Below are 72,089 nucleotides of genomic sequence, written 5' to 3' on the forward strand. Positions count from 1 at the left end.
TTTCGAAAATCAGGCAATGTAATTACTGTTTCATTTTTTTCGTTTACCCAGGCAAATACAACATTAACAATATGTGAGTACAAGTAACAAGTTGATTTACCTATAAGGTCATACCCTTTACAATAAAGCCAAATGATCTGCTGCAGCAGCATTGGAGTTTTCTTCATATCTTCGATAGTCCTGCCCAAAAATGCAGAAATGAAGTCTGGCACAAGTGACGTTCTATCTAACAGTTTCATATATTTTTCTATCACAGATTTAACAAAACTGTCTTCTAAACCTGAGATTGTCACTTTCAGATCGTATTCCGATGACTTCATATTAAGCATACCTGGACAAGAGGGCCTAGATGTTGTTATTATTGTAGCTTCACGAGCAGAACCTGATGCTGGAATGCCAAATGTGTGGTGCTGCGGGAATGGTAGAGTTGTCTCGGTTGGCTTCCATTCATCCAAACCATCAGCTAAAATTAAACATCGCTCAGAATCATTAGCAAATATTTCCTCAATAAGCGATTTGTAATCTTTAAACTGAGCTTTTATCATTTCAGTTAAATCATTGGTATAGCCTGCCATGACGCGCAAATGTATATAAAAGAGGAAGTCAAATTGATTCAAACAGCATGCACTGTTTAATTCGTTTTGTGTTATATTCTGCTCTTCCATGCCACTTGAGTCTCTGACGTTTCTTCTGTCATCGAATGATCTGCACCAATTCTTTATCGTCCATTTACAAAACGAACTTTTGCCCGTCCCCACTTCACCTACGACATATATCCTTGTGTTTTGTTTTTCATTTGTGCAAAACATGTCTTGATACATTTTTATAGGTCTCTCATTCCCTGTACTGTCTGTAGTCTCACCACTGGTATCCACCACTACCATTTTAGGCGAAACATAAACGTCGCTGATATCAACATCATCTTGATGAGTCATCATTGGAGAAAGCGAGGTCTTCACATAATGTTTCTGATAGAGATCCACAAGGTACATTTGAAGACCTGTAAATATTTATTGTCGAATGTCAAGTAAAACTGCATATTTTTCTATATTTGGTTAAGAACTGTTTGCATAATACGTGAACTTCATGTTTTGGCATGCAAAACATAGCGTTAACAACAAAGTAAAGTACAAGACGATATTTGTATGGTTTTAAAGACTTTACTTCTAAATAGGTACGTATCTGAACAGTAATCAGTCATGAGTGAAAGTATTCTGCAGTCCGGGCTGACTTGACCGCACGCTGGATTCTTGGCAACGGAGTATTGAACTTATATTTATGTCCCAATATATGAAAAAAAAAATTGAAAAGCTTACTTTTTGTAGGATTAAAAGAGCAATGACGTACAAGATATAATTCAAAGTGTGTTGTTGGGGAAGGGGGTAGGGGTGGCAACCTCTATGGTTTCCTGAACATTTGTTGCTGCCCGCCTCCACCCCATCCCCTCCCCGTGTTTGTATGCATATGAGGAGATAACAATATGGTTTTCATATGTAACGTAAGGTATGAATAATGCTCAACACATATATGTCAACGTTTCCTACAAACATAGATGTGTATTCATAGGACACAGGTGCCTCCTCTCCTGTCACTGTACATGGCTTTATGGAAAATATTTCTAAGATATATGCATATAGTACTTTGCACTAAGTCAAGGATGATAAGTCTGGTCTAGCTAAGTGAAATCCCACAGAGAACACCAAGTGTACACTTCACATGCTATATAACAATCCTTTTATGACTCTAGATCAAGTACATTTTGAGATACAATGGACACAAACTTTTATGCCCTTAATGCATATTTTGACTACGTCAGGGGCCATTAATCTGGTCCTGCAGAATGGAATCAATTAAAAAGAACTGCACAAATTCACATGATGAATTATATTGCTAAGATTTATGCAACATAAACTTTTAATTGACCATAATTCAGGTCGGGCTGAGAGAATTCCCAAACAGAACCAAACTAAAGGCACAACTTCAATTGCTATATATAATAATCTCTTAATGTTTCATGACTCTAAACCAAATACATTTTCAAGACACATGAGACACAAACTTGTATGTCCTTCATGCAAAATTTTGACTTAATTAAGGGCCATAACTCTGACAGACCTACAGAGATCTTGAATAAATTTTGCACAGTTTCACATGCTAAATAGTTTTCTTGTAGTGTTTCATAGTCCTAGGTCAATTACTATTTTAGATAAATGTACATGCGATACAAAATTTTAGGCCCTTTTTATGCATATTACTGACTAAGTGAAGTCCTATAACTTTGGACTGGTTGTGTGAGATCCCAATTAAAACACCAGCTGGTGTACAACTTCTCATGCTGAATTACAATCCTGTGACAGACCGACAAGGATAAATCTTATTGCCCCTAAAACATTTTCTGGGGTATGGGGGTACAAACAATAGTTGATTTGAGGTTCCTCTGATAGATTTGATATGAATTTGCTTGTGTATTTACACAAAGATTTTCATCACTTACGGTTATGTAACCTAGATTTTAGATTCTACAAACACTTTTATAACAAAATTCATTTAGATATTACTTTTAAGACTTAAACAATTAATCTTACTGTTACAAGTACGGTAATCAGGACTATATTTATTCAGGGCATTTTTCCTTCCTGTTCCATGGGGCCGAGTATCAGCTCCGTTTCGTGCCAATTAGATTCTATTTTTTTTTTAATTTAAAGCAAACGATTTCCCAACCCAATCAAAATTCCCAACTGAAACGATTTTTGACCGCGATCAAATTCGAAATCTGAACAAACTCCACAAAATTATCTTCTGATTCCCAGGTACGTACAAAGGGAGTTCATGTGATACTGCGTAACAGTATTTGGTCATTATTTATCGATTTGCTTTTTATATATAAGCTTCATGTGCCTGATTTTTCATACATCGACATTCTTATTGTATAAATCAAATCAAGATTGACATATCTTTGGCATCCAGTTGTTTCACTTGCACAATAATATTCAATATTTGATTCAGACAATGTAAAAAGCAGACACAGATGCCTGCCAATTTCTTAATTTGACCAGGCTCCTTTCCCCCAAACAAACCCTTCAAGAGTCCTGTTTAAACCTCCATGATGGCCTTTGATAGTAAACTGAGTGTTTTTTTGTCAGTGTTACCTTGACCTTAGACTTATGAATCCAAATACAACAGGCATCTCTGACTGATTATAGAAAAGCATTATATGAAATTTTTGGCCGTATTCTTATAGCATTCTCCTGCTCTTGATAAGAAACCATGCACAAAGAACTTGACCCTCTGACCTCCTACGCAAAATAGCCATCTACTGAACTCAGGCAATAAACTTTGAAATTGATTTGACTTCCGCAGGCATTTTTCTTTTACTGATTGCATAGTTATTTCACTCTCAATATCGTTGAGAGCTTGACCTTTGACATACTGACCGACAAAATTTAAAAAGTCATCTTCGAACCGTTACCAATTACCCCGTGAAATTAGATTAATGTAAGCCAAGGCATGTTCCAGTTATTCATTCTAAACCTATATATGCTTAAAGGTATGACCTTGACCAGTTGGCTACCGATATCTAAAGCAATCTGACTCATTTACATACCACAGGTTGTCATCTGAGTAATATGAGCTACATGTTTCAAATGTCAAACTGATGCTAAAATATTAAGAAAGTAGGTCACATTCATGGTCACTGAAAGTCAGTGTTAAGATCGGTGTGCAAAACTATATATGTCATCCAAATTTCAAGGCTGTATCTTAAAAAAACAAAAAAGTGGGTCAGTAGGTCAAGGTCACAGTCAAGTGACCCCTAATTACTTGGGGTCATTAGGTAATTATAATTAAACAGTCTAGGAAATATGATCAGATAATTTTTTAAGTATATTTTCCTATATAACTCATATACAAGTGTCCCCCGGGGCGGGGTCTCTTTTCACTTCAGGGGTATAATTTGAACATTCTTGTTAGAGAACCACTAGGCAATGCTACATACCAAATATCAAAGGCCTAGGCCTTGAACTTTCAGACAAGAAGACTTTTAAAGTTTTTTCCTATATAAGTCTATGTAAAAATTGGGACCCCCAGGGCAGGGCCATTTTTCACCCTAGGAACATGATTTGAACAATTTTGGCAGAGGACTACTAGGCAATGCAACACACCAAATATCAAAAGCCCATGCCTTGGAGTTTCAGGCAAGAGGAATTTTAAAGTTTTTTCCCCCTATATAAGTCTATGTAAAACTTGGGAGCCCCTGGGTGGGGCCTCTTTTCAATTCAGCGCCATAGTTTTAATACTCTTGGTAGATGACCACTAGGCAATGCAACGTACCAAATATCAAAAGCCTAGATCTTGCGGTTTCAGACAAGAAGATTTAAAAAAAAAGTTCCTATATAAGTCTATGTAAAGCTTGGGACCCCCGGGGCGGGGCCTCTTTTCACCCCAGGGTAATAATTTGAACAATCTTGGTAGAGGATCACAAGGCAATGATACATACCAAATAGCTAAGGCCTAGGTCTTGTGGTTTCAGACAAAAAGATTTTTAAAGTTTTTTTCTATATAAGTCTATGTAAACTTGTGGCCTCTTTTCACCTCAGGGGCATAATTTGAACAATATTCATAGAGGACCATTAGATGATGTCACACATCAAATATCAAGGCTCTATGCCTTTCGGTTTTGGACAAGAAGATTTTTTAAGTTTTTCCTTTCGGTTGCCATGACAACCAGAGTTCTATGTGGAATTCAATTCTTTGAACAACTTTTTAAGGGGACCACCCAAGGAACATTCAGGCCAAGTTTCATCAACTTCCACCATATTGTTTCAGAGGAGATGTTGTTTAAAGGAAAGTGTGGACGGACGGACGGACGCCGGACGGTGAGCGATCACAATAGCTCACCCCGAGCACTTGTTGCTCAGGTGAGCTAAAATCTACCAAGCGACGCACGGAAGACCAAAGGACTATCCCTGTTCTTCGATATCTCACTTGAGTAGCCAAAATATATGCGATAAGTCAAAAATCCTAATTTGGTTACAACAGAACGAAAATATACGTTAAGTAGAGATTGTTTTCGAGAAAAACATTTGTCTCTCACCACTTACATTACAGAAATGCCACAAATTAAGGGTCATAACTCCAGAGAAAATAACTGCACTATAAGATTCAAGGGATATACACAACTGGCCTTGGCTGTTGTAAAAGGGCCATAACTCCCCTGGAAATCACGGAACCAGAACATGCCGATAATATACATAATAGGACTTGGCACAGATCACTCAAGACTGTAAGGTTTGGTAGAAAGCCGCTCTATCATATAAGTTAAAACATAATACAATTTGACAAATTTAAGGGCCATAACTCTGCAGAATAACTCCGAATCAGAACATGCCAACGATATGCACAACTAAGCTTTGGAATGATAACCTTTATGAAGTTCCGTGTAATTCCTCCAGGTTCTATCGGAGCTGCTGCCTAGACGAGGTAACATATGACAAATCAAGGGCCATAACTCTGCTGAAAATCACTGAACCCAAACATGCTGACTACATGTATAAATAGGCCTGGCACTGACAAAAAACTCAGAAAATGCCAACGATGTGCACAGCTAGGCTTAGCAATTATCCTCTTGTGAAGTTTGGTGTAAATCCATGTAGTGGTGTCGAAGGAGTTGTATGGACAAAATTTTTGTAGCAGTTAATCGATATTTCTTCCACAATATAATTATGTAGAAGATATAATTAACTAAGTATAGGATATTTCAAATAACATGTACGAGTCAAAAGCTAAAAATTTAGACATCATTTAGAGTCTTAAAAACATAAATTGTTTTTTGCTAAATCATAGTTCAAGTCCGTTTCAAAATTTAACTTCATCTTGAACTGTCTCATACTTTTTCGCAAATCCATTTTCATTTTCATAGTTTTTGAGAAAGAAATTGTTATTAATCCTTATACGGGGAGAATTCAGAAAATTCTTGGGTTATACCCTTCCCCTAGGTACACTGTAAGTATAACAACCATGGTCATGAAAGGGAAAATGTACTAACCCGTTTCAATCGCGTATTTCTCACCTACAACGCGCAGTTCGGTAGAAGGGAACCATGCATTATGAACAAGTGATAATTTATCTTCCATCGTGCAGCAGTCACTATGCCTCAATACTTTATATCTTTAAAGAAATTGTAGATGACGACGTCCAACGATCCTAAAAGTTTAACATGGGCACTAAGTGATCAGGTAAGCTAAAATTAAGGAATAACTGTTACGAAATAGGTTGACTAATCACCTTGCTTCTGTCTCAGGTATTCAATCCTTGTCTGGTGCTTTTTTTCAGCAGCATCTAGTAACTCGACCTGCTTTTCTAAATTCAGTTGTTTCATTCGCAAATCTCTTTGATCTTTTTCGACTGCTTCTAGTCTCTGAAACGAAAAGAAGCAGAGATCAAGAAAATGATTATTTCATAAAATATTAGAAACATTCAGCACTTAAGATGGTTGGTCATCTTGATAAATTAATCACATGATAATTGCATGAGAGCCATGGTGGTCCTAGATCGCTCACCGAAGCTTCACAGCGTCCTTGAATAGTTTTGGTAGATGGTTGCGCAAGGACAATATCATTGAAAATATTTCGAGATAGGGCCAGTGTCTTCTGAAAAGAATATGTCAACTAAATGCATATAGGCGGGTTATGTGTGTGTATTGGGGAGGGTTGATAATGGGATATTATTACATGACTGTATTCTATTGTTTCTCTGACTGGCTGAAAATTGTTCGAAAAGTAATGTGTACATATCATATCAACTTATCTTGGGTTATAAATAGTACGAAAATAAAAATAGATCGAAGTAGGAGCTTGGAAAACCAATATCAACCTGATTTGGTCTAAATTTATTCCTTATTTCTTTATTAAAGATATAATTGTAATAACAAGACAGACTATACATTTATTCATGTAATAAAACAATTATCGACTTTTTCATAGGTTGATATCAGGATTTATCAACCCTCAAAAAGTTATAAGGCGAGGTGAATATAACTTTTTGAGGGTTGATAAATCCTGATATCAACCTATGAAAAAGTCGATAATTGTATAATGACAAAATATACTAAGCGGCATTATAAAAATATTTTTTTGAGAGTGCGGGTTGTGGAAATGTAGGCGGAGCAGAGATGAGATGCAGACATGATACTAGGAGACAAGTGACGGAGTATTGCAGTGGCAATAAAAAAGTCCCCTATCGGTACAAAACTTTCAATAGTGACCTTGACCTTTGACCGACAAGCATAGATCATGTGTTGACAAATTGTCTCATCACGGGGATAATTTCAGTGTAGCACTGAGAGAAACCATCAATGCAAATATAAGTTTTGGAATCAATTTTTACTTTACATTCAATAGTTAAAACTATTTTATTTTTTGCTGTGGGATAGGTTGGGTGGTTTTATGTGGACAGGAACATGAAGGAATTTGGTAGAGAGTCACTCATAGAGTTCTGCTGTCATATCATTTTGTATTTGGGTCAGAAGTTTCAGAGAGAAAGACCTTTAACACTCGTAATATAGTCATATGGAGAAACCTTGTATCGCCCCCAGGAAAACATGTCTTAAACGAACATAATGCTTTGTAGGAATTTTGTAAAGGGTCAGGGGAGGAACAATTCTGTGAAATTATATTCAGATCGAGCCGGTAGTTCAGATATGTTCAAAGTATTTTAAACAGTCACAATGAAAACAACTACACCCACACATAGGCAACCATGTTTTTTTTTAACAAAACAACAAGAGGAGAAGATTTTCAACATATTCGTATAGCTTTATAGGGAAAACTAGACCCCGCACCCACCCCACCCCTTGGCGGCCATGTTTTTCAATGAAAAAGAGTTGTTTTTTTTGTTGTTGTTGTTTTTTCAAGAAAGTTGGTATATTGATAAAGAGCAACCTACGAAACGGTTCTTTAAAGGTATTTTAAAATCAGGCCAGCAATTTCAGGGAAGAAGATTTTTAGTGTTTCCTTTTGGTTGTCCTGTCCGCCAGAATTCGGCATTGATGACTAGTTTCAAAGGAATCTAAACGAGGACATCCACCGACATATTTCCATGAAGTTTAGTTTAAATTGACCTTACGGTTTAGGAGATGTTCTGGACGTACGGACGGACATCCAAAGCGAAAAAATGTTTAAATTCTTGCTATTTCAGGAAATAAGTATGCAAATTGCGATGGCATGACTGATAATTCCGGTTCGCCATCTGACTGAAGTCTTTCCTTTACAAAATACATTGTACAATTAGACATAGCAATTTAGAACAGTACCTAGCGCCTTCTGTAAACATACATACGTGTTCTAGGTTGTCAATTCTTTTCATTTCCGGCTCAACTCTTTTATCAATCTCAGAAGAAATTGTGGATTTCACAGTATCTAAAGACTCTTGCTTTGCTAAAGTTATTTCATTTACATACTCTATCTTCTGCTGCTGTAAAGTGCTACATTCCTCTTTAACTGTTTCCCTGATTTTCTTTTCATGTATCTTTTGATTCTCCTTCATATTATTTTGTATCTCCTCTGATAGTTTTTTAAGTTGCTCTTCAGATTGTTCTTTAAACTCCCTGATAGCATCCATTGCACTTTGACGTACTTTAGCTTCTTCCTTTGTTGTAATGATTAATTCGTCGCTTATAATCTGAAGGGATGATAAGGATTTAAATCATTTGACAAATAACTTATCTCATTTAGTGATTTTTCATTGCATGAAAGCATTGTTTTGGAGTTCAGATGTAAAGGAATTTCATTTTGTATATATCACGAATGACTGGGCGATATAAAGTGCAAATCACTGTTTGAGAATCAACACATTAGTATTATTTCCTACATCGTTGAAAATATTTACCAAATGCACGGGAGGGGATCCAACATATGTATTCCCAAATGGGCACCGCTTAAAATCATATGTTGTGCTTCCGGTAGTATATATGTGGTAAACATTTCGCAGAAAAATACGTGAAATTTTTATTTGTGATTGAATATTGTGAAAATGACATTGTTTTGCCAAAAAATCGCGATGCAGTGCAACCGCAGTGAATGTCGAAAATATGCATGTATAGTTTCACACATAAACCCCTTCGGATTTAGGAGAGATGCGTTGACTCCTTAGTTGAAATGTTCTACAGCAACATATGGAAGCTTAAAGCTGTGCTCGTTTCTTATATGTTATCCCTTTAATATACATGTATATATTTTTGGAATAATGTGAGATATACTTAGCACATGTTTCCAGTTCATTTCTTTATCCAGATACCATTTAAGCTTATTTTTTGGCAAAACAATGTCATTTCCGTAAAATTCAATCACAGATAAAAACCTCACCTTTTTTCTGCGAAACTTTTACCACATATGTACCACCGGAAGCACAACATATGAATTTAAGCGGTGCCCATTTGGGAATACATATGTTGGATCCCCTCCCGTGTGATTGAATTTTACGGAAATGACATTGTTTTGCAAAAAAATCCCGATGCAGTGCAACCGAGTATACATTAACTAGCACGTAAGTGCATTTACCTTACCTGTATTTGTAGAAATGACAGAGAAATACTTATCCTCCGTGAAGCGGTATGACTGAAAATTAGCATTTTTTTTTATGTTGTGCATGGGCTACATATGTGGTGCATTAGACTTTTTAGAACTCCACAGATCTTAAGCTTAAATGGTATCTGGATAAAGAAATGAACTGGAAATATGTGCCAAGTATATCTCACATTATTCCAAAAATTATATACATGTATATTAAAGGGATAACACATTAGAAACGAGCACAGCTTTAAGCTTACATATGATGCTGTAGAACATTTCCACTAAGGAGTCAACGCATCTCTCTTAAATCTGAAGGGGTTTGTGTGTGAAACTATACATGCATATTTCCGACATTCACATGTCAACACGCATAAGCACCACATTAACGCCTGCGGATTTAGGAGAGATGCGTTGACTCCTGAGTGGAAATGTTCTATGACAACATCTAATAGAAGCTTAAAGCTGTGCTCGTTTATAAGTTATCACTTTCATACAAATGTATATAATTTTTGGACTGAAGTGACATATACTTGGCACGTATTTCCTGTTCGTTTCTTTATCCAGGTACCATTTAAACTCAAGATCTTTGAAGTTCTAAAGAATCTAATGCACCACATATGTAGCCCATATACAACATATGTATCCCATTCGGTTTTTCGCCCAAAAATATATTTATAGCAAAGTGATCGCCAAATATTTTTCCTCAGGATGGGGTTTAGCATACGGAAGGTTGCGAGGGCAAAATTAAGCAGGCGCAGGACAACAAAACAACATATTTCCACCTGTTGATAAAAATGTTGCTATTTTTCAGTCATACCGCTTCACGAAGGATACGTTTTTCTCCGTCATTTCTACAAATACAGGTAAGGTAAATGTACTTACATGCTAGGTAATGTATACTCGGTTGCACTGCATCGCGATTTTTTGGCGAAACAATGTCATTTTCACAATATTCAATCACAAATAAAACTTTCACGTATTTTTCTGCGAAATGTTTACCACATATGTACTACCGGAAGCACAACATATGATTTTAAGCGGTGCCCATTTGGGAATACATATGTTGGATCCCCTCCCGTGAAATGTTTGCCTGTTCTGTGCGGGTTTTCTTTCAAAGCGCGCCTTTTGACGCTATGACGTGATAATTGTGACGTATGTGTGCGTGTGTTGCACAGTGGCACTCAGTTTCAATCTTCTTTGTTTAACCATTATCATGCTGGACACGACTGATTTTGCCTTTGTGACCAGTGAAGATCATGATCAGCATGCACTTCCGTGAGGTCTGATGATGATCTACACTGTTTGTCATTCAGTCAGTATATTTTTTGTATTCACCCCTTTTAACAGTTAATTAATGGTAGATCTAGTGTCCAAATTGAAAGATGGACAAGTCCATTATAGAAATTTAGCAGGGTAAGGGTTAACATGAAATTAATCCGGGCAAAGTTACAATGTCAAATATTGAGAAGGCGGTCGTATAAAGCAAAACCAAAATACTCTTTTGCATGTTTTGTTTACAGTGTTATTCGTAAAGACTCTTTCAAAATAACATTTACTTTAAGCAACAAACCTTTTTTAAATTATCCACGGCTGCTTGAGCTGCTGAGTCATTTATAAGTGTTTTCTTGTCTTCCAACACTCCTATCATAGCTTGCAGATATCTATTCACGTCATTATCTGTCAATTCTAGTGTCGAATTGTGCAGAATTTCATTTCTCATCTCCCGTACCTGCATGCAAAGAAAAAACAATATTAGACTTTACAAGTCAATCAGATAATTTAAAAACTTCCTTTTCTCGAACTGTGTCCATAAGCATCAGTTATATAGATATGTTTTTGTCTTTTGTTGAAAATGAAACTATCTTAAGTCAAAATATTATCAGCGTCTCAAAAATGTTAAGTAAATATTAAGGACAAGTTACATACGTAGCTTTTCTAAACGTTTGCTGGTAATCACCTTTGTAGTCAATTTCTTACATGTACTCAGCACATTTATCATGTACGTTAATGGGTTAAGACGCACGCATTTATGGAAGTTCGAAAATGATCATTACAAAAATATCTTTGAACCTGTGTATGTATCCTGTGGTGTAACATACCAGATAAAATAGTGATCATCAAACTTTTAAATGAAAGATCTGATTATCATGCAATTTAGCACACTGGCTCTAAGTGCATCCAAATTATATATAAAATCTTTTTTTTATATATATATATTCCTACCTGACTGAAATAATCATTCGGTGGATCGATACCGCAGTTGATCTCTGACTGAAAGAATAGACCATTGATGATAATACTGAGTAACCCAGCGGCATCCGTCTCGGCTGCTGTATTGTTAGATCTAATGTTTGCAGTTGTCATGAAACATTTGGCAATTTGCCAGTGATCGTTGCCCCATGCGCTTGCGTCTGTTATCCAATTTGGATCTCCAAAGCGGTGTTCTGATATGATTTTGTCATATATCTTGCTACATGTCCCACAGTTTCTGATGTTCTTTTTTTTACTACAGTTACATTTCTCTTTACGTGCATGCATACACACCTTTGTGCTGGCATGCGCCGGGAGAATGGTCCCTATAGAACAGTTTGAACACTTCGGGAGATGTTGTTGTATCCTTGTATGTTCCGCTTTGACAATACGATCAGTAAATGCATGAAGACCTTCTTGTAAATAGGACAAACCAAGTCCTGCTTTCACCCAGTTTCTGAAAGGTTTACTTTTTATCTTACTTGCGTTTGGCATAATTGCTCTTTTGTTTGCGGCTCTTTAAAACAAATGGCGTTGTATATAGCAGGCCTTTCAGCCTGAAAAAATCAAAACAATATCAAGCTCAGGAAGACTATGAAGGAAAGAAATATCTTTCGTTTCTTACATTTTCTTACAGATACATGTAATACGTATCAAGGCAAAATAGGTGTATAAGTAAGCTGGTTAACTTACTTTCAGCTCTTTGTAAAGAGTGCTATTAACAACATGAGTGCCACTGATAAACGTAAGAATTCGGTTAGATCTCTTATCTGAACATTTGATGTACATGTCAAAATCATGCGTGGTACAGTCGCGACACAAAAGTCAAGGCCTTTCCGTATCAGAAGAAGGAGTGATATCAATAGTTGTTGACTATACAAATTGGGTAACAGATATTAAACATTATCGCGACAGAAATGGATTTGGATACCTTCCAAAACACAAACAGGAAATAACCAGTTTTTGTTAGATTGAACTGAACGGTTTGAAGACAAGTACGTTCAGAACTGCAGGTCTAGATGTGCGCTAAACTTGAAACTTTATTATTCTTCATACTTTAAATACATATGCAATAGAACATATCACCGTCATACAAATGATTAAGTATAGAAAGCATGATTTATTTGTATTCAGAAGTTCACTACATCTTCATATGGTTGTAAAAACCAGATTTATTAGTATTCCAAGAGAGTATCGCAATTGTTCATATTGTGAATTTACACGATTTTTCATAAATTATACACCTTCGGTTTGTTGCATTATTCGTATGAACTGCGCAGTTAATATTATCAGGTACAGTTTATCTTCGCAGTCATATGATATTCGTAATCTTCCGGTGCTAAAGTACCTAGCCGACTAAAAATATATATGATAATGCACCGCAACCTAATGACCTACTTTTACTCCAACAGGTACTGCAAGAGGACAGATGGACAATTTAGGCATTTCCTTCAATTATGTACTATGCGCATGGTGTTATGTATGTAGAAGAAAAAGAACGCTTATTTGTACTACAACTCTCAATAGGGTCTATACCATAGACAGCTATGTGCGAATGAACAACATACATGTCTGATATATTTATTGACCTTCATGCTGTTTTAAAGATGAAATTCTGAAACTAAGTCATTGTAACATTTATCAAATTTTAAACTACCATGAATCGTTTCCGTGGCAACATTTATTATAACCAGGAAACCATCGTTTTATAGTTTAAAATGAAACACATGTACATAATGCCTGGTGAAATCTAAATACTTCTAATAATTACATGCATTTTTGTTGTGTATTTGTGTCATCGAACATTGTAATCTGATCATAACAGTAAACCCGCCATGTGCTATTTAGCAATTATCTTAAAATATACCATAGGCTAGAGGGTTGTTAATGACATATAAAAGTTTAATGCAATAATGCATCATCTACTGTTATCGAAAAGTATAAAAGTAAACATAAAGGTAGTATTTCTTATAAAACGAGTTAATACAGTTTACAAAAATGCAGAGGTTTAGTAGAATATGGTCTATTAACTTCTGTTTTTCAAAGGCACTTCAACGACTTTACTTTGTGTTGTTACCGTTAATGTTTGTCGCCTGTTTATAAATTCTAGACATAAAAAGGCAGTTTTTTCTTGAACGATGTAACTGAACACTCTACATGGTCTAATTCACTGACCAATGCTCTACAGTACTGACTATAGTAGACATGGATCAAGACCATATCAGTCAACAGTAGAACGATTTCTGTATTACGATGCTTACAAGTTTGTTTGTTTTTATATTTCTGACATAAGCAATTGATAATCTATAAATCGTGTCAAACTGAATAATAATCTGAGGAAACCTTTCAAGAAAAATAAGAACTAAAGAATGAACAAGAGGGCCATGATGGCCCTAGATCGCACACCTGAGTTTCAGGTAAGGAATTGCAGAGAAATATATCTGGCAAAAGAGTAAGAAAAACCTTTTTGTGTGGTGGGTATGGGTGTGTTACCGGATGCGGGTACAAAACTTCATACACTAAGTATCTTAGCTCTGGACCTTATTGTTTGAGACAATTTTTTTAAAGGTTTTTCCCTATACAAGTACTATTCAAACCATGTGCTCCCCCGGGGTGGGACCAGTGTTAACCCCAGGGGATAATTTGAGAGCAATCTTTGTAAAGGACTGCTACACAATGCTACACAATGCTACATACTAAATATCAAAGCTCTAGGCTAAGTGGTTTTGTACAAGAAGATGTTCAAAGTTTTCCTTACATAAGTCCATATAAACCATGTGACAACAAGGGCGGGGCCATATTTGACCCTAGGGGAATAATTTGAACAACTTTGGTAGAGGACCTCTAGATGATGCTACATACAAAATATCAAAGCCCTAGGCCCTGTGGTTTTGGACAAGAATACTTTAAAAGTTTTTCCCTATATAAGTCTATATAAACCATGTGACCCCCAGGGCGGGGCCATATTTGGCCCAAGGGGACAATTGTTAAAGAAGACCATCCAATGAACATCCCTGTGAAGTTTCATCAAAACTGATCTGGTGGTTTAGGAGGAGATGTTGTTTAAAGGCAATTGTGGACGGACGGACGCCGGGCGGTGAGCGATCACAATAGCTCACCCCGAGCACTTTGTGCTCAGGTGAGCTAATTAGAAACCGGAGAAGAACAATCTTACAAACAGTATGTATTGCAAGGTAAGGGAAAAAATCTGGACAGATGCAAGATTCGAATCATCAAATAATACGCTGCGTTACTTATATCATAACAAATACTAGACACGCCCTTGTTGGGGTGCACAACAAATCATTTAATTGTTTTAATGTGTCGTTCATTTTACTTTTATTTATGGATTGTTCTCTAAAAATACACTTTTTTTATGGTTTGTTTTCTAAAATACACTTATATTAGTAATCAAGTACGAGTGAAATAAACATTATGGTATTTCAAATTTAAAATCGAAACCTTGTTGAGCTATACATGTAATTGTTTCATTATTTAAAATTTCATTTATTCAAATTTATTACTTTCAAAGCTGTTTATAAGCCCAATTGATTACAAAAAGTTTTGTAAGTTATGAAATTAAGAAAACTGACGCTGAAATACCTGTTAGTTAATCAAAGGCACCATTCTTCTTTACCCCAAGTGGGTTTACACGATTTTTCATAAAATATACACCTTCGGTATGTTGCATATTACTCGTATGAACTGCGCAGTTAATATTATCAGGTACAGTTTATCTGATATTCGTAATCTTCCGGGGCTAAAGTACCTAGATGTATCGATTTGTCTGTCTAAAAATATATATGATATTGCACCGCATCCAAGTGGCCTACTTTTCTCCAACAGGTACTGCAAGAGGACAGATGGAACTTTAGGCCTTTCCTGCAATATATGTACATGCACTATGCACATGGTGTTAACGCTTATTTGTACTAAAACCCTCAACAGGGAAAACGCGTCAATATAGCATGATATTAATGAAAGACATTGCAACGCATGACAAGATGGCGAGATAGCAGGTGCATTTGTGCAAGTTACACTGCAGTAGGAGTTATGTTTTTGTTTCAGTCATCACCGAAATTAGGTAAACTTTAAAACATAATTAAAGCACACTTTCACATGATATCTCACTTGGGAGAGGCAGTGCAATGCAGACTGTACAATAAGCATTGACTATTACTCTATATGATGGTAATGTTTAACGCTGGTGGAAACTCCCAAATATATTTAAAGTAACCATAAAGGGATTTGCCCTTTAACAGAAAGAGCATAGCATAAACCGAATGTGTCAAAACTATATGTAAAAGGAAAACGAACCTGGGGATAAAACATAAGCAATGATATACAAAGATAACGTAATTACATCAGCAATATTATAATGAACGTTACAGAGTATGGCAGAAGCAAATGCCAATGTCCGTAGTTTATGTTGATAAAGACCACTAGGTCTTTTAATTAATAGACAAACATTTTCACTCTGATCTTCATGAAATCTTGTTAAAATATTTTCGTTTTCAAATTTAGGCGAATTGCTAACTGCAAACTGTTTGCGATTCAAATTGAAAAATGGACTTTTATTTTGCTGTTCAAGATATAGATTCTATATGAACCGCGATTCGCTTTCCAAGAAAGATGTTAATGATTTTTGCTTTTTATTCTTTAAGATCTAACAAGCAATCTCATTTGTGCTTTTTGATTTTAATTGAATAATTGCAAATTATTTGCATTTTGCAGTTCCAAATGCAATATAAATGTTAATTTTGCGGTTTAAGATATATATTTTGAACCGCAATGCAGTTTCTAAAAAAAAAGAATCATGTTTAATTTGCCGATCCTATTCTGTCGTTCATTTCGCATGAACACCGAAAAAAATAGTTTCATTTCTTATATTTACATTATATTTCCTTTCCATTTGTAAACTATATAATATTATGAATTACATAAAATTTGTAGCATTTAGCATTGAAATCAGCTTCCCGGCCATTCTGTTCACCAGACGGAACAACTGCGACGACATCTAAGGAACATTCTCCCTGACTATACGCGGACGTTGTCAAAACAGCGGTCGGTTATCACTAAGCAGCGATGACGTAACTTTCGCGCCTTTAGTTTGCTGTCCATACGAAATAAACGTCAAAAGTTTCAATGGAAAAGAATAGAGCGAATGTAAATATTTGTTTTTAGCATTTCGGGCTTTAAAAATGAACGCTTCAGTCACTTCTGCGCTTTTATAATTTGAATGACAATGACGGTTCGAATTGGGATTTCAATTTGCAATTCAAGATACGATATATTGAACTGCGATTCGTTTTCTTAGACAGATGAAAATTTTAGATGTCCGTTAGGTTAGCAAGTTTCGAATTGCAAACTGTAGGCTAGTTTGAAGTTCGCAAATCGAACAGAGAAGAACATACCCTTTCCCATCTCAAATTGTAGACAAGAACTAAGTTCGAAGTTCGGTTTCCATAAAATATACAGCTCTACATGTTTTAGCAGGAACCCTTTCCATTGTGCTTACTACGCAAATATATATTTGTCACTGATTCGTTATTATAGAATTTTAAAAAAAATCAGCTTCGTTTCAGCCTGTTGTATGCTGGTAATGCTAATGTCTTCTTATTTTCTTGTGTCAATTATGTTTGATCTTGCTTTAAGGTGCTTTAATATGTATGTGATTTCTTCTTACTGGTAGTATATGTTGTACTTATCCGACATTAAATAATTTTTCTTGTATCTTGTACAAGTCATTAATTTGCAAATTGAAATGGAAACTACATACTAATATGCAGGCAGTAATTCAGATCGTGCAATTTGAATTGCAAACTACTTGATTGATTGATTGATTGAGTAACTGATTGATTGAATAGAGAAGTGCTGACAAGATTGCAGTTCACAATTTGAATTGCGAACTGCATTTATCAGTTTGAAACACGAACTGCTGACCAGTTTGCAAATGCATTTCGATTCCCCAACTTTAGGACTTTCGAACTGTGAACTGAATTCTAGTCAACAGCTGGCAGTTAGTAAATGTTAACAGGACTTATTTATTTCTCTAAAGCGTTATTAAAAGATAGCTCGAACACAAGGACCACTGAGGATTGTGTCTGGATGTGAAATGTGAAATGTAAAGTCGTCAAAAATGTAAAAAAGAACGTTTCTATTGACGCCGCCATGTTAATATAACTTACTATACTATACAATGTACTATACTATGCTGTGCTGTGCTGTGCTGTGCTGTGCTGTGCTGTGCTGTGCTGTGCTGTGCTGTGCTGTGCTGTGCTGTGCTGTGCTGTCCTGTGCTGTACTGTACTGTACTGTACAGTAACATTATCTACTTTCTGGACTCGTCACATCTGCTCATAATTGAAAAAGTTCGACATACATGTATTAATTTACCTAGGGAAACAAAATACAGTATATTTTATGAAACTTTAAAGGCTCCCTACATTGCTGTAATTCATAGAACTGTCAGTACACGCTCATTTGTCATTGCTTCACTCAGGCTTAAAGGCCGGTTAGATCCTCTTGAAGGCTCGACTGTCCTATATTCTGTATATATCTGAGACTGCCATCGGCAAATAGCATGATGACTTATGATCTTACATATTCAGGTATGTCATCTATGTAAGTCAGGAACAACAGATGCCCCAACACTTTCCTCTTTGGTACAGCGGATATCAGTTCTGCCTTGTTCGCAGCAACTGTATCAACATGTTTGTCTAGCCTGTAACGATCTAGTTTTTGGACGAGACGCGAGTGTGATACCTTATCGAAAGCCTTGAGGTCCTTTGCTAACACGGAGCTTATATAATACACTTACCAAATGTCTTGCCGGCCAAAAGTCAAAACTATTGCTCAAGTTCCGAACGCCAGTAAGTTTGAATATTGACCGACATGTCATTCCATATGTGTTTTATTACATGACATCAGAAATGAATTAATCACAATTTTATCTTAATTGTTTGACTTATTAACAAAACATGTAGTTTACTTAATTCTTTCACCATAAGTTAATTTATTGTTCTCGACATTGTTAATTCACCAACTTGGATGACTTCTTGTCATGTCATGTGCTTTTAACCTAACCAAAACAGAATTATTTTAGCATGTGAACATTATTAAATACTATATTAGTTTACTGGGCAAGTAAGTCAAAATGGAAAAAATAATTTCTGATGTCAACTAATAAAAAATGTTACTTAATTGAATGGATTTCCGGACAATAGTCCTTCGCCTCTCAAGCAACAGTTTTGACTACTGACCGGCAAGTAAGCGTGTATTTTTCAAATAATTGCAATGTCAGTTATATATTTAGCTGATGCAAGTTTGCAAAATCAAGATACCATCAATGTTTCTATCCCGGTTGCAGGACAAAGATAGATTGGGAAAAATAATTTGGAAGCTACATGTTGTTTAGAATATTGCCCTTTGATCAGGGGATTGTTGTAATATCTTAATATCTATTACTGCAAACGTAAATCTTGATATTATATTGAAGTCAAAAGAAATAATCTGCTTTTTAAATACTTTCATATTCTAATAGGGGTCTAACTCTATGTAACGGTGTCACAGAACATACGGTTAATGGACAATGTCATAAAATCTTTTTTAAATGTGTCCACCACTACAAAGGAATCTAAAGATTTTGTCATAATGAAGCTGGAAAGAGCACGAACCGTATTGAATTATTTTTAATACCATTTTCTCTTTCAGTCATTTTCTATTTTTGCTTTGGAAATAGCTGCAACAGTGACTGGTGAATGGGTTTCTTATTAACTGAAAATTTGTCAGGACAGGACCTTTTCAAGCGCTGAAAGGAATCAAATGGTGGTGTATTGATAGATGGAAATTAGCAGTAAATAACCTTTAGATTTCCGAGTTGTTTTTTACTACAATAATGCGACTGTCCCTCTGATGAATGATTATAGTATATAACAGTCCTCAAACAGCATTTTCAAGCCAGTCTGGTGTTGGCGGATAGAAAATAATCCAAATTTTCGCAAGTTAAAGCATCATTTTTCATTTACATGTCAATTCTGTCTCTTTTCCAGAAATTAATAGCATTGAATCTTTACCCTATTTCAGCTTTCGTTTATAACGTTCCATCTTGTTCATATTGCAAGATCCTAGAAGAAGGTACATGGCACCCTCTTCTAAGGCCTCAAAGGGCTACGGTTACATTCGACAGCTGTCAAGTTTTCTTCTGTTTGGCGCCATATAACCTATACTGTGTTGGTGCGCCATAAAACCCAAATAGATAAATAAATAAATAATCTTGATGATCTTTAGGTCAATAGGTCAGGTGAGCGATACAGGGCCTTCATGACCCTCTTGTGTTTTAACAAATGACTGTTTTACATGTCAGTTTATATATTCAGTCAATTTAAATTGATATTATAAGAGTTTTCTACATTTAAAACATTATAGTCACATAGGATATCTTTTATTCTTTTAACATTGTTTCAACAAATAAATTAAAAGTTGATTGTATAGAAAAATCGCATGCAGCTTCAGTGAAGTCATTGAATTTCATGGGCAAGCAGCGTTCTGGTTTCGACCAAAATGGTGATAGAAATTCGCAGATATTGGATTTTGAACATAAAATGGATGGGAATTGTACTTATTTGTCGTGGTTTTATTTTGTGGATTGATTGAACACATTGTACGGGATACTTTTCATTGTATTTGGAATCCTTCTGAGTGTGACAGCCTGTATCTCAGTAGCATTGACCTACTTCCAGCTCTCCGCTGAGGATTACCGCTGGTGATGGGTAAATCTATATGTTTTTTCTGTGTGTTTATATTTGCATCACTTGAGATTGTTATGTTATGTGTGTAGCATGTGAATTTGAAATATAGATTCAAAAGACTCCACTGTGGTGAAGTTGAATTGTTTTCTAACATGCTTCAGAAGTTACAATGTTAAGGTCCCTGACTTTAAATCTTTTGCCCTGTAGCAACGGGACTCTTATCCCCTCCTGTACAGGTTCGGCCCATGTGCCGCACTTTGTCTAAAATACTCCCAGATGGTCACCTAGAGTCCTCCTACTTAGATACAACTGTGAAGTTGTGATATAACTAAAATTGTGCTACCGGTATGCAACCTAAGACCAAAAACAAACCTCATATGCAAGTGATGTCTACGGAAAGTTAAACTCATTCGGCCTTTGACATCATTTTACAGAGAACGTCTGTAGAAATTCGAGAAAACCATAAAATAAATTAAATGCAAAGAAATTTCCGAACTACTGAAAGCAACGAAGGATATTATGTCCTATCATGAAGTGAACGCAATCATTTATTAGCTATAATTCTGATAATTTGATAAGACAATATACAACAATAAATATGATTTTTTAACGATTTCCAGATATGAAAGTCAAATATTTACAGTCATGAATTAGATACATTTTTTTGTTAACAGACTCAGATATCTTACTGCAAATTAAAATTCTGAGTTTTTAAAAAGTATTATGTTTTCAATAAGAAAATATTGCGCTAAACATTTGATAAAAAATAAACCATGTCATGCAGGTATCAGCGTGTCACCTTTGGTACATTTGTATATTTTTGTATATTTTTTGACAAAATGATACAATCTTAATTGGAGGGGTCAGAGCGAAAGTGATCTAAGTGAAAATAGATGATTGCACTCCTCGATATGTCTTTGTTGGTTAATTTTGAAGTTAAGACATGAAGTCTACGTTTTTTAACAACATAAGACCATTGACTTTGTTCAAGTGTTCGATATCAGTTTGCATAGAAAAAGGATAGGAGATTAGCTCTGTTGTTTAGAGTGTACATATGCTCAATCCTACTAACAATCATATTTTATTGCTAATATAAATTTATAATATACAATACATTAATTGGTACATGGAACATATTACAATAAACACACGTACGACGAAGCTGATTAAAAAGTGAAAAGCAAATGGGTTGGATCACAAGATTTCCTACTGTATGTAATTTTAAAAAATCTATAATAAAATGTATCTTAGGTCTACATGCAGATCTGCTGCATATTCAACTACATCTACATCTACGGGGTACTGCCCAACAATCAATTCTGATTATAACTGGGAGGCTCTTGTCTGGGACAGACTATTAAAAGACTGATGAGCAAGCTCATTAGGTGCAAAGTTAAAAAGAACTGCAATTACTAAGGTTAAAAACGTAGATATAGATTAGAAGGTTACAGTTGCTAGCCTCTCGATCAGTGAATAGAATCAAGCTGGGTCTGGACTGAATGTATAGGGGGAGACCATTCCAGGAACGAATTGTTCTTGGAAAAAAGGAGTTAGAATGGTATTGCGTATGAGATTGTGGGATCAAGTAATTCAGGTTCCTTGTAGGTGTGAGGTGGTTATGGTCATGCAACTGCAATAAGACTGTAGGCCTACTTTATTTTAAAAAATATAATAAAGGAATTTTTGATGTGGCGTTGTTAAAGGGATTACCAGTTGAGATCTTTAAGCATTTAGGTGACACTGCTTGTTTGACCATAGTTGTTACATACGTATCGAGCTGCAGATCGTTGTACTCGTTCAATTTTGTAATTGAGGGATTTTTGCGAGCGGGTGCCATATAGAGAAACAGTATGAAAAATTCAAGCTTAGAGGAACAGTATTCATGTATATTTCACATGCAGGTCCTCAGTTTTGAAAAATTCCCGGGGGGAAGATACCCCTACAGCACCCCCTGCATACGACCACTTCACGCCTGACTAACTGAAGTTCTTCTGACATAAGTCGTTTTAAAGACAGTATGTGATCTTTCCAGTCATGCTAAACCTCTTCCGCGGAAAGACGTCCTTTTCGCTTATAACCATGCAGGTTGCAAGTGAAAGGAAGCGTCTGTGTGATTAGGACTATCACAAGGAAAAAAAGAAGACGAAGGGACTTTGTTGGCTGCTAAATCAGTAACAAACGTGTTTTTTCTGTAAGCAATTTTATAGCAGTTAAAGATATTACACATTGTTCATATGTAGTTTTTTACATCTTACACGGAAATGCACATTTCATTCGCGACATTTCGTACCCTACTCTCTTCGTACCCATATAATTTGTGTTACTTAGGTCTAGATATGGCACAAAATGTGCACCCCTGCACAAGAGAGTCCATTTGTATATTCAGGGGTGCACATTTTGGGCCATATATGCTTAGGTCACACTAAATAGTATTCCTTACATATGACGATAAGGCTTAAAAAAAATTGTTTGTTTCCGGTATCCCAACCTACCCTAAATTTTTGGCCCAACCCTAAATGTTTTTATGGCCTTGGAGAATAATTTTTTCAACTTTTTGACAGAAAGTTGCAAAACTGCACTTTTCATGCTTTAAAGTTTAAACATGGTCAGTGATGTTAGAAATCAACTTACTGATGCTCTGAAGGCATAACCCCCCTATTTGTATTCATTTTTTGACACAAAAATAGTTTCCAAAAAGTCTTCCTTAATAAAAAAAAAATTCCCCCCCCAAAAAAATTTTCAGACCTACCTACCCTAATTTTATTTAGCATGTTACCGGAAACAAAGAATTTTTTTTTAAGCCTAAGATTTATTCTGAGTCGGCAAGACAATTACAAGTAACATTAAGCTCTGATGAGCTTTTTTAACCATCTATATAAAAAGTGTAGGTTAACAAAAGTAAGTAGGCTACAAATAAGAAAGGATAATTTACAACATAAAATCTATGAGAAACATGCTAATCCTACCAACTTTGGTTTAAAACTGCTTAAAAAACGAATTATTTACAAGGTGACCAGGAATATGGGGCAAAGGTTCCAAACTTTAAAAATAGCTTGAAAAATCAGAATATCACGCAAATCAGATTCGAAATGACCTAATTAGCATCTTTTTCATAGACTAATTGAATAATCATTAATTGAAGGGCAAATAAGAATTACAGATTTATATAATCATGGTTAAAAGTATTTAAGTTTAAGAATTAAACATATAAACACAATCATATAAGCTTTATCATTAGACTTTTCAACAGAGAGGCAGGGTTGCTAGCATTTATATAAAAGTAATTCACATTCAAGGCAAATACATTTGTATATAACCATAATAAACATAAATTTTTAATTTATCACATATTCATAACTTTATCATGACATCACAGTATATTAGGGGTTCTAATTGACCAATCAGAGAGCAGCATTTTCGAGTACCTGCCAGTTTCCACTTGGGTATAACGAAGTATATTTACAATGAACGTATAGTGACTTTAGAAATAAATATCACACTACTTTAGAAATCAAATTAAGATTTTTCACTGCACATGTCCCAGATGATGCTACAGACAACAAAACTTTGAAGTTTCATTGAAATATTGTTTCAATGTAATACCTTTATTTTAGTTAAAAGTTTGAGATTTTACACAGGGAGTCTATGATAAAGTCCGAGTAAAATATAATTAATACCCAAGTGAAGTAAGTATCATTCCACAATGTTTTGGACATGTTAAAATTATGAATTCTATATAAAACCAAAGAAGTATAAAATACACAGAATGGCAACTGGCTGTAATCTCGCGTGAGCTCGTGTCAGAGCGTGATTCGGCGTTATCTTACTAAAAACAAACATCGGCGAGCATGGAGTTACAATTTGTACCTTTAAAACTACATTTGAATTACATGTTAGCTTCTTAAACAAAATTAGTTTAATGAGAAATGGTCTTACGACACAAAGTACAGGGGTTTTTTTTGCCATCGAAAGAAGCGTGGTCATACGGTGATAATTATTTTACCTATGAATAATTGCTTTCGCATACAAAACGGCGCGTGGAGAAAGCGCCACTTCCGGTAACGAGATCTCGTTTTTTTGTCACGGGAGGTTGGCGAGATTTGCTCTATATGCCTTTCAAGTTGCCAATCTATTTATTTTTATAGCTCTTTGATAAAACTGACATTTTTTAAAGAGCTACCAACAGTCAGGGGTGTAACTGTTTTAAGTTATGTAACATATTTCAGTTATTTTTTAAAGCATTTTATAACCTGTATTAGTTATAAACTATAAGTTAACTCAGGTAAGTTATTCAAAAAAAGTCTTTTTGCTGTTCTCACAAAGAAACCTATACTGTGAAATAAGTAGCAATCTGTGGTTAATCAAATTCTCTTTCAGTCTGATCATGACCTGATAAGCATAATGGGATGCTAAGAGTTTTATAGCTTTAAACCTTTTGGGTAAAACTTTATCAGCCTTACATAATTTTTTTAATGCATAGCAGGAAAGATAAGAGTTTAAGGATTCAGGAAATAATTGCATTACATGATTAGTCACATTCAAAAATGAGGAATTGGCACAGGAGGGCTTTGTAATATTTTATGATAACTGAAACAAGTTATGAAAATATAAGCAATAACTCAAATGGGTTATAAACTGCGATTACTTGAAACAGTTACACCCCTGACTGACCAGACATAGCTAGACCCATTTCAGAGAATAAATCCTTACCTCATTTTAAAGAGTTATGATAAAACTGATATAAAATGAAGAGAAAAGTTGGGGTCATGTCTCTTCTAAGAGAGATTTCTCTTGTCACATTTGCTTACTGTAAAATCACATCAAAATCACGCTGCTATGACCTGGAAGTACTACTCGTACTAAAATTGAGTTTCACCTCACCAAATACAACCACCTCTCCCATTTTTTCTACCAAATGTCAACAATACATCCACAATGACATTTAAACAGAAAACAGCTTTAATTTAGACCTCTGTGGCCATGCCAAGTGAAAAATTAGTGTTCAAAAACCTGTCTGGATGGCTCCCTCGCTGGTTCCTTTACTACAATTAGGCCTTAAGTTAAGGCAAAGGTAACCATTATTTAACGTCCCATATAATCCAACGTACGACACGAGCTACAAAGCTCTTGTGCGACAAACTAGGTATCCAGTGAAAATACACTTACCTGTGCTTATTTTACCTCCTGGTTCAACCCTTTCAGTGCCGGGTGCCAAGCAAGGTAGTCCAACTAATTGTACGCAAGTCACAATATTGTGATAACTTTTGCACAGGTCAATATCTCTCCTCCACGTACAACCCACTTACCATTCAAAACAATGCGGAAAGTTTTCCTTCTATGTGTATATAAACTTTGGAGGCTTCAAATACAATTATTTAAACCCAATTTTTCACATTAAAAATTACATGTCTGGAAAGCTCATTCCAAATACAATCATAATATGTCCTAACTAATGAGAAAAACTCTGTTTTTTAGGCAAAATACTTTTCAACTCCAAGTATGTCAAGTGTGTTTTCCGCTTACAAGGTGAAATTTCTACCTCAGTCATGTAAAGGTGTGTGTGAATCAAATAATTGAGGCGGGAAGCTATATTTCGTGTTTTAAGTGCGGCGGTAGCGCGGCGCCTTATGCGGCTGGGGAAGGGCCTGGTGATTGATCGGTTTATTTTTAAACCCTGTTATACATTCCGCGCATTTCATTGGTTACACATTTATACATTTCAAATTTTGAATATGTATATGGAAGGTGTTAATGGTAGGTTTAACATGCCATTTTTTAACTTTTGTTTATATTTTGGCATTTTTAAATCATTGTTTATGTTTTCCTAGTGAAAAATAACCACAGTAGTGAAAAAAATGTGTATGTAAAACTATAAATCATGAAGTTTAAATTGCGTCGATTTCCAAAACAGTTTTGATCCTAACTACTTGAGACGTAGAGGCAGAAATACAGTAAATGTCAGTCTGTGAAATCGGTCAGCCTTGTAGTCGAAAAATTGAGACTACAAGCAAGGGAGCTACCAGTGCCATTTTTCACGTCTTTGATATGACGCGGCTGGTGATTCAACCCCAGACCTCCCATACCCAAAGCGGACACTCTACCACTAGACTATTGAGGTTATTAAGTATCGGTTAGGTCTCGAACCGCAAACCTGTGGAGGAAACTCCAAAACATATCAACGTTAGCTAATGTCCAACTCATTTTGTCATTTGACCAATCAAATGACAATCGCTGTTCACTGCAAAGAAATGATTTCTTGTTTACCAGGTGTTCCATACACACAATCTCAAATAGACCAAATTATACAAGGGATTACAAGTCAGGAATAACGTTGGGCTATGTCCAAATTTTGCCTCACTTCCAGTGTCACTGAACTGCTATACAGTCTAAAATGGCGTAGGTTAGATATCGAATGCATTGACTCCGGACTCCCTTTGATGTATAAAATTACAAATCATCTGGTTGCAATCCCTATGGAAGATAATCTCATACACCTGACAAAAAAGGGATCCACGGTCATACAGGCCAATACTCTTTTTGTTTTTTTCCCCCTGACTGTAGTCGTATGGAATAGTCTCCCACCTAACTTTCCCTTAAGTAGACCTGGGCGAGAAAACACCAAGGTCCCTAACGGAGATCCAGTGTTTTCCCCCACTGACTTGGAAATGGAGCCCAGGGCTTTTACGTCGTAAAAATTTATGTTTTTATTGGGAATTAATAAAAATGTCATGTTTTTTTTATTAAAATGTCACATTTAAGAAAAGATGATCATAAATGCATAAAGTCAGCATACTGCCTTGTGTTTCAAATGTGTAAGATTTCATAGGTACAGTCTGGCTTGAAAAAGTGAAAATGAAAAAGTAAAATAGTTTTTTCTTAAAACTTCGGGAATTTTAGCTTTGAAACTTGAGGAAAAAACATACTATTTGCCATTAGGATTGGGGCCCAATTTCAGCCCCAGATTGGCCTGAAAAAAAAAACTGGGATCCAACCTCGGATCTCATGATCCATAGGCAGACGCTCTAACCATGTTGTTATTAAGGGTGAACCCAGCTACAGTTGCCACCAAGAAACATTAATACCACAAAGAAATGCAGGTTTTTCCCCCCTTCTTTAATAGGGGCTGTTAACAGGCCCCTTCTCAGAAAATTTCTTTTAAATCATGCAGTTTTCCCCCCAGAATTGACTTTACATCAGGTTTTTTATTCCCCTTTGCCCAAATACCAAGCTATTTTACCCCCAAATCACAGGCCTGGGCCCCTTCCCTACTTGGTAAAAAAAACCCTGATTAATGGTTCAGATAAAACAAAATTATCTGCTTGTGGTGCCTGGTAATTACTGGGTTGGTGAAAAGTGAAGTCGGATATCATAAATGTTACACCGATTATTATCCAGTTATCACCAATTTTCTGCCCACCTCTACTTATCAACCTCAAAAAGTTACTGACAAAGCTCGGGGCTTTTCATCCTTTAGTAACATAATTATGATATTTGGGCACTTCCAAATTTTCTGAGCTACTTGATGTTTTCTATGGTCATTAACAGTTTTGAGCATAGTTGCAATCATGTATCATCTGATAAGTCTCTTTTATCTATTTAAAAGGGTTGATTTACAAATGTATTTCAGTTGATCACATACATGATCTATTGATCTATAGATAATGTATCAATACCTTCGATTTGATTGTTGGCCTTTTATTGAAGGTTACCATGGATACAGCAGATGAGAGTTTTGAAGATGACAGCCTAGGCATTCAGGCATTCCATGTAGAGTCTGATGAGGATGACCTTGACCTTGATGTCCCTCCTACTACTGGGAATGAATACCTCAGACGTGTTAGGTAAATATTATAAATACTTGATCTTATACATTTCATTTTAAGGGACATTTTGGCAAATCTTTCTTAAAAATTGAAGGTTGGTCATATTATGAACATTAGAACATTAATTTTTGTTTCTAAACTATCTTCAAGACAAAAAACATGTCCAAGTTGAGAATCAAACCCGGGCTGCCTCGGCAGTAAAAAGTTTCCTACCTTCTTGACCAGTACCCCAAGGAGAAACTCGTACCAAACAGCCGCTAGATATAAAGTTTTATAATTAAGGCAGTTTACCTCCTGTACCCTGTTACAAACATTTTTCTATTTTGAATGGGAAAATATGTAAAAACAACTACAGTAATACTCATATGTTACTATAACATAATTATAATCTGTCTGTAACTAAGTTTCAAACCCTTCTTAAGAAATTTAACAAAAAATGCTGTCTGTAAGTGTGAATACCTCAAATATTTAAGGATATTCTTGAGTTAAGTGTTGGAACCACAATCTTCTGTATCAGGTGGTTATGGGTACACATGCTATGCATGTGTATGTAGTGCTTGAAGAAGCACTAAAAAACATCTAATTGATCATATTTAATGAATATTTGAAAATATTTGCCTTAAAGGCACAAGTTGCAAGAATGAAGCATATACTATGTTTGGATGATCATGTTTTTTGAGAGTAAAATATAAAAGGTAACATGAATTTCCCATGTGGAATCTGTATTTCAGGATGGAGGCAAGCGGTTGTCCGAAAGTTGTTGTTGCAGAAGACCTTGATGTTCACTCACTTAACAAGAAACAGACAGTCCATGTGAAAATGGTGCTTGAACATACTTTCTTCCTTTAATAATCACGATGTACAGAAATTAACTGTATTTATTCCACTGTCCACATACTTTTTATTGCATGCATAGGTCTGAAAATATATATATTTTTCCTGTAACATGACTAAACAATATAGGAAAGATAAGTTATGTGTCCTTTATTTTTCAGAAATGCCATATTAAAGAAAACACTCTGGATAGCACATTTATTTCCGAATCAATCCAAATCATATTGACACAGAATATATATGTACAGTCAAACTCGCTTTATACGAACTCATCCGGACCTAAGAAATATGTTGTATCAAACGAAATTCGTATTAATGAATGTATGACCAGATAATTTGTCCGAGCAATTTGGGCAGTATCACCGGTATCATCGATGAATAGATTCCAATATTATGATACATGAAAGTAGTGAATAGTTTTAAACTGATTAAGTTAATTCATTCAGATAACATTGAAATTACTCAAGAAAAGTCATACTTAAACAGGTAAAACTGTATTAATTCAAATTTTAATGTGCGGTCGAGGTCAAGAGCGCCAAATTATATCCACTGCCAACATTGAAGCTTGTACTATATAACAAGCATTCTAAGAGGTATAAAAGTTTGTATATTTAGGAAGACACAGCCTACCTGTATCGACACTAGAACGTCAATAATGTGTATACAATTTTTTACACCTCTTTAAATCTTGACCTGTTAATTGATTAAATTATTTTATATTTACATGATATACAAAGGACCGAGTGTTTGTTTGTGAATAGGTGTGAACTACTCCATTGTCCAATTACCAAGCGGCACAAGCTTGACCATATTATTATTTTCAACACATTTTATAACGGCCCCAACGTATAAAGTTAATTCATATCAAAAGATGGAAAAGTATAATATTTAAGCTTATTGGGACTTCCAAAATGTGTTCGTATCTACCGATTATTCGTATCAAGCGAGTTCGCTATTACCGAAATAATTTTACAAAGAAAATAGAAGGACCCTGCAGGGGAATTCGGACTTTGTTCGTTTAATCAGGAAATTTGTATCAAGCGAGTTCGTATTAAGTGGACTCGACTGTATATTCTGTAATTTATTGTTCAGATTTGATTATAGGCCAGTTATTTGAGCATGGAGTTCAGAGTTGTGTGCAAAATTCCACTATTTTTACACCGGCACCTGCATTTTGTAACCAATTGTTATCATATTAACACTGAATGTGTACACTGGTAAGATCTTATGCACATTCAGATATTGGTCAGATTAGATTAGCATCCAGAGTTATTTGCCCTTGATTATTATAAATAAAGACTTCTGGTAGGTGACAGTGTATCTGTCAAAACATTTCAATAATAACTTCATCAAGAAAATGCAAATAACTCCTTGCTCTAAACATGTTGCCATAGGAACCAGTATTACTGTAGAAGTATATATTCACTGTTGGTCAATAACAAAGAGCAATTGTACGTATATTCTGTGTTGCCCAATTAATTATTAGACATATAATATAACTTACTTTTCAGTGGATAGGTGACCATCAGCCAGCTCCAAGAGGCTTTGCTCCCAGTTTACAGTGGCAAAATATGCAGGTTGCAAACTTTGCTGAACAAAGACAAGTATGTTGTTATATGCTGCCTTCAACAGTCTAATGTTTTCTTTTTAGCTCATCTGATTTTTTGAAAAAAAATGATGAGTTATTGTCATCACTTGAGCGGTTGTCGGCGTCGGCGTCGGCGTCGGCGTCTGCGTCGGCGTTGCCTGGTTAAGTTTTATGTTTAGGTCAGCTTTTCTCCTAAACTATCAAAGCTTTTGCTTTGAAAGTTGGAATACTTGTTCACCATCATAAGCTGACCCTGTATAGCAAGAAACATAACTCCATCTTGCTTTTTGCAAGATTTATGGCCCCTTTTGTACTTAGAAAATATCAGATTTCTTGGTTAAGTTTTATGTTTAGGTCAACTTTTCTCCCAAACTGTCAAAGCTATTGCTTTGAAACTTGGAATACTTGTTCACCATCATAAGCTGACCCTGTACAGCAAGAAACATAACTCCATCTTGCTTTTTGCAAGATTTATTGCCCCTTTTGGACTTAGAAAATCAGTTTTCTTGGTTAAGTTTTATGTTTAGGTCAGCTTTTATCCTAAACTATCAAAGCTATTGCTTTAAAACTTGCAACACTTGTTCACCATCATAAGTTCACCCTGTACAGCAAGAAACATAACTCCATCCTGCTTTTTGCAAGATTTATGGCCCCTTTTGGACTTAGAAAATATCAGATTTCTTGGTTAAGTTTTATGTTTAGGTCAACTTTTTCTCTTAAACTATCAAAGCTATTGCTTTGAAACTTGCAACACTTGTTCACCATCATAAGCTGACCCTGTACAGCAAGCAGCGTAACTCCATCCTGATTTTTGCAATAATTATTGCCCCTTTTGGACTTAGAAAATCATTTTCTTGGTTGAGTATTATGTTTAAGTCAACTTTTCTCATAAACTATCAAAGCTATTGCTTTAAAACTTGCAACAGTTTTTCACCATCATAAGTGGACACTGTACATCAAGAAACATAACTCTATCCTGCTTTTTGCAAGAATGATGGCCGTTTTTAGACTTAGAAAATCATGGGTAGGACAATATTTCTATTACACAAAAAAAATCAGATGAGCGTCAGCACCCGCAAGGCGGTGCTCTTGTTTTAATTTGAAATAATGCAGTGTGTTTGTCTACATGTATATTTCATTGGGCGTATTTGTCATTATCTTTGGAATAACAACGTATTTTTGGTACAGAATCCAGGAATACAGGTAATGTTAATTGGTCATCAATACACATCTGAAATAATAAGCAAATCAAAGAAACAAACAAAACAGATTTAACCAAACAAATTTTTTTTAAAAAGTTGGTTTTTGCTTCGTTTTTGTTTGTTTGGTACTTAGCTTCTGCTGTGTTATACTGCATGAATTTTTTTATCCTGTGCATGGTATCCAAAGCATTAGAAGAAGACCACATTTGACATTACATGTGTTTATGAGAACATTAAGATAATTGATTTAAGTTATAAATTTATAAATCTTAAATCATTTAATAGGTTCCACCCACTTAGTTTTATATGGAGAGCTCAGATCTATGGATTGTGGGGATCATGAGTTCAGTCCCCAGGCTAGGCATATATTCGCTGTGATGATTTATAAAAAGATATTGTGCCTGCATTCATTCATCCTCCACCTCTTATTAATGTGGGGAAGTTGACAGTTACTTGCAGGGAACAGGTTAGTTCTGGTGCTGAATCCAGGAATACTGTCCACTGTTACAAAACTGAAAAACTGTTGAAAAATGGCACTAAACCCAAAACAAACAAACAGATAAATTTTTTTTAAAGTCATTTAATAGTGCTTCACAATGTCATAACAGACATGACACATCTCAGTGACATCTTGAATTTAATAGTTCAAAAACAGTATCAAATGGCTGCCAGTTTCTCAAAGCTTAGAAACCTGGTACACTGTATGTTTTAGACATGGCAGTGGCTGGGAGACCAGTAACCAAATCTCTAGACCAGGTGTCTAGAGGTCTGATTAATAAGTAATTGATATACTGTTGCTATATTACTGGTGTATTTGGCAGTTGCAGGGAAAAGCTATAATTTGTTGCCATAAAGTTAGGTTTCCAAAAGCCATAATTAATTTTTTTTATAAATATTTTTTGCTCAACTATTGAAAAATAGTGAGAGCTATTCTACTCACAATGGGGTCGACGCTACAGCTTGGGTAAAGTTTTGTGCAGGTTCATATCTCAGTAATCAATGCATATATTGGACTGAAACTTCACAAAGGCTTCCTAGTCATCAAACATACTGATATAACAAAGTAAGATAACTCTTGGTTGAATTTAATACAAATTAAAATTCTAAGTAACAACTGAACTTCAAACAAGATAGTACCCTTCTCATCAAACATACTAACATACCAAAGAACTTAAAAAGAAATTAATTCAGATTATGGCCCTTATTTGACAAGAATTTTTTTATTAATGTTTTGCATAATATGTTATCAGTCCCATGCATTGATAATGAAACTTTAATTTGTACTAAATTAATATAATTGTAATCAGACAATTTAGTAACATTAATCTTGCCAAGTTAATTATGGTCCTTGTTCCATTTAGAAGTTGTCTAATGGACAGGACTTGTTAAAAATATCTCTCACTTGGGTTGTAGACATATTTTGAATATGAAACTACTATGATTTTAGTTAGTCACTGCTTAGAAAGTACAGAATACAAAAGGAAGCCATATAATTATATTATTTATGTACTGCGTCAATATTGAGAAGAACGTTACCATGATTTCCACATAGAAATTGCTAATTACTGTTTATAGTTTATTTAATTCATTTATTTTGGTAGGTAAGGGTTATAAAAAATTATAACATTAATACTTTTGTTCCTGTCACTTGATGTTTAATTATGACAGCAAAACAATTAAAAGCTAATTTTAAAAAATTAGAAATGTGTTTGATTTTTGAAGTCATCTTTAGCTTGGCTTTGATAGCAAATTATAATATTCCCTTTATATTCCCAAATATACCGTTAATATTACCGGACCTCTAGTCAGACCATATATTGGTTGTCTAGAAATACTGTAACTGGTCAAGATATCCTGTCACTGGAGTCACTTCCTTTAGATACATTGTTTAATGTACAATTGTAAGACAGTTTCATTTTGTCTTCATTATTAATGATGTGTTTGTGTTAAAACATTTTGTAAAACCATCAAGTTATGATTTTTCATGCATCTTAGCTATTGGAAATACAAAATATAATAGGGGAGAAAATTTTTTGATAAAATTATCACAATTCCATAATTTTCAAAAGCCTGATGAACTAATTGTATATCTTTGTATTTCAGAAGCTTGTTGAACTAATCAAACATTCAGGGCCTTATTCCTTTGACTATTGAGAACAGTGTTCTAAAAGTTCTAGGGTAGTCTTCTAATAAGTGGTAAAGTAATAAAATAATACACTGTTCTACTCTTGTACCCAGCACTATTGAGATAATCCATAGCAGATAGGAACCTAAACCTTCTGCCGGAATTCTATTGTCATAAATATTTATTTAAAGTGACTTTTCTGTCTGCACCAGGTTTTTATTTAGAACAGTTGGAGCACATTCTAAACATTCCAGAACACTACTCTTTTCCACTCCATTGACTGAGAGTATCTGCAGAATCTTCAGAGAAACCCCTTGTATTTCAGATGCTTGATGAACTAATCTTACATCCTTGTTTTACAGAGGCTTGTGAGGTACAAAGCTAAGAGAAAAACACTGAAAGTAGAAAAATTGCCTACGGTGGTATGTTTTACAATTATATTGTTTGTTGTCAGAAATTTGTCTGTTAATGACAGTGGTTATTGTCAAATCATTTGCCGTTCAGCTGTTGTGGGTTTGAACCCAGCTCAGGATGTAGAATTATTTCAAGTGAGGAAACTCTTCCTTCACAACTGCATTGTAAGAGTCATCATGTTACACTAGCCAGTGTTTTTTCCCCACAGATTTAGGAAAGAGGCCGGGGCCTTTAAAATTGGAGAAATGAGTCTATAAACACCCATCAAAAACTAGGTCAGTAGGTCTAAAACTAGAAAAAACCTTGTGACCTCTCTAGAGGCCATATATTTCACAAGATCTTCATGAAAATTGGTCAGAACGTTCACCTTGATGATATCTAGGTCAAGTTTGAAACTGGGTCACGTGCCATCAAAAACTAGGTCAGTAGGTCAAATAATAGAAAAACCTTGTGACCTCTCTAAAGGCCATATTTTTTCATGAGATCTGTATGAAAGTTGGTCTGAATGTTCATCTTGATGATATCTAGGTCAAGTTCGAAAGTGGGTCACGTGCGGTCAAAAACTAGGTCAGTAGGTCTAAAAATAGAAAAACCTTATGACCTCTCTAGAGGCCATATATTTCCTGAGATCTTCATGAAAATTGGTCAGAATGTTCATCTTGATGACATCTAGGTCAAGTTCGAAAGTGGGTCACGTGCCATCAAAAACTAGGTCAGTAGGTCAAATAATAGAAAAACCTTGTGACCTCTCTAGAGGCCATATTTTTCATGGGATCTGTATGAAAGTTGGTCTGAATGTTCATCTTGGTGATATCTAGGTCAAGTTCGAAAGTGGGTCACGTGCCATCAAAAACTAGGTCAGTAGGTCAAATAATAGAAAAACCTTGTGACCTCTCTAAAGGCCATATTTTTCATGGGATCTGTATGAAAGTTGGTCTGAATGTTCATCTTGATGATATCTAGGTCAAGTTCGAAACAGGGTCATGTGCTGTGAAAAACTAGGTCAGTAGGTCTAAAAATAGAAAAACCTTGTGGCCTCTCTAGAGGCCATATTTTTCATGGGATCTGTATGAAAGTTGGTCTGAATGTTCATCTTGGTGATATCTAGGTCAAGTTCGAAAGTGGGTCACGTGCCGTCAAAAACTAAGTCATTAGGTCAAATAATAGAAAAACATTGTGACCTCTCTAAAGGCCATATTTTTCATGGGATCTGTATGAAAGTTGGTCTGAATGTTCATCTTGATGATATCTAGGTCAAGTTCGAAACAGGGTCATGTGCGGTGAAAAACTAGGTCAGTAGGTCTAAAAGTAGAAAAACCTTGTGGCCTCTCTAGAGGCCATACTTGTGAATGGATCTCCATAAAAATTGGTCAGAATGTGCATCTTGATGATATCTAGGACTAGATTCGAAAGTGGGTCGGTGCCATCAAAAAGTAGGTCAGTAGGTCAAATAATGAAAAAACGTGACCTCTCTAAAAGGCCATATTTTTCATGGGATCTGTATGAAAGTTGGTCTGAATGTTTATCTTGATGATATATAGGTCAAGTTTGAAACTGGGTCAACTGCGATCAAAAACTAGGTCAGTAGGTCTTGAAATAGAAAAACCTTGTGACCTCTCTAGAGGCCATACCCTTGAATGGATCTTCATGAAAATTGGTCAGAATGTTCACCTTGATGATATCTAGGTCAAGTTTGAAACTGGGTCACGTTCCTTAAAAAACTAGGTCAGTAGGTCAAATAAAAAAAAACCTTGTGACCTCTCTAGAGGCCATACTTTTCATGGGATCTGTATGAAAATTGGTCTGAATGTTCATCTTGATGATATCTAGATCAAGTTTGAAACTGGGTCAACTGCGATCAAAAACTAGGTCAGTAGGTCTAAAATTAGAAAAATCTTTTGACCTCTCTAGAGGCCATATTTTTCAATGCATTTTCATGAAAATTGACCTGAATGTTCACCTTGATGATATCTAGGTCAGTTTCGAAACTGGGTCCAAGCGGTCAAAAACTAGGCCAGTAGGTATAAAAATAGAAAAACCTTGTGACCTCTCTAGAGGCCATATTTTTCATGAGATCTTCATGAAAATTAGTGAGAATGTTCACCTTGATGATATCTAGGTAAAGATCAAAACAGGGTCACGTACCTTCGAAAACTAGGTCAATAGGTCAAATAATAGAAAAACCTTGTGACCTCTCTAGAGACAATATTTTTCAATGGATCTTCATGAAAATTGGCCAGAATTTTTATCTTGATAATATCTAGGTCAAGTTCAGAACTCGATCACATGAGCTCAAAAACTAGGTCACTATGTCAAATAATAGAAAAAATGACGTCATACTCAAAACTGGGTCATGTGGGAAGAGGTGAGCGATTCAGGACCATCATGGTCCTCTTGTTATCATTATGTATTGAGGTTTACTAGTTGCTTTCCTCTTGTTTCAAAAATATTTTTTCTTGATAAGCCAAAATGAATGATTTATGCTTATGTACATATAACAAAACCATTTCAGCCACATGCAAATGATGTTGAGGCATGGTGTAGATTATGTTTTGGTCGCCTCAGACCTCCAGCCAGGCTCGGACAGGACCCTTCTGTTACTAAATCAGAATTGATGGATCCTTCTGTTGTAAAGCCAGAATTGATGGATCCGTCTGATGTAAAGTCAGAAATGAATACCACAGACAATGAATTACATATTAAAATGGAGTCTGACAGGGAGATAAATGATACTGAAAAATCAGGAAGTACATCGGCAGTATTTCCTTCCCATGAGGGTATTTTACCTTTAGGTAAGCTTTGAAATATGTCTTAATTGATCTAAATGGATTAATTTTATATACGAAAAGGTACATGTATATCATATCACCTCTTTCATGCAAGAAACAGATATTTTCACCATTTTCTCCATTTAAGAATGAAGGTACATGTATGAAATTACTGTATTCTTGCCCATTTAGTGGGGAAGGTATTAAACAAGCTAATATACATGCAAGGGATAGACGCTACTGTTTACCCTTGGGAAATAAGTGAGTGCTTGAGTGACATCAGCGCACTGTAGTTACTGTATTACCCATATTTTGATATCTATACTATGATCCGATTGTCAGTTTCATCCCACATGGAACCTCACAAATACCTTGATTTCTTCTTACTCTTTTTGTTTTGGTTAACAATGCATACAACATCAACATTTTTACCTTTATGATACGCAACTGAATATTTAGAAGGGCGTATTTTGGGACAGTCTGGCACTCTTGTTTTCGGAGTATTCTAGAATTCTGGCTCTTTACTGGATGTTGATTTGTAAGACAGTACTTTGTTACATTTTGTATACTACAGTTTTCATGGAGTTGAAATTGAACTTTATACATCATCAATTCAAGTAAACATGGCCATTTTGTCTGCTGTTATGTCAAATTTTTAGCTCGACTATTCAAAGAATAGTCCAGGTATTGTACTCACCCTAGCATTGGCGTCGGTGTCACACCTTGGTTAAAGTTTTGCATGCAAGTACATATGGCTATCATTTAAAGGCATATAGCTTTTAAACTTATTTTCTCTTTTTCTTGGTTGATTACCAACCTCACTGGGTCAAGTCCCATAACTCTGACATGTATTTTTGGCAAATTATGCCCCCTTTTGGACATAGAAAATTCTGGTTAAAGTTTTACATGCAAGTTTCTATATCCAAAACTAATGCAGATATTGAATTGAAACATCACCTGTGTCTTCGGGGTTATGAAACTAAGTAATAGCATCAAGTTCCATAACTCTGACATGCAATTGGCCAAATTATAGGGCATAATTTGGCCACTTGCAACATTTTCTTTTTCTTGGTCAATGCTTTTGGACATAGAAAATCCTGGTTAAAGTTTCGCGTGCAAGTATGCTACATGTATCATTTAAAAGCATATAGCTTTGAAACTTATTTTTTCTTTTTCTTGGTCAATTATCAACCTCACTGGGTCAAGTCCCATAACTCTGACATGTATTTTAGGCAAATTATGCCCGCTTTTGGACTTAGAAAGTTCTGGTTAGTTTTGCATGCAAGTTACAATCACCAAAACTAATGCAGATATTGAAATGAAACTTCACATGTGTCTTCGGGATTATCAAACTAGTTGATAGCCACAAGAGCAATAACTCTGATGTGAATTTTGGCCAAACTATGCCCCCTTTTGGACTTAGAAAATCCTGGTTAAAGTTTTGCGTGCAAGTGCATATAATTACTTAAGGGCACACAGATTTGAAACTTATTTTTTCTTTTTCTAGATCAATTACCAATGTCACTGTGTCAAGTCCCATAACTTTGACATGTATTTTAGGCAAATTATGCCCCCTTTTGGACTTAGAAAATTCCGGTTAAAGTTTTGCTTGCAAAGTTACCATCTTCCAAACAAATGCAGATATTAAATTGAAACTTCACATGTGTCTTCGGGTTTATAAAACTAGTTGATTGCATCAAGTCCTATAACTCTGACATGTCTTTTGGACAAGCTTCTAGTTAAAGTTTTGGTTGAAAATGTATTGATATTTCAACATTAGATTAATATTCCTGCTTCTGTGATTGAATAGTCGAATGATTCAAATAGTCGAACACTGGCTTACGGACAGCTCTTGTTTAAATAACCCAAGCACAAAGTGCTTTTTGTAAGCAATTGTAACAGCCATGTGCCTTCGATTGTCTTTAGGTTGTTTTGGGTAAAACACTCTAAGGTGACTCGGTCATGTGCTAAAATGCTGTTTACACTATGGATAAAACATCTTCATAACACTTTTGCCTAATATTTGTCTCAAGTCTAGATACCAAGTTTGAAATGGTATTATTAGCTCAACGTTTTGAAGAAAAAGTAGAGCTATTGCACTCGCCCTGGCGTCGCCGTTGGTTAAAGGTTTTGATAAAGTCAAATATCTCTGTTACTATCAAAGCTATTGACTTGAAACTTAAAATACTTATTTACTATCAAAGTCTTCACCAGGAGAAACAATCCCCATAACTCTGATTTGAATTTTGACAGAATTATACCCCTTTTTAACTTAGAATTTTTGGTTAAAGTTTTGGATAAATTCAAATATCTCTGTTACTATCAAAGCTATTGACTTGAAACTTTAAATACCTATTTACCATCAAAGTCTACACCAAGGGAAACAATCTCCATAACTCAAATTTGAATTTTGACAGAATTATGCCCCTTTTTAACTTAGAATTTTTTGTTAAAATTTTTGATAAAGTCAAATATCTCTGTTACTATTAAAGCTTTTGACTTGAAACTTAAAATAGTTATTTACTATCAAAGTCTACTCCAGCAGACACAAATCCCATAACTCTGATTTGAATTTTGAAGTTATGTCCCTTTTTAACTTGGAATTTTTTTTACTGGCAAATCCCTAATTCAGAGTCATTAGCACTGAGAAAAGTCGAGCGCACTGTCTTATGGACAGCTCTTATTTTACTAATAGTCTCTACATCAAATTATAGAAAAACCTTGTTAACACGATAGAGGCCAAACTTTTTACCTGATATTTATAAAACCTGGTCAGAATAATTATTTTAGTGAATCTAGGTCAAAGAAACTTTTTAATCTCTTACTAATAGGTAAAAAAGTAGATCACAGAAAAACTTGACGACACTGTAGATCTAGTTTGATGATTTTTTATTGTCGAGCCAGCTTGTGGGATGGAAGACATAGTTGTCCAAATGGCTGTTTGGTGTATGTCACATTGTGTGTGCGTCCGTGCAGGTGTGTGTGCATCCCTTTGTACGTGCGTGCATCCCTTCCTACAGATTTGTTTGTCTGGACCATTACTTTGACATACATGTACATGGAGCATTCTTGTTTATATTTGGGATGAATGTTAACCTCATTGAGTCCGAGTGTCATGCACAAACCGCAGGTTTCTATCTCTAAGGGCAAGGTCACAGTTGGAGGTCAAAGGTCATGTCAGATCTTGTCCGGCCCATAACTTTAACATGCACTGAGGAATCTTGTTTATATATTTGGCATGAATGTTAACCTTAGTGAGGTGGAGTATCATGCGCAAACCCTAGGGTCCTATATCAAAGGTCAAGGTCACAGTTGGAGGTCAAAGGTCATGTCAGACCTTGTCTGGTCCATAACTTTGACATGCATTGAGGAATCTTGTTTATATTTGACATGCATGTTTAACTCAATGAGACAGACTCTATCTCAAAGGTCAAGGTCACAGTTGTGGGTTAAAGGGCAGGCTTGACATGTTGCCTGTGGGCATCTAATTATGCCTCCCCCCACCTTACTGGGGGAAACATATTGTTTTTGCCCGGTCTGTTCATTAGCCTGTCCGTTTGTCCGTCACACTTCATTTCCGATCAATAACTGGAGACCCATTTGACCTAGAACCTTCAAACTTAATAGGGTGGCAATGCTTATGGAGTAGACGACCCCTTTTGTTTTTGGGATCACTCCATCAAAAGTCAGGGTCACGGGCCTGAACATTGAAAACAATTTCCAACCAATCTCTTGAGAACCACTTGTCTCAGAATGTTGAAACTTCATAGGATAATTAGACATGCAGAGTGGATGACCCCTTATGATTTTGGGGTCAATCTGATATAGGTCAAGGTCACAGGAGCCTGAACATGGAAAATCATTTCTGATCAATAACTTGAGAACCAGTTCACCCAGAATGTTAAAACTTGATAGAATGATTGGACATGCAGAGTAGATGACCCATATTGATTTTGGGTCACTCGATTAGAGGTTAAGGTCAGAGGGGCTAGAACATTGAAAACCGCTTTCAATCCATAACTTGAGAACCACTAGGCCCATAATGTTGAAACTTCATGGGATAATTAGACATGCCGAGTAGATGATCCCTATGCAATCAACCATCAGTGTCTGACTCTGTTTGTCTTTCGCTCCTGTCCCCTATTGACTTCTTGCCTATCATGACTATGCATTGCGGGAGACATGCACTTTCTACAAAAACATCTTCTAGTTCTGATATTGTGTTACAATAATGATAAGGAAGTATTTCATACAGTAACAATTATATGATACTTGCTTTGTGTTTTGAAATGTGTGGGTAGAAACTTCCATTTCTGGCTTGACTATTCAAAGAAAAGTGAGCGCTATTCACTCACCAGGGCATCAGTGTTGTGGTCAGCATCACAATTTGTTCAAAGTTTTGCATGCAAGTCCATATCTTAGAAACTTACTACAAGCCTACCTAGTCATCGAACCTATTAAAATTAAAAGTTAGATAACTCCTTGTTTAATTTAGTTGAAATCATGGGTTCTTTTTTATTTAGAAAATTTGGTTTCTTGTTCAGTGTGCAACTTACTGTCAAGCTATTTCTCAGTAACAACTATATGTATTAGACTGAAAATTCAATCTCTCCAGTCATTAAAACTACTGAAATAATCCAGTTAGATAACTCATCGATGAATTTATTTCAAATTATGGCCCATATTTGACTTTCAGAAACAGTTTTGTGGGCTTACTAACTATTGGGCGTTATCTCAGAAGCATAACATAACTGTCTTGATAGCCTAGTGGTAGAGTGCTAACTTCAAGTGCAGGAGGTCGTGGTTTCTCTACCTGGTCGCATCATACCAAAGATGTGAAAAATGGTACAAAAAGCTTCTTTGCTTAGTGCTCAACAATAAGTGGGCAGTTCTAGGACTGGTCAGCCCAGTGTCAGTATAATGTGACTGAGCGGGTGTCATGCCCAGTGTCAGTGGCTTGCTATCCCAGAGAGGCAGCACCGTGAAGATGGGCATTGACTGAAATATTGTTGAAAAAGACGCTAAACACAAGCATGCACACAGACACACACACACACTCACACCACACTTCTCTCAGTAACAGTTATATATATTGGACTGAAACTTTTCGCAATGCTTTTAATCATCAGACCTACTGGAGTAAGTAAAGCAGAAAACTATTTGTTGGATTAGTGTAAATTATAAGCTGTATCTCATTAACAGCTACTTATATTTGACTGAAACTTCACACAAGATATCCCCCTAGTCAAACATACTTGCATACCAAAGTCAGAGAACTCTTGTTTGACATTAATTCAAATTATAACCTTTGTTTGGCTTAGAAAATTCGGCTGAACTTTTGCTTGCAAGTTGGTATCGTTGCCAAGATGAAATTTGGAGAACTATGTTACATCTTAGTCATGCCAAGTTGTTCCTTAGCAAAGTTGTTTTGTAGTTGAGCATGCTGACTTATGGACAGCTCTTGTATTAATATTTGATATAACAATATTTTTAAATTGAAGTCCTACATCAAACAGAACCTCTCCCAAAGATAATAAAACCACTGTTTCTCCTCAAATTAATCTGACTGTCATTCTGTTTTTATTGATATATTTTGAAGGGTTGGTCAAATTTGACATTTACAGGCACATACTACACCTGTGCGCAGGAATTTATTAGACAAAAACAGCTTGCCAACCATTATGTGAAACATTCTTTTGAACTTTTACCAGCCACAAATTCCCATTAGTTCCATTAATTTATTTGTATAAAGGCCATTTGATATAATAAAAATCTTTGCTTAATTCTTTTTAATATTAATTTTAATATACGTTAAGTTTATAATATGATTGCAGTTATAGCGGGGAGAATACAGTGTAAATGTCAACAAAAAAGAAAACATACCGGTATACGTACATGCCATTATAAAACATGTAATAATAAGAATATATGGTATTTCTTAGAATCACATCCTTATTATGCCCTTCCCCCTTTGAAGAAGGAGGGGTATATTCTTTTGCAGATGTCGTCGGCCGATCACTCCGTAGACCAGTCGGTTTCCGGATGATAACTCAAAAACGCTTGGTCCTAGGATTATGAAAGTTAATAGGGAGGTTGGTCCTGACCAGCAAATGACCTCTATTGATTTTGAGGTCAGTAGGTCTAAGGTCAAGGTCACATTGGCCTGGAACAGTTAAACGGTTTCCAGATGATAACTCAAGAACGCTTGGGCCTAGGATCATGAAAGTTAATAGGGAGGTTGTTCATGACCAGCAGATACCCCTATTGATTTTGAGGTCAGTAGGTCAAAGGTTAAGGTCACATTTACCCGGAACAGCTACACAGTTTCTGGATGGTAACTTGAGAACCCTTGGGCCTAGGATCATGATAGGGAGGTTGGTCATGACGAGCAGATGACCCCTATAAATTTTGAGGTCAGAAGGTCAAAGGTCAAGGTCATAGCAAACAAAAACAGTTAAACTGTTTCTGGTCGATAACTTGTAAACGCTTTGGCTTAGGTTCTCGAAACTTGATAGGGAGGTTGGTCATGACCAGCAGATGACCCCTATTGATTTTGAGGTCAGTAGGTCAATGATCAAGGTCACAGTTGCCCGGAACAGTTAAACCTTTTCTGGCCGATAACTTGAGAACTCTTTGACCTAGGATCATGAAACTTAATATGGAGGTTGATCATGACTGGCAGATGACCACTATTAATTTTGAGTTCAGTAAGTCAAAGGTCAAGGTCACATTGATGCAGAACTGTAGAACTTATTTTTGCCGAATAACTAGAGAATGCTTTGGTTTAAAACCACATTTGATACAGAAGTCACCTATGACTAGTAAATAACCCATAATTATTTATTTGAGGTCAGTATGTCAAACCTCCCGTGCACAGTGACCAAATAATTTCTGTTCCTTGTGCAGTTACTGAATGCATCAAGGGGGGCATTTCATGTTTGATGAGCTCTTGTTAAACATATCATTGAAACACACTTTGAATTAAATATGTTAGATTTGGTACAAATCACAGTACAAATATGTTACTCTTGCTGATGTTGATTTTAAATAAGAAATTTTAAGATTTGATAATCTGTTGTATTCATATCTTATCATTATTGTGCCAACCTTTGAAGATGTATATTGTTTGGATTGGTCGACTATTTGGTTTTCAGTGTGTAACTAGGGAACCCTTGCTCACAATGACCAAACTTCACAGGATAATTGCCTTTGGTTAGCAAGTGACCTATACTGTTATGTAGGGGTCAATAGGTCAGTGGTCAAGGTCACAGTGGCATTGATACTGGAAATAGTTTCTGCTGTATAATTAAAGAATGCTTTGGCCTACAGCTGTCAAACTTCGTAAGACTTTGGGCATTAGATAACCCTTGTTATTTTGGGAGTCAGAAGGTCAAAGGTCAAGGTCACAATGACTTGGAGTCTGAATGATTTCTGCTCAACAAACAAAGAATGCCTTGACCTACATTTGTCAATCTGCCTTTGGTCAGCAAATGACCACTATGTTCGGGTGCCAGTAGGTCAAAGGTAAAGATCACAGTGGCCTTGATGCTGAAATTTGTATACACACAGTGACAAAAGACAGTTTTGACCTACTGTCATCAAAATTCATTAGGTGATTGCCTGTGGCTAGAGGATGACACCGGATGTTTTGGGGATCATTCAGTCAAAGATCAAGGTCACAATGACTTTGAGGCTGAAAACAGTTTTCTCTCAATAACTAAACAAGGCTTTTGTCTACATGTAGGGTTATTGACTGTGTTCACTAGATGAACCCTATTGTGTTTGGGTTAGTATGTTAAAGGTCAAAGTGACAGTGACCTTGAGATTGGAAACAGTTTCTGCTTAACCCTTATCATGCTGGACACGATTGATTCTGCCTTTGCGACCAGTGCAGTTCATGATCAGCTTGCACATCTGTGCAGTCTGATCAAGATCTGCACTATACGCCATTCAGTTAGTATCTTTTAGGTAAGCACCCCTTGTAACAGTTTAATGGCACTGGCCAAATTTAAAGATAGACAAGTCCATTTTAGAAATGTAGCATGTAAGGGTTAATAACTGAATAACACTTTAGCCTACAGTCAGAAAACATCATAGATGATTTCCTATACTCAGTAGATGACTTCCATGTTAGTGAAAATGAAAAACGTTGGCATCTGTCTGGCCTACTTTGTAGCTGACAAAGAGGCATTGGCAGTAACAAAGGGGGAATAGTGGAGAAAAATAATGTTTTTAATTTTACTTATATAATGAATATATTAATATAGTATTGACAGTTTAGGATACAAAAATACTGTTAACTGTTTTTAGCTCACCTATTGGAATGTAGAGTCATTGCACTCACTCAGTTGTGGGATTTATTTTCTAAGTCAGAATTTTTATTTATTCATAGTTGATGCAAAATTTTCATTAAAATCTATCTTTAAGTTAGATTTCCTATTTTTTGATTGACAGCTTGAATTAGTGAAATGGCTGATATATTTAGTAACTGAAATTGTTTTATTAGCTCACCTGTCACAAAGTGACAAGGTGAGCTTTTGTGATGGCGCGGTGTCCGTCGTCCGTCGTCCGTCCGTCCGTGCGTGCGTGCGTCCGTACACTTTTGCTTGTGACCACTCTAGAGGTCACATTTTTCATGGGATCTTTATGAAAGTTGGTCAGAATGTTCACCTTGATGATATCTAGGTCTAGTTCGAAACTGGGTCACGTGCCGTCAAAAACTAGGTCAGTAGGTCTAAAAATAGAAAAACCTTGTGACCTCTCTAGAGGCCATAATTTTCAATGGATCTTCATGAAAATTGGTCAGAATGTTCATCTTGATGATATCTAGGTCGAGTTCGAAACTGGGTCACGTGCAGTCAAAAACTAGGTCAGTAGGTCTAAAAATAGAAAAACCTTGTGACCTCTCTAGAGGCCATATATTTCACAAGATCTTCATGAAAGTTGGTCAGAACGTTCACCTTGATGATATCTAGGTCAAGTTCGAAACTGGGTCACGTGCCATCAGAAACTAGGTCACTATGTCAAATAATAGAAAAACCTTGTGACCTCTCTAAAGGCCATATTTTTCATGGGATCTGTATGAAATTGGTCTGAATGTTCATCTTGATAATATCTAGGTCAAGTTCGAAACTGGGTAACGTGCGGTCAAAAACTAGGTCAGTAGGTCTAAAAATAGAAAAACCTTGTGACCTTTCTAGAGGCCATATATTTCACAAGATCTTCATGAAAATTGGTCAGAACGTTCACCTTGATGATATCTAGGTCAAGTTTCAAACTGGGTCACATGCCATCAAAAACTAGGTCAGTAGGTCAAATAATAGAAAAACCTCTTGACCTCTCTTAAGGCCATATTTTTCATGGGATCTGTATGAAAGTTGGTCTGAATGTTCATCTTGATGATATCTAGGTCAAGTTCGAAACTGGGTCACATGCAGTCAAAAACTAGGTCAGTAGGTCTAAAAATAGAAAAACCTTGTGACCTCTCTACAGGCCATATATTTCATGAAATCTTCATGAAAATTTGTCAGAATGTTCACCTTGATGATATCTAGGTCAAGTTCGAAAGTGGGTCACGTGCCATCAAAAACTAGGTCAGTAGGTCAAATAATAGAAAAACCTTGTGACCTCTCTAGAGGCCATATTTTCCATGGGATCTGTGTGAAAGTTGGTCTGAATGTTCATCTTGATGATGTCTAGGTCAGGTTTGAAAGTGGGTCACGTGCCGTCAAAAACTAGGTCAGTAGGTCAGATAATATAAAAACCTTGTGACCTCTCTAAAGGCCATATTTTTCAATGGATCTTCATGAAAGTTGGTCTGAATGTTCATCTTGATGATATCTAGGTCAAGTTCGAAACAGGGTCATGAGCGGTCAAAAACTAGGTCAGTAGGTCTAAAAATAGAAAAACCTTTTGACCTCTCTAGAGGCCATACTTGTGAATGGATCTCCATAAAAATTGGTCAGAATGTTCATCTTGATGATATCTAGGTCAAGTTCGAAAGTGGGTCACGTGCCATCAAAAAGTAGGTCAGTAGGTCAAATAATGAAAAAACGTTGTGACCTCTCTAGAGGCCATATTTTTCATGGGATCTGTATGAAAGTTGGTCTGAATGTTTATCTTGATGATATCTAGGTCAAGTTTGAAACTGGGTCAACTGCGATCAAAAACTAGGTCAGTATGTCTTGAAATAGAAAAACCTTGTGACCTCTCTAGAGGCCATACCCTAGAATGGATCTTCATGAAAATTGGTCAGAATGTTTACCTTGATGATATCTAGGTCAAGTTTGAAACTGGGTCACGTGCCTTAAAAAACTAGGTCAATAGGTCAAATAATAGAAAAACCTTGTGACCTCTCTAGAGACCATATTTTTCAATGGATCTTCATGAAAATTGGTCATAATTTTTATCTTAATAATATCTAGGTCAAGTTTAAAACTGGGTCACATGAGCTCAAAAACTAGGCCACTATGTCAAATAATAGAAAAATGACGTCATACTCAAAACTGGATCATGTGGGAAGAGGTGAGCGATTCAGGACCATCATGGTCCTCTTGTTTACAGTGAGTGTGATGGTTGCTATGGATCAGACAACAGTGATCAAGGTACTAGAATATCATCTCAACTGGTTTGAAGCCACTGGATTTACAGAAAGACAGGTAAATTATATAAAGTCATTTTGTTACCTCATACATTCAGGGTGAGCTGATAGAATAGGTGGATTGTCAGGCATCTGTGGACCATAAGTAACTGTTAATGCTATGGAGGTCAGTTTTGACCAATCTTATTGAAGCTTGCTCAGATTAAGTATAATCTCCACTGAGTTTGATATTTGGATCTAGGAGCAAAAAACTAGGTCACTATGTCATTCGTAGCTAAACATTGATAACACTTATCTTACATAGTCCTATCAGGTCAACATGAAAACAGTTTGTTTTGAATTTCACTCTGAGAGTTATAGCCCTTGACTGTCAAAAGTATGCATCAAGTGAATAAAAGTTTGTGTTTGATGTATCTCCAAATGTATTTGACCAAATTGACTCAGATAATACACAGATAAAGTGCTTAAAAGTTTATGGTGCATATATTTAAAAAAAATAAATTCACCTACAATCATGAAACCATGTATAGTGACAGGAAGTGGTTGGCATTTGTGTCCTAGTCACACTTGTGTCCTAAGGACACAAATCTGGTTTAGTTTGAGATGTTGTTTTTTTAGCTCACCTGTCACAAAGTGACAAGGTGAGCTTTTCTGATCGCGGGGTGTCCGTCGTGCGTGCGTGCGTCCCTAAACTTTTGCTTGTGACCACTCTAGAGGTCACATTTTTCATGGGATCTTTATGAAAGTTGGTCAGAATGTTCATCTTGACGATATCTAGGTCAAGTTCGAAACTGGGTCACGTGCCTTCAAAAACTAGGTCAGTAGGTCTAAAAATAGAAAAACCTTGTGACCTCTCTGGAGGCCATATATTTCACAAGATCTTCATGAAAATTGGTCAGAATGTTCACCTTGATGATATCTAAGTCAAGTTTGAAACTGGGTCACGTGCCTTCAAAAATTAGGTCAGTAGGTCTAAAAATAGAAAAACCTTGTGACCTCTCTAGAGGCTATATATTTCATAAGATCTTCATGAAAATTGGTCAGAACGTTCACCTTGATGATATCTAGGTCAAGTTCGAAACTGGGTCAGGTGCCATCAAAAACTAGGTCAGTAGGTCAAATAATAGAAAAACCTTGTGACCTCTCTAAAGGCCATATTTTTCATGGAATCTGTATGAAAGTTGGTCTGAATGTTCATCTTGATGATATCTAGGTCAGCTTCGAAACTGGGTCACATATGGTCAAAAACTAGGTCAGTAGGTCTAAAAATAGAAAAACCTTGTGACCTCTCTAGAGGCCATAAATTTCAAGAGATCTTCATGAAAAATGGTCTGAATGTTCATCTTTATGATGTCTAGGTCAAGTTCGAAACTGGGTCACGTGCGGTCAAAAACTAGGTCAGTAGGTCTAAAAGTAGAAAAACCTTGTGACCTTTCTAGAGGTCATAAATTTCATGAGATCTTCATGAGTATTGTTCAGAATGTTCACCTTGATGATATCTAGGTCAAGTTCGAAAGTGGGTCACGTGCCATCAAAAACTAGGTCAGTAGGTCAAATAATAGAAAAACCTTGTGACCTCTCTAGAGGCCATATTTTTCATGGGATCTGTATTAAAGTTGGTCTGAATGTTTGTCTTGATAATATCTAAGTCAAGTTCGAAACTGGGTCACGTGCCATCAAAAACTAGGTCAGTAGGTCAAATAATAGAAAAACCTTGTGACCTCTCTAGAGGCCATATTTTTCATGGGATCTGTATGAAAATTGGTCTGAATGTTTATCTTGATGATATCTAGGTCAAGTTCGAAACAGGGTCATGTGCGGTCAAAAAGTAGGTCAATAGGTCTAAAAATAGAAAAACCTTGTGACCTCTCTAGAGGCCATACTTGTGAATGGATCTCCATAAAAATTGGTCTGAATGTTCACCTTAATGATATCTAGGTTAGGTTTGAAACTGGGTTACGTGCCTTAAAAAACTAGGTCAGTAGGTCAAATAATAGAAAAACCTTGTGACCTCTCTAGAGGCCATACTTTACATTGGATCTGTATGAAAGTTGGTCTGAATGTTCATCTTGATGATATCTAGATCAAGTTTGAAACTGAGTCAACTGCAGTCAAAAACAAGGTCAGTAGGTCTAAAATTATTAAAATCTTTTGACCTCTCTAGAGGCCATATTTTTCAATGGATCTTCATGAAAATTGATCTGAATGTTCACCTTGATGATACCTAGGTCAGTTTCGAAACTGGGTCACGTGCGGTCAAAAACTAGGCCAGTAGGTATAAAAATAGAAAAACCTTGTGACCTCTCTAGAGGCCATATTTTTCATGAGATCTTCATTAAAATAAGTGAGAGTGTTCACCTTGATGATATCTAGGTAAAGTTCAAAACAGGGTCACGTACCTTCGAAAACTAGGTCAATAGGTCAAATAATAGAAAAACCTTGTGCCTTCTCTAAGGACCATATTTTTCAATGGATCTTCATGAAAATTGGTCAGAATTTTTATCTTGATAATATCTAGGTCAAGTTCAAAACTGGGTCATATGAGCTCAAAAACTAGGTCACTATGTCAAATAATAGAAAAAACGACATCATACTCAAAACTGGGTCATGTGGTAAGAGGTGAGCGATTCAGGACCATCATGGTCCTCTTGTTTCATTTTGTTATGTTTATCAGTCTTGTTTATTACTCAGCTGAACAAACTTCCAACCATCAAACATTCAACACTCAAAGATAACCCCTGACCAGAATATGCTTCTGTTAAACTTTTGTGGCCTGCTTCATTGCCTGCAGACAACTGGTGAAGTAGGGTCAAGATAAAGAGTAGAAACTGGGACATCTGAGAGCAAAAACAAGTCTTGGCCTTTAGCCTGCTAAATTTCTAAAATGGGTTTGCCTATCATTCAGTTTGGGCAATACCATTTAATATTCAAAGGGGTTTTCACTAAAAATTTGCTGACTAAATAGCAAACAGTGCAGACCATGATCAGCCTGCACGGATGTGCATACTGATCTTTGTCTGCACAGGTCGCAAAAGGCAGTTCTAATCACTTGCTGCCAGCAGACTAAAGGTTAGATAAAAGATTATTGATTATTACTGTAGAGGCAACATTTTTACCTGACCTTCATTAGGTATGACAGGATGGTTGGTCTTTACAAGTCTATGTCATGGTTGCAACTGAATCATCTAGTTTCAAAAACTTGGCCAGTAGGTCATTTCATAAGAATTTACGTGTCATGTTTTCTGTCTGATGTACATGAGAATTTGGTCAGAATGTTTCACTTTATGAATTTACAGCCACCGGAATTAGAAAGTTGGTCACCAGACTGTTAAATATATGTCAGAATACAGAAAAATATTATTTACACTTTAGAAAAGTTGGTCACCAGACTGTTAAATATATGTTAGAATACAGAAAAGTATTATTTACACTTTAGAACTCCCACTTTTCACTGGATCAGCTCAAGACTTCTTGTCCATTACGGACTTACTTATGCTTGACTGGATATTTAGATTACTTGGCATAGACATTCACCATACAAAACAATAGTGCCAAGGCATATGCATCCTTGCCTCAGAGGTCAACAATAAAACTCTTCTGAGTTCTCAGTTCAATTAGGTTTTGATTTGGGGTAATAAAATTAAATCATAATATGAAATTAATAATGGATAATTTTGAAAAAAACATCATTTTAAAGACATTTCCAATGCAGTTTAGATTGCTGACAGCATTTCAGTACACCAATTAAAGGTCTAAGTCAGATGTTAGAGTCAGCAATCTTGAGATTTTACAAATTTTAAAGTGACACCTATTATAACATACTGTTTGTCTTTGTATTTACAGGGTTATTGGTTTTACGCTTTGTTAGTCAGTTTAGAAAAGCCGTTACTACCTGATGCCTGTTCCTTGCTACGAGGTCTGGCGAGAGCATGTTCAAGATTACGTGCATCTTTGGTAAGGATTTTTATCAGGTTTTCATAGTGTACAGGTACAAAGAGATTAATTGTTTTACATAATCCATAGTTCCTTAATCTTTCAGAAGATTCATTGATTCCTTATTCCACTAAAATATATACTTAAAGATATCCAATTCTGTCTTTCTCTGAAATGTGTCATCTTCAGATATTTACTTTAAATGTTAAATTACTTATCAGATGGATTTAACTTTACTAAATATATGAATCACTTGTGTATGTAGAGCTGCATTCATAATGAGATGTCATAATGTAACAGTTGTTCATTAAAAACACGTCAGTTTTTTTTCAGTGATAATGATTTTTTTTACTGTGTTAGCTAGACAGGTATTAAGTGTATACTCTTTTAAACAAAACTATTGCATAGTACTGCTAATACAAACAAACCTGTTCATTTTATATTTACATAAATTATACGTAGAATTTTTTTTCATATTTTCAAATTCTGGTCTAATGTACCTTTATTTTACCAGTTAGCTTAGTATTCAGAGCAGATGTGACAGGAAAAGCCCCCTTGTAAGCAAAGTAAGAAAAACAAATTTAGCAGGAAAGTTGCCATGTTTAGCTAAGTAGGCAGAAAAAAATCAACAGGAAAGTCTACCAGGTTTAAGCTCAATGGGTTAGCAAATCTGGCAGGAAAGTCCATCCAGTTAGTTAAGTAGGTAGAGCAAATTCAGTGGGAATGTCCTACTAGCTTAGTATGTATAGCAAATTCAACAGGAAAGACCCCAAGGCTAGCTTAGTAGGTTGAGCAAATTCAGCATAATCTCCCATATTAATTTATGAAAAAGAGCAAATTTAACCATTTTTTGGTCGATGAAATTCAACAAGAAAGTCCCCATGGCTAGCGTAGTAGATAGAAGCAAATTCAAATGGAAAGTCAACAGGCTAGCTTAGAAAGTAGAGCAAACTCAACATGAAAGTCCCCCAGGCTGACATAATAGGTAGGGGAAATTCAACAAGAAAGTCCCCTTGGCTAGCATAGTAGGTAGAAGCAAATTCAATAGGAAAGTCAACAGGCTAGCTTAGAAAGTAGAGCAAATTCAACATTAAAGTCCCCTTGGCTGACAATTAATAGGTAGGGGAAATTCTAAGTAGGGGAAATTCAACAAAAAAGTCCCTTTGGCTAGCATAGTAGATAGAAGCAAATTCAATAGGAAAGTCAGTAGGCTAGCTTAGAAAGTAGAGCAAATTCAATATTAAAGTCCCCTTGGCTGACATAATAGGTAGGGGAAATTCAACAAGAAGGTCCACAGATGTCTTTATTTTTTAACTGACGGTTCTTCATTGAATTATTTTATTTTTATCACAGATATTTTCATGAAATGATTTATTTCCAGGAAAGCCCTGATGACCCAAGACTGACACCACTGAACTTATTCATCTGTTTGATATCAAGATATTTTGACCAATCAGATCTTATGGACAGTGTCACATGACATGTGATGGACAGTTGTTTTATCATTTTTAAAGTTATTAATGGAAAATTATTGATGAAAAGCTGAGATTTCAATACTTGTTTGTGTACATGTATGGCCAGATTCAACTATTGTACCCCCCGGCAACAAAGTTGTAAGGGGGGGTATACTGGTTTCAGGTTGTCTGTCTGTCTGTCTGTCCGTCTGGTCGTCTGTCCGTAGACGCAATCTTGTGCGCACCATCTCTCCTTATCCCCTTGACAGAATTTAATGAAACTTCACACAAGTGATCAGTACCAACAGTAGTTGTGCATGGGGCATGTTAGGTTCTTTTAGAAAAAAAATTTGCAGAGTTATGGGATTTCGTTTTTTTGTTACTATACTATATACATAGACACAAACTTGTGCGCACCATCTCTCCTCATTCCCTGGACACAATTTAATGAAACTTCACACAAGTGATCAGTACCAACAGTAGTTGTGCATGGGGCATGTTAGGTTCTTTTAGAAAAAAATTTTGCAGAGTTATGGGACTTTGTTTTTTTTGTTACTATACTATATACATAGACACAATCTTGTGCGCACCATCTCTCCTCATTCCCTGGACACAATTTAATGAAACTTCACACAAGTGATCAGTACCAACAGTAGTTGTGCATGGGGCATGTTAGGTTCTTTTAGAAAAAATTTTTCCAGAGTTATGGGACTTTGTTTTTTGTTACTATACTATATACATAGACACAATCTTGTGCGCAGCATCTCTCCTCATCCCCTTGACACAATTTAATGAAACTTCATACAACTGATCAGTAACAACAGTAGTTGTGCATGGGGCATGTTAGGTTCTTTCAGCGACAAAAATTGCAGAGTTATGGGACTTTGTTTCTTGTTAACATACTATGTTCATACAGTCTGCATATGCAATCTTGTGCGTGCCTAATCTACCAAACCCTTGCACACAATTTAATGAAACTTCACACAAGTGATCAGTACCAACCCTAGTTGTGCATGGGGCATGTTACATTCTTTTAGATAAATATTCTGCATAGTTATGGGACTTTGTTTTTTGTTACTATACTGTATACATACAGTCTATATACATACAGTCCACATAATTATGCAGTCTTGTGTGTGTCAAATAGCAATGTACTGTGTCAGTGCATGCGGGGGGTACATTCATCACCTTTAGTGATAGCTCTAGTTTTAAAATTGTAAAGTGACAAATTTGACTCCAGATAAAGAGATGAAAATCCCACACAAACGTGTACTGGTACAAAGTATGAATTGGGAACCTCTTTATGTTTGCTTTTAGTCTGAAACATAGTATGAAGAGTGTATGATGAAACATGCAGCATATAATTTTGAAAATTGTTCCATTTACATTCAATTTGAAAGAATATGTCCCTGGATGAGAATTATATTCTTGTATATCTGTGTTTAGTATTTTATTTATAACTGAAACTGGAAGTATACCAGTGCTGCATTATGTCTAAGCCTTTGTTAATCCCCCCCCCCCCCCCCCCCCCCCCCCCCCCGCCATCATGAGTGGTGGGGGGTTATAGGGATTGTATCCATCCATCCTTCCGTCTGTCCATCTGTAACATTTTGTATCCACTCTGTATCTCCTAAACCCCTTAAAGGATTTTCATGAAACTTGGGTCAAATGATTATCTCATCAAGACGATGTGCAGAACTCATGAGTCAGCCATGTTGGCTCAAGGTCAAGGTCACAACTCAAGGTCAAAGGTTTGAGCCTTCCATGTTTTGTCTGCTCTGTATCTCGTAAACCCCTTTAGGGATTTTCAAATTCATTTATGTCGTCATACAAAAGTCATGTACTATAAAATATAGATAACAACGTCAATGCTTCCACCCAATACAATCAAACCCTTTCACTATCTGTAACAGCAGCGGGGGATATAACTGTTTTTCAGACTGCCTTGTTCTGAAACAAATATTTTGAAACCAATACATTTCGCTGGAACAGTGTCATGTTTTCTCAATTTGTTAAATAAAAACAAATGATGAAAGAAATATTCTGTTGTTTCTATATTGGTATTCTCTGTTGCAGTTCAACACAAAGTAGCAAAATGCCTACTTGGTCGAGTGTTAAAGGTTGCTGACTTTCAGCCACTGCCTGCCAATGCCATGGGTTCGAAACCTCGCATAGAGGTGAATAATTCTTACATGTGAGGAAGCCATCAAGCTGGCTTATGGAAGGTCTGTGGTTATACTAATAATTCATGTGTGCCAACATATGCCTGAAATAATTGCTTCACAAAGTCTCTCTATGACCTACAATTGTGTCGTGGAAGTGAAGCAAAGCAATCAGATAAGTTTGATATTACACTAGTGTAATATAAAGCTTAATTTTAGATATAGGTTTCATGTTCTAATTGATCTTGTTTATAATAGGTTAAGAAAGGTTAAAAATGGATGTTTCAGCAGGAGAAGCTAACACGATAAAGAGTATCACATTCGTGTCTTTTTATATTGCATTTATTAAGCAAGTTGAATAGAACGATAAGTGCACGGCAGGACCACGTATTTTATTATTTTATTCAACTTCTTTAATAAATTTTATATGAAAGGACACGTGTAATATCTTAGTTTACGTTGATTCATATGCATTAGCATTAACTTTTGTTACAGTGGCAGTTATTTTACAATTTGTTTTGTTTGAATGTTGAGAATTGCTCAGAATTAGGAAATGATACACCATGAACCCTGAAATATGAAACTGATAAACTGTGTACCAACAGAAATAAGAATGGTATGCTATGTTCCCATGGATGTAGGAACTTTAACATTATGCACCTATGACAAAAATAGGAACCAGTACATTATGTGTCCGCAACAGAAATACTAACTGGTACTCTATGTATTCTTAGAAATAGGAACTGGTACTTTATGCAGAAATAGGAATAGATACACTATTAACCAACAGAAATAAGAATTGATACACTATGTACCCACAGAAATAGAAACTGGTGATTTAATTTTACCTGCATAAGAAAGAACAGGTAAACTATTAACCAACAGAAGTAGGAGCTGGTACATTTATGTACCCAAAGAATTAGGAACTGGTTCTTCATGTACCAACAGAAGTAGGAACTAGTACAATGCAACCAACTGATATACTCTTGTGTACCCACAGAATCAGGAACTGGTACATTATATACCAACTAAAATGGAAACTAGTACATTATAAACTGTTAATTATGTACCCAGAGGAATCGAAATTATTACACTATGTACCAACACAAATAGGAACTGATAACACAATACCTGCAAAAATAGGAACTGAGACACAGTGTACTCGCAGAAATAAGAACTGATGCACTATAGGAACTTGTACACCATAAACAAAAGGAATAAGAACTGATGCACTATAGGAACTTGTACACCATAAACAAAAGGAATAAGAACTGATGCACTATAGGAACTTGTACACCATAAACAAAAGGAATAAGAACTGATGCACTATAGGAACTTGTACACCATAAACAAAAGGAATAAGAACTGATGCACTAGGTACAACAGAAATAGGAACTGGTACATTATGTTCTCACAGAAATAGGAACTAGTTTGCAATAAACACAAAGAAATGGGAGCTGTTACACTTTGTACCGACAGAAATAGGAACTGGTACACTTTGTACGAACAAAAGTACAAAATGTAGGATATGTTATCACTGTACCTGCAGTAATAAGAACTGTGCACTATGTACCCTGAGAAATAGGAACTTGTACACTATGTACCTACGGAAATAGGAACTGGTAAATGTACCCACTGAAATGTACCAACAGAAATAGGAAATGGTACATTATGTACTCCCAGAAATAGGATCTAGTGCACTATGTACCTACAGAAATACACCTTTTCACAATTTACCCATAGAACTGGTACATTATGGATCTGCAGAAACAGATACACTACCCACTGAATGACTGTTGGAGAAACCCATTCGTGCCGTTCACATAAGCAAGTCTTGCCTGGAGCAAAGTTATTCTTTAGCATGTAATTATAAGAGCTAACAATCATTAAAATGTTTAATCAATGTTTGACCAGCTTGAAAAATGGCAGATCTCCAACCAATATTAAAATACCAGATGACGTTGCTAACATTGATTAGATGTCAGATATATTTGCCAGTACGAGAGAGCTTCCCTTGTAGTAATTTACACTCTGATGTGAAGCTGTAGCATTTTTATGCTCTCCAAAAAATAAGAGATGGGTTCACATGGTTCACATGCCACCTTGTATGTCCGTATCGAAATTCTTGTCAGAATAATCCACAGGTTTTGTGGATGTGCCTAAAACTTACAGATATGTTTAACTGTGAAGTGGACGTAGTTGTTCGATCAGGATAAACATGTGCCGGATTTAGGAAGTATTGTCCTTTGAAATTTTACAAAATGTTATGTGTCGCACAATACTACTGTACAGCTTGTCCAGATAACTCCTCTTAGTTTTCAAGGGAACTAGCACAAACTTGGTTACATTAATACTACGTAGTGATTTTGAGCATACTGTCAAGACTTGTATGTATCATGTCCTGTTTAGGAATTCTGAGCTTTTCAAATTTACCAAAAGCTGTGTATGGAACAATTATAATAAAAAGTATCAAACCCGAACTTGCAGAAATATTCCGGTAAGAAGTCAACATCGACATGTTATCACTAATGTACATGTATCATTCCCAGTAATTTATTAATTTGCCTTCTGGATAACCTCAGTAACAGTTTTCATCGGAAACAGCCCAAACTAGCAGAAATTCATTACTTTCTCGAGTATTGTTATGTTAAAAAGTCACCTAGTATGCCAATATAATACGTTACGACTCTGTTTGCTGTATACAGCTAACTTGCTGACTAATTTTTGACGTTTTATTGCGGCTCGTCTGATCATGGGACAGAGTTGAAATTAGAATAAAACTATAAATGACCTCGTGTTCTGTTGAATGGAGTTTCATAAAACTGCACCAGACAGTTGAAAAGATACAGGTCATGGTAAGCGATTTACGGCCTATTGACCAGCTTGTTACTGTCCTTGAAAATGGACGCTTTTGCCTTCAGTAAATTATAATTTAACAGTGAAATATTTCTGATTATCTCCTCGTGAAAAAGACCAGAAGGAAACTACACAATGAGTAGAATTTAATTAGAATTATCTAGGATATAAATGGTCTATTTACGTGCTTGAAATGATAAAGTATAATGGTAAGAAAAAAAAATGAACATTAAATTTTACATTCCCGCTCAAATACGTCAGTCGTTAAAATATTGCACCTGGTGTTTCACATAATGAAAGGTTACATCGATCCCAAAGAAACAAATCAGTTTTTTTTTTAATTTACAGGTGAAAAAAAAAAGAGTTTTCTCCTTAATCTACTTCTTTCTACAATAGCCTATTTTCAAAATATTCACATTTTTCATGACATTTATGAAGAATGAATGGGGAAAACATTAATGTTAAAGGTTTGGTGTTACCCAACTTCGTGACAAAAATCCTGTGGCAAAAAAATATTTAATTAGTTTTATTATTACAGATCCCCAAGTTTAGAATGTAATTTATATCAAAAACTTATTAAATGTTCATTATTTTCCTTAGCGCTCAATCGCCTTTTGGATGTCAAGTTTTTAGATGTTTAAAAGAATTCGGTCGCAAGAACGGTAGTGCTCACTTACGATACCTTCATTCTATATGCCATGCTTCCACAAATTATTGTAGAAAATTCTGGTGGTATATATTTTAATACTAGATGCCCATGGGCAACATGTCGCGGGCCACCCTTCGACCCCTGTGACCTTGACCTTTGAGATAGGAACCTGGGGTTTGCACATGACACTCCGTCTCATTGAGTTAAACATTAATGCCAAATATAAACAAGATTCCCCAATGCATGTCAATGTTATGGGCCGGACAAAATCGGACATGACCGTTGACCTCCAACAGTGACCTTTACCTTTGAGATAGGAACCTGGGGTTTGCGCATGACACTCCGTCTCACTGAGATTAACACTCATGCCAAATCTAAACAAGATTGCTTCATGTATGTCAAAGTCATAGTCCGGACAAACAAATCCCGACGCACGCACGCACGCACGTACACCGAACAGCCATTTGAACAACTACTAGTATGTTTTCGCTTCCGCAAGCGGGCTCGACAAAAAGTGGGGGTCTTATGCCGCATAAGTGATGCCCAACTTTTTCAGTTAATGGCGGATAAACGACAAAAACTTCAATTCTTCAAGTCAATTCCCGCAAACAACCCGTTGTTATGTGATAAAATATATCCAAACAGACATCCACTTATGACGCCACCGGTTGATAAGATGGAATCGCCTCTTGTAGCGTCTGTAAGTTGTACATTTGAGGACACCCTAAGAAATTATTCATAGTTAGTTGTCCGTATCGGAGTTAAAGGCAAGATGAAAATGTCTACAAAAGTACACATACATCATCGCGACATCGTTAACATCCTCGTCCAAGAGAGAATAATCATATGACTCAACAGCAGTAACTAGCAAGGGAAAAAGTATGTAAATGTGACCTTACGAGTGGAATGAGTTTCTGTATATTTGTTGTGTCCAAGGATGATTGCTTTACAGTTTATAAAAGTTGACATTGAAATAATCAGCACACGACATAATGAACACAATGGCTTCCCCTTTCTAGATTGACAATCCATATTCTCTAGTAGAAGCAGACGAAATTATTAAATCACGGAGTACGTTCATACGGTTTTGTATTTGTGTTGTTTCTTATTCTGGGTTTAACGTCGCACCGGCACAATTACATAGGTCATATTGCGACTTTCTAGCTTTAATGGTGGACCAAAGAGCTATAAATAAATAGATCGGCAACTTGAAAGGCATATAGAGCAAATCTCGCCAACATCCCGTGATAACTGAATGAGATCTCGTTTACCGGAAGTGGCGCTTTCTCCACACGCCATTTTGTATGCGAAAGCAATTATTCATCGGTAAATTAATTATCACAGTATGACCACGCTTCTTTTGATGGCTTTGTGTTTTAAGACTACATGTATTTCACATTAAACTAATGTTGTTTTAGAAGCTAATTCATGTATTCTAAATGTAGTTTTAAGGTACATATTGTAACTCCATGCTCGCCAATGTTTGTTTTTTCTAAGATAACGCCGATTCACGCTCTGACACGAGATCACGCGAGATTACAGCCAGTTGCCATTCTGTGTATTTATAGTTCTTTGGGTGGACAAAGACCCCATGCAAGTGCCACTCCGTGCATTTTGATTTCATCACGAGCAGGCAAATGGGTAGAACCACCGACATCCCGTAAGCCAGCTGGATGGCTTCCTTGCATGAAGAATTCAGCACCTCGATTGAGGCTCAAACCCCCATCTGCGAGGGGCAAGTGATGTGAAGTCACCGACCTTATAGCCACTCGGCCGCGAGGGCCCTGTATTTGTGTTAAGCAGGGAGAGAAGTTTTACATTTTTGCATGAGCTTTTATAAAATTCAAATCGCCGTGTCAAGTTGTTTTGAGTATTTCAAGCTTGATAATGATTTAATCATTGTTTTTGACAATACAGTATGTTCGCCATACAGGACCTGAAGTGACTACGCAGTGTTACACGTGACGTAGTTTAAAATATAGTTCAATGCTTTTGATCAAATATGGTGGAATGATTAACTATGAATGTGCATTTCCAGGCTTTTATGGTTTTCATTAGCCCTTTCACTGCTAAATATCCATAATGAACTTGTTCATCTTTCAATTTGGACAGTACCATTAACTGCTAAAAGGGGTGCTATAAAAGATACTGACTGAATGGCGAACAGTGCAGATCAAAAAATAGACATAAAAAAGTCTGAGTTCTCAGAAGTTAATGATGACATAGTGTTTAATATACTCAAACAACTGTTTTGAGCACCATTTAAGGTTATTGTACAAGAAATAAGGCATGAGTTATGACGAATACTAGTTTTTTTTGTAAGGTTCACTATTTGGGGAAAACCCCAATGAAATCACTACAGGAACTAGGCGAGATGATGTGCAGTGGTATGCAAAATACTAGGAAACGGATGCACCGCTATGAAAGTGCACGAAATATATTTTTTCACCACAGGTTTGACAACGCCATGTCATATGGTTCTAACTTTAACTTTTTTGTCGTAGACATTGTTTATTATAGGTAAAGAAAAAAAAAGAGACATTTCTAAGTTTCATAGGTGATAAAATTAATCTTACAGCGGTATATCTCTGAATTGTATTAATTCGCTCAAGAAAAATAATTAAATGCTGGACAGTGCTCACATTTTATTGTTTTGTCTGTTTAATAAATTCAATATGAAAAGACACTCATGTAGGAATGTAACCAGGAACATTGATCATGATAATACATTCGTGGTGCTGGTGTAAAATGTACTAAATAACAGCTACAAAAATGACAGAAAATAAAGAAAACAGGTCAGTTCTATTGAATTATTTTAGTGTGTGTATTTTTCTGTTGCATCTGGCAAAACTTTGCATGTACAGTAGTCTACTGAAAGTTCAATAAACGGCTCTGGTGTTTCTTGACCATAATGGCACTCATAGCCCGAGAATAACGATGAAGCTGGCAATAAATGTTGCAACCCAGTCATTTATTGATATTTGAACCGTCATTTTCACACAAGAATTCGCCACACGTGTGAAAATTTCGTACGTATTCCTAACACATTGCGTGACAAATATGTACGAATATGTCACAAGTAGGTACTGTGAAATGTTCGAGCCCCAGTTTTAACCACCTCTCAGTACCAACGATTTTTTTTCACAAATATGTCATACGGTCTGTGTGAAGTTAGCAGAATAGCAGAACAACTCCAGCAGAATAGAGAATAACACCAGCAGAATAGCAAAACAACAATGGCATATTTGGAGAAGATGCGTCAAGGTCAAAAGTGAACATCTTGGGAAGAAAATTTTTTTGCGGGGTGTGGGGTTTATTTATTTATTTTAGTATTACTTTTTTTTTGGATGAGGGGGGGGAGGTGGGGTATTATTTTTTTTGTTGGGGGAGGTTGGGGTGTGTGTGTAGGGGTTGGGGGGGGGGGGGGTCAAAGGTAACAGAATAGCTGCAGAAAAACTTCAGGAGAATAGCAGAACGACAAATTTCAAGGGCATTTTTGTTGTTTTTTTTTCCGGCGGGGAGGGGGAGGGGGGGGGGGGTCAAGGTCAAAAGTGAACATCTTGGCAAGTTCTTCTATTCTGCTGGAGTTTCTGCAAAACACTCAAAGCATACTTAACTCTGGCTAGATTTTCAAGAGAACAAGTTATATAACCACAAAACAATGTAAACTTAAACTACTGACCGGTTGACCAGCAACCATTTTTATATTTTCAGAAGAAAAAAAAACACAAAAAAAATCACTGCGGAAATTCAAATTTTTCTGTCAAATTACGTACATATATGTATAAACCTACTACGTATACGCCACAATGGTGCGTTTTTCACGGAAGTTTTTCAACTTCCCGAGACAGGAGAATTTTAATTAAATGAACTCCTGGGTATCATGAAAATTTTTAACTGATACATTTTGACAAGTAGACGTGAGATTATTTATTGGAGCGATTCACTTCAGACTGTTTCGGTTCACTTTAGTCTGGTTCCCGTCGTACTATGTATATATGAATGCGCCCGCTGATATTCTTGCGTGGAAGTAGTTCTTGTATTTAAGAGGTGACCGATTTCTGAAACCGGCATAGGGTGGCGCGGTGGTCTAGTGGTGACACGCCTGACTGCCAATTAAGAGATCGTGAGTTCGAATCCCGGCTCCGGCCTTGAAATTTCAGGAACGGGTTTTCAGTGTTCCCCGCCCATAAAGTCATTCGGATGAGACTTAAAACCGAGGTCCCGCCTACTATAACTGTAATACTTTAAAATGGGCGTGAAACTAAAAAAAAACACCATGAAATCCGCATACAAAAGTTGGCCTAACCGGCATAATCTTTACTTTACAAAGAATGTTTGATGTTTTACCGACTCTTCTTTTAATCGACGTTGCGTCTTTTATATCAAAGAGCTTTTGAATGTATGGTTTCTGCATTTGAAGTCTGGCGGTACTTTTGAAGGATTACTGGAAGTCGGGGCCTTGAAAGAATGCCATCCAGGAGTAAAGTCCAAAATTTATCATTTTAGAGAGTCGCTCCGAGGGGAAAAGATACACGATTCAGTTATACAGGGTAAGTATTTTCTTACGTGTGTTATTGGTTGTGTTGCATATAAATGTAACAATTATAGGTCGAATATAGTAAGTGTTGTTTTTTTTTGTGTTTTTTTTTTTTTTTTTTTTTTTTTTTTCTCGCCCTTTTTAGTGCTTCAGTCATTAAAGGGCGTTATTGGAGGCCATAGAGATTTTTTCCTGAGTTTTCATCAAGTACAATGTACTGCGATCGGTGATGTTCGTACCCGAGATCCCGAGATTGATAAATCCGGCGCTCTACCGACTGAGCTAACCGAAGCATTACCGTTGTGCTTCTTGAAAGGTATTTCATGCATGATGATTTATGGTGACCTAGTTTGTAATTTAATTAGGTAGTGAGGTTATAAAGCTAAAACTGAACTCGATGCTTAAAACTCAGAATTCTGCTTAGTGCTTTATTAGCTTACCATCTGTACAGCCCACTATCTGGTGGGCTAGTCAAATCGCATTTCGTCCGTGGTCCGTCCGTCCGTCCGTTAACAATTCTTGTTATCGCATCTAGTCAGAAACTGCTGAGTGGATTTGAATAAAACTTGGCCAGAATGATCTCCTAGTACCCTAGCTGGCCCTAAGGGGGAATGAGGTCACTAGGACCTTAATATTGAAATTTTAAGAATTTTTTGTTATCGCATCTTGTCAGAAACAAATCGGTGGATTTCAATGAAATTTGGTCAGAATGATTCCCTAGTACCCTACTTGATCCAAATTGAGAATGAGGTCACTAGGTCAAAGGTCAAGGTCACAGTGACCTGAACTTTGAAAATGGTTTCTGCTGAATAACTAGAGAATTCTTTCGCCTAGGACTTTGAAACTTCATAAGTATGTTGGCCTTGATATGTAGATGACCGCTATTGATTTTGGGTGTCAACATTGAAAATGGTTGAAAATGGTTTCAATAGGCTCAATAACTAGGGAACTATTTCACCTAGGACCTTGAAACTTCATAGGTTTATTGGTGTTGATGTGTAGATGACCCCTATTGATTTTGGCGTCACAATTGGTCAAAGGTCAAATTCATAGAGACCTAAACATTGAAATTTCCATCAAAAAGATCATTCATTGGTAGGCGAGGGATCTCTTGTTTGAAAAGTTATCCCTGCAAAGCGTTTTTTATGTTTAGTTTTATACGAATTTATTTAAGCTCGATTGTGGAGAAAGCTTAAAGCTTATTTGAACCACTCTCGAGTTCGCTTCCTCGAAAAACCAGTACTGGTGTCATATGAGAAGTCATGGTCGTGACCCCAGTGAGGCTCGAACCCACGCCCCCTGGATTGAGCGGCCGATACCTTAACCACTAGACCACCGCTCCCCTGTTTTGTGTTTAAAAAAGGCTATTTCTGATATCTTGTTTAGTGCGAGGGGCGGAGTTAAAAATCGTGCTCTATCTGTAATTCACCACAGTGTCTCTCTGCAATAGAGAACACTTCCAGAGTTGATTTACACTGAGACTTTCTTAGCTGATTTATTTAAAATTCCACCAGTTATACTCGCAACTGTATCAAAAAGCAATGTCAAATGGCTATTTGAGAGTAATGTTAAACCTCAGTTTACTTAAGGCATTTTATGTAAAGTAGAAAATAAAATTCCATTCTCAAACATTGAAAACGCTTTGTGAACTTGGGGGCCAGATTGGATCAGTAACTTCTATTTCGGCACCTCGGTTGATTGGAATTCAACAAACGCATTCAGCGGGGGATACCAGATTTCAGCAATTCTTTAAATTTGTTTGTTAACCCACAGGAAATGCGTCACTGTACAAGAATATTGCCTTTAATACCTGTATAATGTTTACAATATAGCGCATTTCTTTGCAAATTGGATGTTGCATCCAAATTGTGTACATATCAAGCTTTCCTGAGTAAAGCACGCGTTCTAGTCATCGGGGTCAATGATAATATCACTGTACCTAAACATAGAAAACTTGGGGTTTCTCACAAAAATGAGATAAGCATACCAAGCCTGCCAGATATGCAGCCTTCAAAGAGAACAATGTATTTTAGTGCATTTTTGGTACCTTGGGTCAAGGTCACTTTTAGTAACTTATTGGCCAAGGATTCAGTCAAAAATTGAAAGCATTGAAATCTACACTCTAAAGCATGAATTCTCGCTTTTCAGTAGACCAGTCCTGAAAACATTGTGACATGATTATTATAATTAACATAATATAAAAAAGATCCGTCACACGAGACAGCGCTCTTGTTAATTTCGATGCCTGATAGTGAATTTGGGCACATTTGAGGAAGCTGGAGCTGCCACTGGAGTGTATAATGACTCGGGTTTGGCGTCATATTTTAGACGAATTGTTGCTATAAATTGTTGCTTAGCCTTATTGTTGAAAAAATGACCGCGACTTTCTGTAAACATCTCACTTTTCGAAATATTTCATATCGAAACTCTCGAAAGGCAAAATGCATTTATCTTTTCAACAAACATTTGTCAAAAAGACTGAATGATTTTATTATGCGAAAAGATAGCAAATCGCTTTGACAAAAACATCAAGCATATCAAGAAAAGTCTAGGTGCAATGTCTATAAGATTCGTATATTTGTGAATTACATTTATTGCCTTGTGCTAAAATATCTGATCAAAATGAATAAAAATAAGTCAACTTTCGCAAAACGTATCATCAAATGGAGACCCTTCTACGCTTCTGTATACTTTCGTAAAAATCGTAAAAATAAAAAAGAAACTATCGCCATATCGTAATGATTTTACGTATTTTATAAACAAGTCTTAAATGTTTGAAACAGAAACAAATTGCTTTTTTACATTTTTGCAATTTCAGATCTAGCATCTCGGAAAATGACGAAAGGCGATGTATTTCAAAATCCAAGTACGTCGTTATTGTTGCCAAGATAAAGGGCGAGCTCAAAGTTCCAGTAAAACGGAGAACAAAAGATCAAACCAACGCGCTAAATTTATTTCGGAAAAGAAAAGACTTTTCTGTAAGTAAGTAAGGAAGGACGCCTGTTGTGTAATGGTAAAATGGTAATTTTTGAGGAAGAGTTACCACATTATGTTAAGAGAACATTCAAAAGGAATAATGGCTGCGGTTCGCGTGTTTTGTGAACGCTATATAGGGTTCAGTGAGAAACGTATTACAGAAATACTTCACCGAAGCTCGTACTATCACAAGCAGTATCCGAGATTTACAAATAAACCGTTGCCAAAGACTGTAAAATCTTCGGCTTCTAATCAACGATGGCAAATCGACATTCTGAACATGAAAGGATTCGAAGTAAAATACGAAAGGTCAACATACACGTATATACTACAAGTAATTGATATTCACTCAAGATATATAATGCCACAACCACTGAAGTCGAAGGCCTAGGCTAGAATAGGTAGTTTCCAGGAACCATACAGTGTGACAACAGTCTTGAATTTCAGGGCGTTCCTTGAAAAACACGGTCGCCCTTATTACCCGCAGTCACTGGGAAAATGTGAACGATCCAACCAGTCAGTAAGAAGAAAAATCCTCTTAGTCTGCAGAAGAAATACGGGTTTTAACCGGGTCAGTGACTAAAAGCACATTGCACATTCCATAAATACGAGTGCGAAGAAAATTCTTGAGAATTTGATGCCATTTCAAGTCTACCACGGTAGAAACTACGCCAGTGAACCAAAGTCATTGAGCAGCAGGGTAATCAAACGAAAATTGGCTACCGCAAAAAATCCTTTCGCAGGCGACAGCTGAAAGGCGCAAAAAGGCCAAGCAAATACAATATCGGAGAGAGTATTGCTAAGATACACTTTTACTAATCAGTTTCAGACATGCTATCAAAGTCATCATCCACTTCATCTTCACTTGCAACAATATCCTGCTCACATTTTCTTCTCATGAACTCCTTTCAGAAACGGTAAATATTGCTGTGACCGTCTTCAATACATCAGTTCTACATCTCTGAGAGTCTCTACTCTACAGTCTGTTAAATTTTCGTCTCAGTATTTCCATAACACGTTCTGCCTTTTCACTACTTTTGCCTTTAACTTTCATTACATCATCCAATTTCTGTACATTTTCACTCAGATCCTTTTCTAGTTGTTCATCTATTCTTGCCCGTTTTTAATGAAACATTTTCCAGCACTGTCAGAGCCACTGCTAACTTCTTTTCTTTTGGATATTCGGATCTCCCTAACCATTTGGTGATGAACAACTTTAAACTATTCAAGCTACATAACTTCATATACCCATTTTTCCAGAAATGTTCCAGCCGATCCGTCTCCAGTTGCAATGTTTTATCTTCAAATATAAGCAAATCATGGAATCTAGATGATGCATATGCGTCTGTGTACTGCTGTACCTCAGAAAGAGCAGTGCATGTGGCATAGATACATGTATGGTACTTCAGCCAGTTTTCACATACAAATTCTTCTTAAGATATTTGGCACAGGCTTCCTGTAAGTTGTCAGTCAATAATTATGTTGCGAAATGGAGAATTGTCTGGATATTTTCATCACATAAGAAGATATAGCCAGTGGCCGTGAACTCTAAAACAGATGTGAATATGTCCATGTCATCAATTTATCTCCGTAGTAGCTGAATCAGAAAAGTTCCCACTAAACAAAGCTTGAAAGTATCTGCTTTTTAGCTCACCCTGAGCCGTCCGGCGTCCGTCCGTCCGTCCACACTTTCCTTTAAACAACATCTCCTCCTAAACCACCGGGCCAATTCTGATAAAACTTCACAGGGATGTTCCTTGGATGGTCTTCTTTTAAAAAATTTAAAGCATTGAATTCCATACAGGACTCTGGTTGCCAGGAAAAACTGTAAAAATCTTCTTGTCCAAAACCACAGGTCATAGGGCTTTAATATTTGGCATGTAAGCATCATCTAGTAGTCCTCTACCAAGACTGTTCAAATTATCCCCCTAGGGTCAAATATAGATCTAATAGTTTTCTATAAAGATTGTTAATAAAAAATCTTCTTGTCGGAAACCACAAGACCTTGGCCTTTGATGTTTGGTATGTAGCATTGCCATGTGGTCGTCCACAAAGATTTTTCAAATTATGTCCCTGGGGTGAAAAGAGGCCCCGCCCGGGGGTCCCAAGTTTTACATGGACTCTCATAGGAAAAAAGTTTAAAAATCTTCTTGTCTGAAACTGCAAGGCCTAGGCTTTTGATAGGTAGCATTGCCTAGTGGTCCTCTACCACGATTGTTCAAATTATGCCTCTGAAGTAAAATGAGGCCCCGCCCTAGGGGTCTCAAGTTTTTTTTACATAGACTCACATTAGATTTTTTTTTTTGAAAATCTTCTTGACTGAAAGTTCAAGGCCTTGGCTTTTGATATTTGGTATGTAGCATTGCCTGGCGGTTCTCTAACAAGAGTGTTGAAAAAAGGAGAAGACAACCGTAACCTGATATAGCTTTCTGTCCAATTCCTTAATTAATTGTTCTGTAAATGTTTCAAGTATTACTGAAATAAAATGTGTTTAAACTAAGATTGTTGAAATTATGTCCCTGGGATGAAAAGAGGCCCTGCCCCGAGGGTCACTTGGTTTTTCTATGTGTTATATAGGAAAAATACTTATTATCTGATCATATTTGCTAGACTGTTTAATTATAAGTACCTGATGACCCCAAGTAATTAGGGGTCACTTGACTGTGACCTTGACCTACTGACCTACTTTTTTGTTTTTTATTAAGATACAACCTTGAAACTTGAATGACATGTTCAGTTTTGCACACCGATCTTAAAACTAACTTTCAGTTACCATGAATGTGACCTACTGACCTACTTTCTCAATACATGTATTTTAGCATCAGTTAGACATTTGAAATATGTAGCTCATATTACTCGGGTGAGCGATCCAGTGTCATCATGAATGATGACCCCCTTATTTTGGCTAGTATTTTTTTTTTCAAACGGACATATTTTCTTTTCACTATCCTTACAATACCAGAAAGGTCTGTCTTTTTCTGTTCATCTTGTTTTTCTTTATTCTATTTGTAGAATCAGCAGCTTCAGAATTTCTGAAAATATACAAGACCGTGTATAGATGTACCTCCAATTCAAGCTCAACTATTGTTTGTTTCCTATAGCCTTGAATAACATTTTTGGCTTTCAAATTTCTGTAAGGACAAATCAAAGTCATGAAGGTGGTCAGTGAGTTGGACTGACACTTGAAACTTAATTCCAAAGATAAAGTGTTCTGTTCACTATTCATGACTCAGCGTCCCTGCAGTGCTTGTCTCCTCTCCTATACGTACAACTTGCTTTAGGATTTCATGCCTAGGTAATATCTTTAGCCAAGTGTCTAAAACATCACCATCAAATGTGATGATAACGTTGATATTTCCTTCAGAATTATTCACGTGCTTTAATTCCTCAACCTCCGTCAAAAACAGAACTCTGGAAATTTCATGTATCAGTATGAGAGACATAACAAGTGCAATTTTTCCTCCATTTCGGTTACCAGATATCACCACTAATCTTCGTTGTTGTAAAATATTTGCTGCATCAGTCAGGATTGTCTCCCTTACGGATGATGGTTTTTGTATAGTGCTCTATGCAGCACTGCGACTTTGCTGAAAAAGATTGACAGGAATTTCCTGACGATGTATAAACGCGTTCATTACAATAATAAGATTATTAACTATACATTGTATATCATATAACATATGTAATTTATCACAAAGAGCCTGTATGTACTTGCATTTTATATATTAATAGAATACAAATACAAACCCAAAACACATAAGGTATAAACTGAATGTGTTTAGGTGCATGCACTTTTAAGATACCACTGTGATATTTCGAAATAAAGTGCTCCCCACAACCATTTTATAGGAGTGATAACTTCACATTGAGAAATGGTAAATGTTAAAGACGTTTTTTTTTCTATAAAAGTGATATAATATAAAAATATTAATCATACTTTTATAATTAAATACTAAGTTTTGATAAGGCAATGGTTTTGATTTTTGTTTTTGTATGACACAATTTAGGTCATATGGTGACTGTGTGCCCCTCTGAGCACTATTTCGACACGGGTGGGTACCACTAACGCATTCCTCTTGAAATAGAATCATTTTATGAGAAAATATCACAATTAAAGCCTTTGTGTTCACAATTAAATTTATTTTTAAGATCAGAATTAAGGTAGTGGATCAGTATGATAATCGGCAATTATCATGATATTATATAAATATTGCATTTCTGAGAGGGTGATATGAAAAATGTCGCCTCGGTCAATATTCATATATCTCGCGGTGAACATTTTTCATATCACCCTCTCAGGAATGCAGTATTTATTTTATTATACCGAAAGCTTATAAGGGTCAAAGCATTTACTGGAAAATCAACATGATAATTTATTTAACATCAAAAAGTAATTACTTACCAAATAATGAAGACAGAATTAAAGAGTCTTTACTTGTTAGGACTCATAATTTGTGGCGACTTTGGTGTAATAAGACTTTTTTGATAGATTTAATCATGACGTTTACATATCGCTGACCCCTACAGTATATTTATTCTAATATTTCAACATTGCGTCAAACAGTAACATTCGAAAAACGGCGATAACTTTCTTTTTTCTAAATGAAACATATAAGTGTGAGTACTCATTTTCTTTGTTAGATCATTTCCAAACTTATTGTTGTAGTTTCGATTCAATATTTGATGAAAAATTGTTTTTGAAATATTTTGCACGTAGCATAAAAAAGAAAATAATCAATGCGAAAGTATCAGTCTGTCAACGGGTGATATGAAACAATAATATCACATGCGCAGAAAATCAAAATAACGATGTTGCGCATGTGATATGAAATTATGGATCATATCACCTGCGCAGAAATTGAAAATAACGATTTGGGCACGTGATATAAAATCACTGGGGAATATGATATATTATTCAAGTTAAACTAATGGGAAATTTGCATTGGACATTTATGTGAGGTATAATAATACGTATTATCGTTAGGCAATTCGGCTTTCTTTGGACGTATATGTAGCTCAAAGCGCACATGGCTTTCCATAAAAATGGGATGCTATGTCGAACTCACAATGAAGTCTAACCTTGTTTTAAAGTTTTAAGACACATGAAAATACTTGTGCATTTATACCAATAAATGTCTTTTGTTTCTTTATTTGTGTGTTTGGGTTTTCAAAATTATTCATATTTATATCACTACAAACGAAGTTTATGGGGTATATAGGTGTCCCTTAAAGGCGCGAAATTCATCCTCTATTAGTACAGACACAGATCGATCTGACCACAAGGACAGAGTGAGATAAAGCCCCCAGAACAGATAGAGAGAAATCCTTTTTTTAGATGCAAACTTGTCCGGCTAACTTAGCCTAGCTCTTTGCGAATAGACAGTCTAGTTCTTTAACGCGCCTGGTGTATAGCACCGACACACGCGAAACCGTCTTTCCTGGGAAGAACCAGTACAGGCCTCTAAGTTACGTGGGAGACACTCAAGAGCATCTCAGAAATTTCAAGTGCCTGGACCGAGATTCGAACACCGGACCTCTGGATTGACAGTCAAGCGTGTTACCATTAGACCACCGGCCCATCTAAGGCCTAGGTTAGATA

General features: G+C 36.2%; 2 protein-coding genes across 3 annotated transcripts in view; one reads left to right on the forward strand and one right to left on the reverse strand.

Moving 5' to 3' along the window:
- Positions 1-15,553, reverse strand: part of LOC128547065 (uncharacterized) — an 18,458-nt gene extending 2,905 nt beyond the window's left edge. The window contains exons 1-6 of one of the 2 annotated variants that reach the window (XM_053518741.1): positions 15,420-15,553; positions 11,790-12,373; positions 11,137-11,295; positions 8,335-8,676; positions 6,283-6,415; positions 1-1,000 (exon numbers count right to left, since the gene is read on the reverse strand). The exon at positions 1-1,000 is cut by the window's left edge and continues 2,905 nt beyond it. In XM_053518741.1, coding sequence (XP_053374716.1) covers positions 1-1,000; positions 6,283-6,415; positions 8,335-8,676; positions 11,137-11,295; positions 11,790-12,311 — 2,156 coding nt within the window. In that variant the 5' untranslated portion in view covers positions 12,312-12,373; positions 15,420-15,553. The remainder of the gene's footprint in view (positions 1,001-6,282; positions 6,416-8,334; positions 8,677-11,136; positions 11,296-11,789; positions 12,374-15,419) is intronic. The other variant, XM_053518742.1, reaches the window with a different exon arrangement.
- A 7,086-nt stretch (positions 15,554-22,639) lies between these two features.
- Positions 22,640-54,819, forward strand: LOC123532327 (gem-associated protein 2-like). The gene is made up of 9 exons (XM_045313737.2): positions 22,640-22,757; positions 28,271-28,407; positions 29,121-29,211; positions 30,735-30,827; positions 34,501-34,560; positions 37,065-37,344; positions 47,884-47,978; positions 51,764-51,874; positions 53,235-54,819. The coding sequence occupies exons 2-9, from the start codon at positions 28,277-28,279 to the stop codon at positions 53,331-53,333; spliced, it is 960 nt and encodes a 319-aa protein (XP_045169672.2). The 5' UTR covers positions 22,640-22,757; positions 28,271-28,276; the 3' UTR covers positions 53,334-54,819.
- Positions 54,820-72,089: the final 17,270 nt, after the last annotated feature.

The sequence above is a fragment of the Mercenaria mercenaria genome, chromosome 11 (genome assembly GCF_021730395.1).
Source record: "Mercenaria mercenaria strain notata chromosome 11, MADL_Memer_1, whole genome shotgun sequence".
NCBI lineage: Eukaryota > Metazoa > Mollusca > Bivalvia > Venerida > Veneridae > Mercenaria > Mercenaria mercenaria.

Excerpts from the sequence above, each read along its gene's own strand:
- LOC123532327 (XM_045313737.2), top strand. The coding sequence starts at position 28,277 with ATGGATACAGCAGATGAGAGTTTTGAAGATGACAGCCTAGGCATTCAG. Across the intron at positions 29,212-30,734 it reads AGACAGTCCATGTGAAAATG|TGGATAGGTGACCATCAGCC; the intron begins GTGCTTGAACAT and ends CTTACTTTTCAG. Across the intron at positions 30,828-34,500 it reads ACTTTGCTGAACAAAGACAA|AGGCTTGTGAGGTACAAAGC; the intron begins GTATGTTGTTAT and ends CTTGTTTTACAG.